Here is a 72,089-nt window from a genome sequence, read left to right on the forward strand (position 1 = left end):
TGGTTTGTTTGTCTTTAAAGATGGTTGAGTTTGTTCAAAAAGTATACGATTCTTGTTTAAAAAAATTGTTCAAACATTTTGCTCATAACTGGAAAAATTGAGACTGGTCGATAGTTATTACCAGAACAATGATCTTGTATCTTAAAAATTGTATGCTTTTTTGCAGTTTTTAGTAAAAAAGGAAAACCTTCTGAGTTTAAAAAGACAAATTGAGTAATTGTTTCACAATATTCCTTGAGCATTTTTTTTATTAACCACGTGGATTTCCTCTCCAGATCATTTGATTTATTTTGCCATTGAGGCAACATGACATGTCTACCCGCAGGATTACCTTGTGCCTGTGACCTATGAGGGTTTTTGCCACAAGTAACAGACGAGAAAAATTACTTAAATTCGTCAGCAACCTCAGAAGCATCACGCACAAGTCTGTCCCCAATTTTGACTGTTATCAGTTTAAATTCTTCATTTTTATTCTTTTATGTCCCATATGGTTTTGGAATTGTTTGGAGGAAAAATTGATTTTGAGACATCATATATTTTCGCAACTTGGACCATCTTTCTTTGGGTTCTTTATATTTTTGAGAAAATAAACCTGAGCTATTCTCTCGAACTCAAACTTTCTCTGGTGGTCTATTTATTGTTTGCCATCTTTTGACAAAGTATTTTTGTTTTTGAAGGAAACATGTATTGAGATTAAAATTTTAACAAACATTGAATATCTGAAATTGCTGCCGACTAAGATATGACTCCAGAGCATTATTTTACGGCCTTGCGTCTCTTTATCGTTTTTTAAATTTTGGTTATCTTAAGATCGGTTTTCCGCTTATGATAGTCTCCTGGCCGTAGTGGTCCGAGATTGCTGTGTTGGCCACAGACAATATGATATTTTTGACGTTAGTGATAATGTTATTAATAACCAATTGCGTTGTAGCAGTCACTCTCGTCGGAGTTTTGACTAACGACCTAAGCAAATCTACTATTCGCGTGGTGAATGGATTATTGTTTATCATTGCATTCACGTTGATATTACCGCCATGATTAATTCGAGTTGATTTAATTGCTAATTCTGCTATGTAGGCATTCACAATAACGATTTCCTGGATGACGTTATGGTTAGCAGGTAGGTCGTGGCGGTGTGGTATGGTGGCGATAACAAGCTTGGTGTTTGCGGGCCAGGACTTGATACACCTCTCCTGGCTGCTATTCATTCCTGACCAAATAACAATATCATCTGCAACAAGCTTTGTACACAACCTTAGTTCGCATAATAAGCCAATATAAATGTATTCAAAGTAGCTCCAAGGAAATCGAATTGATTCTGTTATACGAAACTTGTTCTATTGTAAATCTTATCCTTGCGATCTGAACCTTGCCACTGACCTTTCTTCAATTATTTCTTAATATAACGTATTCAATTTGATTTAACTTACATTTTAAATACAATATCAATGTTATAACTAGTTTCAATTTAAAATTAAATTAATAAACAAAATATTAATAAAACATAGTTTTATAAGTAAGTATTTCTGTTCATTGCCGAAGTATACCATTGTTCGTTAAAACAGTGAATCTTTGGGCATTGCAGCATAACATGAAAAACGTCTAAATGGAAAAACTTCAAAATACATTTTTTATCACGTTTTCTGAAATTACCGATTGATCTACTTTCCGGTGTTTTCTTTACGTATAGTAAAGTAACAGATTTTAGGAAGTTTGTTACTATCCATTTCCTACATTTTGAATGCTTGCAGTATGAATGCAAACATATAATTTTAATTATATAAAATTAAAAAACTAATTGTGTGTCATTTGGTGATATATATTAGTACGAGTACGAGATCGCGTAATTATTTAGGGGAATTTAGGAATTAAGATTTATGTTTTTCATTCTTTATTTAATAATAGGAAAATGAAGATTTTTGCAAGTTAAAATAAACAAAAAACAGCAAGGAACTATATAAACTTTTAATTCTAGTTTTTTGTTGTTATGCTATCATAATGACAGTATAACAACAGACTTTAATATTTTTGTCACAGATGTTCGTGACGCTTTAAACTAAAATCTTCTCGAACCTTAGTGGTGAACTTTTGCGATCCTATAGAGCAAGAGAACATTGGTTTGCGTCCTATACCAACATAAGACGTTAGATAGTAGTAGTAGTGATAACGGCATATTTATGTAACAGCGATAAAGTTCATTCCTCAAATGGGTAACATTAATGCCAGTACATAATAATATGTATATGTTAACTTTTCAGGTAAAGCTATTATCATGCGATGGCTGTTACACATCATACCTGTAAACACAATAAGAAGCGGTAGTCAGGATGATTTACCACAACCGTTGTTCTCCCAGTTACTACTGGGCCAATGGCAGTAAATTTTCCGCTGCGCGATTGTTCGGCTTCGTCCTTCAGTAAAAATGTTGACTAGTATACCAAAAATTAAAATATTATTTTCAAATTATACATTTCAAACTATCCCAACTGATTTTTGCCACCTAATTTTTGTTGAATATAAATTTCAGTTTATAGATCTCCTTAATTTATTTTGTGTAGACTATAAAATAGAGTGGATTGGGAATACATTTTATTTAAATTGTATAAACATTTGTCTGACATATATGTTTTTTTTTTTCAATTTGGATAAACAAAAAGAAACTGTGCTAAAAACTCGAGTACAATAACTTGCATACATGCGGGAACAATTTAAGTTACTAAAGAGAGTTTTTAATCATATTTTATCTAATACTATAAGGAGATAATATTCTAAGGCTTCGAGAAAAGAGTGCTATTATAGCAATATTCATACCTAAACATTTGGTGGGATCTTTCATTAAAAGGATTTGATATCAAAAGTCTTAGGAGTGGGTTTAAAACCGAACTTTCTTTTACTCAAAAAACAGTTTTTCTATAGAAATCGTGAAACTTAAAACCATGTTGGACATTAAACCTGTAATAACTTAAGGCAGTTACAGCACCAATTTCCAGAGACCTAATCCTCTGTTTGACAACTCTTTAAGTTACTTCTATCAAAGCGGTTATTCCAGATAATACTGTGGTTTAAAAAAATACAATATTTTTATTTCGAGGATATATCGATGTTTCTTTAGACTTACTCCGCCCATTCCCTGAGGACAAAAAATATGTAAGGCCTACTTAGTAGAAGAACAAATACAATACAAAATTCACCAAAATCACCAAATTGAAAAATTCCTCCCTTTAGATCGTGTAGTAATTGTATTATGTGATAGGTAAATCGCAGGGCTAAAAATATATTGGCATTGGTGAGAATCGTTCAACTATAAATACGAATCTACGCTGAATATTTTTTATATTCAACGTACTTAACTTCAATCAAAAATGTTTTATAAACTCTTTGTGATTAAACTAAATGTTATGTACATTGTTCGTTTTCAGAAACACAGGAGATCCGTATATTGATATAATATGACACGCTGCAGCGTGTATAAAGCTAGATGTAACCACAGGTCTAACAAGACTTTATAGTGGCCAACTCTTGTTCCTCACTGCTGAACACAAACATACAACTCTAAGTGTTGAAACAAGCCTATTTTATAACAGTGTTTATTACTATTTAATGTTTACAAATAATGACCCTTAAATATTTATTATGAACCAAACGTTTTCTTCTGAATACTTATGTACCATAACTTTTATAAGGACTATATAAAATATTCTTATAATTATATATAAAAATATATTGTAAAATGGGATACACTTTCTTTAAAAATGTTATTTTAGTGCTTATTTATAGAATATTCTACACAATTTCAAATTTATTCCTTATTATTTTTAATGTTTTAAGTAAGCAATAATACTTGACATGTATTACCCCTAACATAAAAACTGTTTAAAATAAAGAGACACAGTACAGTTTGAGTATTTTTTCTTCAAATAGAGAAGCGGTAACGTATATTAGAATCTTATGAGGTGTACACGAATTGTCAACCTCAAGAAATACAACAAAACGATGCTCCGGTGAAACACACAGTGTTAGGGATTTACAAAATGTGAGCCAAATGTTGCAGTGATCTGTCACTTTATTTGCCTCTAAAGATAGCAGCTACAACAGGTCCACACGATAATTAGCATATTTTTTTTGGAATAATTTTGACATATAAGATTCTAAAAATCTGCAATTCTAAAGATTTAGTTTTATTTCACTACACTCACTAGTTTCTGTCAAATATAACTTTAACACAAGTGTTTACAGAATCAGTGCTTTTAATCCTTAAAATATTTTACGTTTTCCTGAAGCAAACAATCACTGAGATTTATTGTGCCCGAGATCGGATCATATTTTATCAACGCTGACGTCAACACCTTTAGTCTACCGTTGTTTATGGCGTACAATGATTCAAGTAAACAATAAACCTGTAAGTGTGTACCCTCAAAATAAAGTGGGACCGCCCTCAGCTTTTTATTAAACTATAAAAGCTTCACCGCAAACAATAAATAAGCTTTAATCAACAAAAATGTTTTATTGCACAGTGCTAAAATATTAACAGTGCTTGATAATTTAATACTAAAGCTATACTACAATATAATTAATTTCATATTTAGTATAGTATTGTTATATGTAAGATATATTAAATTATTATATATATAATGTAAAAATTCTACATAATTATTTGTAGAACGTACATTTTTTATGGACCGCCCGCATATACTTTGCTAACCTGATGTTACTGAACATATTTTGCTAAATCCTTCTGGATCCTATATTGACAATTTATATTTTTCATTTGTAAAAAATATTTCACTCAAAAACCTTTTGACATACATCCTAGGTAGCACTTATTAAGGAGCAAATCATAATGCCGTTGGTTTTTAGGTATTATAATAATACAAAATTAAAATGTGGTTTGCTGTTAAATTGTGAACTAACCGTTTGGAGCTTAGCCTAAATCAATAGTTAAGAGACCCTACTTTTTGTAAATTTGTAAATTTTCAAACCGGTGCTGCCCAGCTGTTTCCACTAGACGTGGCGACGGCCACATATTGTATGTTTTATTTACAAGCTGTCTGCAAAACAGAGTAATGAAATGAAATGCGCATTTATCTTTTGTCGGTAACAGCTGTGATGTTTGTTGCATACATGTAGTCCGATTAGTAATTTTCCATTCACATAAAACTGGCAACACTGTTAGGGCTTGAGGAGTAGCGCATCAGCCACGATCGGACTACTTTCGTACGGACTACTGTATTGTATGTTCTGTTGTCGTACAGAAAGGCCTAGACTTATAATTACTGCACGAGAGCCACGAGATGGCCTGTGGCCCCGCTGTGTGTTGTAGCGGTGTCACATGAATTTGAAGGCACTTATTATTTTTTTTCATACTAGACAATAACAATGAATTAGTATACCGTTATTAACTCCTATTCGTGAACAAAGATTACATTTTAATAAAACCATAAAAAATTGAAAAATTATAAATAAACTATGTTATAAATGATTACAACCATTTGACTTACTTTAATACAAAAGGGCAATTTTGTTTGTTGTGGAATTGTTCAGTGGCAAGCCTTTAAATTAGTTATTCAAAGTGCGTGCTTTAATTAATGGTAGTTTTGCATCGTTGTGTGGTTGGTTTTCTCATCCTTATACCATAGTTGTGTTTTTTTACTACCCCCCCACCCCCCCCCCCCCCCACCCCCCCCCCCCCCCACCCCCCCCCCCCCCCACCCCCCCCCCCCCCCACCCCCCCCCCCCCCCACCCCCCCCCCCCATTAATTCCCGGCCCTCCAAGACGGCGAAGTAGACAGCAAAGGAGGATTAGGCCCGCCAAAACAAACAGCCGATGAGACTGGAAGTTGTTGTCACGGAAGAGGCAGCTTGACAACTCATCTTGTTTGATCAGCAAAATTAATTCCCGGCCCTCCAAGACGGCGAAGTAGGACAGGAAAGGAGGATTAGGCCCGCCAAAACAAACAGCCGATGAGACTGGAAGTTGTTGTCACGGAAGAGGCAGCTTGACAACTCATCTTGTTTGATCAGCAAAATTAATTCCCGGCCCTCTAAGACGGCGAAGTAGACAGGAAAGGAGGATTAGGCCCGCCAAAAACAAACAGCCGATGAGACTGGAAATTGTTGTCACGGAAGAGGCAGCTTGAAAACTCAACTTGTTTGATCAGCAAAATTAATTCCCGGCCCTCCAAGACGGCGAAGTAGACAGGAAAGGAGGATTAGGCCCGCCAAAACAAACAGCCGATGAGACTGGAAGTTGTTGTCACAGAAGAGGCAGCTTGAGAACTCATCTTGTTTGATCAGCAAAATTAATTCCTCGCCCTCCAAGACGGCGAAGTAGACAGGAAAGGAGGATTAGGCCCGCCAAAACAAACAGCCGATGAGACTGGAAGTTGTTGTCACGGAAGAAGCAGCTTGACAACTCATCTTGTTTGATCAGCAAAATTAATTCCCGGCCCTCCAAGACGGCGAAGTAGACAGGAAAGGAGGATTAGGCCCGCCAAAACAAACAGCCGATGAGACTGGAAGTTGTTGTCACGGAAGAGGCAGCTTGACAACTCATCTTGTTTGATCAGCAAAATTAATTCCCGGCCCTCCAAGACGGCGAAGTAGACATAAAGGAGGATTAGGCCCGCCAAAACAAACAGCCGATGAGACTGGAAGTTGTTGTCACGGAAGAGGCAGCTTGACAACTCATCTTGTTTGATCAGCAAAATTAATTCCCGGCCCTCCAAGACGGCGAAGTAGACAGGAAAGGAGGATTAGGCCCGCCAAAAACAAACAGCCGATGAGACTGGAAGTTGTTGTCACAGAAGAGGCAGCTTGACAACTCATCTTGTTTGATCAGCAAAATTAATTCCCGGCCCTCCAAGACGGCGAAGTAGACAGCAAAGGAGGATTAGGCCCGCCAAAAACAAACAGCCGATGAGACTGGAAGTTGTTGTCACAGAAGAGGCAGCTTGAGAACTCATCTTGTTTGATCAGCAAAATTAATTCCCGGCCTTCCAAGACGGCGAAGTAGACAGCAAAGGAGGATTAGGCCCGCCAAAACAAACAGCCGACGAGACTGGAAGTTGTTGTCACAGAAGAGGCAGCTTGAGAACTCATCTTGTTTGATCAGCAAAATTAATTCCCGGCCCTCCAAGATGGCGAAGTAGACAGCAAAGGAGGATTAGGCCCGCCAAAACAAACAGCCGACGAGACTGGAAGTTGTTGTCACAGAAGAGGCAGCTTGAGAACTCATCTTGTTTGATCAGCAAAATTAATTCCCGACCTTCCAAGACGGCGAAGTAGACAGGAAAGGAGGATTAGGCCCGCCAAAACAAACAGCCGACGAGACTGGAAGTTGTTGTCACGGAAGCGGCAGTCTTATAAATTATCTTGTTTGATCAGCAAAAATTAATTCCTGGTCCTCCAAACGGCGAAGTAGGCCGGAAAGGAGGATTAGGCCCGCCATAACAAACAGCCGATGAGACTGAAAATTGTTGTCACGGAAAGAGGCAGCCTGACAACTCATCTTGTTTGATCAGCAAAATTAATTCCTCGCCCTCCAAGACGGCGAAGTGTACAGGAAAGGTGGATTAGGCCCGCCAAAACAAACAGCAAATGAGACTGGAAGTTGTTGTCACGGAAGAAGCAGCTTGACAACTCATCTTGTTTGATCAGCAAAATTAATTCTCGGCCCTCCAAGACGGCGAAATGTACAGGAAAGGAGGATTAGGCCCGCCAAAACAAACAGCCGATGAGACTGGAAGTTGTTGTCACGGAAGAAGTAGCTTGACAACTCATCTTGTTTTGATCAGCAAAATTAATTCCCGGCCCTCTAAGACGGCGAAGTAGACAAGAAAGGGCGATTAGGCCCGCCAAAACAAACAGCCGATGAGACTGGAAGTTGTTGCCACTGAAGCGGCAGCCTGACATCTTTCATCAGCTAAATTAATTCCTCGCCCTCCAAGACGGCGAAGTGTACAGGAAAGGTGGATTAGGCCCGCCAAAACAAACAGCAAATGAGACTGGAAGTTGTTGTCACGGAAGAAGTAGCTTGACAACTCATCTTGTTTGATCAGCAAAATTAATTCTCGGCCCTCCAAGACGGCGAAATGTACAGGAAAGGAGGTTTAGGCCCGCCAAAACAAACAGCCGATGAGACTGGAAGTTGTTGTCACGGAAGAAGCAGTCTTGACAACTCATCTTGTTTGATCAGCAAAATTAATTCCCGGCCCTCCAAGACGGCGAAGTAGACAGGAAAGGAGGATTAGGCCCGCCAAAACAAACAGCCGATGAGACTGTAAGTTGTTGTCACGGAAGAGGCAGCTTGACAACTCATCTTGTTTGATCAGCAAAATTAATTCCCGGCCCTCCAAGACGGCGAAGTAGACAGGAAAGGAGGATTAGGCCCGCCAAAACAAACAGCCGATGAGACTGGAAGTTGTTGTCACGGAAGAGGCAGCTTGACAACTCATCTTGTTTGATCAGCAAAATTAATTCCCGGCCCTCCAAGACGGCGAAGTAGACAGGAAAGGAGGATTAGGCCCGCCAAAACAAACAGCCGATGAGACTGGAAGTTGTTGTCACGGAAGAGGCAGCTTGACAACTCATCTTGTTTGATCAGCAAAATTAATTCCCGCTCTCCAAGACGGCGAAGTAGACATAAAGGAGGATTAGGCTCGCCAAAACAAACAGCCGATGAGACTGGAAGTTGTTGTCACGGAAGAGGCAGCTTGACAACTCATCTTGTTTTGATCAGCAAAATTAATTCCTCGCCCTCCAAGACGGCGAAGTAGACAGGAAAGGAGGATTAGGCCCGCCAAAACAAACAGCCGATGAGACTGGAAGTTGTTGTCAAGGAAGAGGCAGCTTGACAACTCATCTTGTTTGATCAGCAAAATTAATTCCCGGCCCTCCAAGACGGCGAAGTAGGCCGGAAAGGAGGATTAGGCCCGCCAAAACAAACAGCCGATGAGACTGGAAGTTGTTGTCACGGAAGGGGCCGCCTACGTATTCATTATTCATTCAGCCGATTCTGCGATGGAATTTTCACAAATGAATTACCATCAGCTTGCCTCACCTGAGACTGCTTGTCATTAGAGCTGAGAGGCTCGGCTCTGTTCTTCTTACTGGAACGCCCACTTTTCCGCGTCGAGGATTAAATATTATATTTGTTTGGTTAACTCAAGATTGTTTATGTTTAAATATATTTACAATCAAAAAATTTCAAGATAGGTCTGACATAAATGCAAATAAACTTGAAATTTGGTTTTTGCAATTGAATCGTTAGCAACAGATTTCGTTAAATTGTCCTTACAGTTCTTACGTTTTACATAGTCTTGAATGTATTCACCTACCAGTTTAAAGAGTATTTGGTATCAGTTTTTGCGAAATGGTAAGACATAATTTGGAGTTTTATTTCAATTTGTCAAAATGTAAACAAAATATTGTTTTTTAATTTATAGTGAAAAACAATACACCGTGTTAATTATACAATTACGAGTAGCTTCTACAATTACCGTAAGGCAAGAATTATTTTTCTGGGAAAAAAATGTTTGCAAACGTATTTAATTTTTTACTCTATCCGTAATTAATTTTTTGTTTAAAATTATTTAACAATGGCATGATACGTTGAAGTGCACTTATGCACTTTTAAAACCATACAAGAAGCTTTCTTAGAAAATTAATTTTAATTGAAATTTACATCGGTTTATTATTTTGTGACAAAATATTATAACCTGCCTTCAGTTCGGAAATTTAGTCACTTTCCTCGTCCTTAGATCCATTACGTGAAGAGCCTAGATGAGCGATAACTAGGCAAAAGAACTGGAGTGTTTGTGAACTGTATTATTCACAGAACGGTTTTCCGCGAGGAGTACAGACAGTATCAGGATAAAAAGTTGGAATCAAAACCCTATAAAAGGCAGCCTCAAGGAGAGCGGGTCCCCTGACAATGGGGTGAATACATTACTGCGGACCACATAAACTACCCGACCACACTACGGGTAATGGAGAGGGCACTAAGTCTTTTGGGGACTCCTTAGGGCGATCGACCGTCCCGTGATCGATATCGACGTGATTTACTGAGCGGGAAACGTTGTTTTACATTACAATGTACATACTTGGTGGTCACAGTGCTTTCTTACCGATATACTGTACATCGTCTGTTGGGCAGTATAACTCAACATTATTCTGAAAGACCAATATTGAACCTTTGTGATATTTTTGCAAGAAACTTGTCTACTCGGATTATTTTACGTGAACGCCTCCCAATCGGAATAGCGAGTGTGTGGATAACGCAGGTTTAGCAGTACCTGAAATTAAGGAAATTCTATACGATTATAATTTTAGAATAATAGTATTTCCAAATTTATTGTCAGGATAAAGAAAATGATTAGCTGGCTTATACCGGTATATGCACTCCAATAAGCTCTACATGGTTTGTAATTTCACGTCCCATCGAGTCAATCCTCCTGTGCTAACATGGTTTGGAATTCACTTCAGTCCTCCCATTCTTGCATGGTATTGAATTCACTTCCATCGCGTCAGCCCTCCTATGCTTTCATGGTTTGGAATTCACTTCAATTGAGTTATTCCTATTGTGCTTACATGGTTTTGGAATTTACTCCCATCGAGTCAGTCCACCTGTGCTGGAACACGAACTGTTATGCCTTGTGGAATATTATTTTTACAATTAACAAATCTTATCACATGTTATTTCGTAAAAAAGTCGATTCTCCAATATACCTCTGAACCTGGACACGACTAATTAATCGTTGTTTTAAACGAGTGTGATGGTTGTGCCAACTCAATTGGGTGAACTTCATGTCCGATTCTGTAATGGTGTCCTACCGCTTTGTTGAAAACCAATCCAATTCAACGACGAACATTCTTTTTGGTTAACGTCAATTTTGTGTGTGTGTGGTTTAAAGTAAAATATTGTATTTTCATTGTTTTGGTACAAATTTGTACGATGAGAAAAAATTCCTTCGATTTCGATAAGTGATCCTAATTTTTTGATTATTAATTGACCATTACTAATGAGCCTCAGATGTGCGATGTATAGTAATGAATGATGAGGTGTGGGGAGGGGGAGGAATGGAGAGTAATGATCGCAACTTCGAGACGGATCACCCATTTACGGTTTTTGAGGGAGCGACGCGTTACTTTGTTTACTCGACTCTGGGGCAAACTCTTACTCCATTTTTCACCGCGGTAGCCTAACGCCGCGCTGCAGAACAAACAATCAGGTTTAACCGGAGGCGTCTTTTATCTCCGGGGCCGCTGATCCGGTTCAACAACGTTGATCAACATACCGATAAAGGACCGACTGCGTCAGCGGTTGGGGAGAGACGGTTAAGCGGCTGCCTCGATTTGCCGTGCCGTTCTTTTAGATGTAAGAGATCAGCCGAGTGTGAGATTGTGGAGTGCGGGTACCGCGTTTCCCGGAATTGGGAGAAATCTTGATTTACGATTTATCTCCTTGAAGTGAATCAACGAGTGTGTTGATTTTGTCAAACAACCGATTGAACGACTGCATTCCAATACGTACTTCGATTGTACGATAGCCGTTGTAATAAAATCGTGAAAGTCAGAACAATCGATTTCACAATTAATTCATTATCGACTAATCGATTTTCACTTTTTCCGTATGTGTGCTATTGATCGCAATAGCAATAAACATTTTTTTTATTAAGTGCATGTTTTAAGAGTTAGTGAAATTTGACGCACAACATGGTGGTTGTGATTCCTGATACAGGTGTGTCACAACGCTTTGGTATGATTTGTTTATTTTTAACCTAGTTTGTAATTATGTATTAGATTAGTTATTTATATTTACCTGAAGAAGAGATCAGATTGCAGATCTCCAAACGTAGGTTACTGGTTTTTTGTTTCACTAAACGATGGCAAATGTCCGGAAAAATAAAAATTAACATTGAAATCCATCAGTATTGTAATGTATTTTATTTGCACAGTTCTCTCATATTAATATCACTCTGCTAACTGAATCCTGTATTTACACACAAGTTTAACGTTCAGTCTGTATAAAACAATAAACATGATCATTGGTTTGAACCTTTGATATGTCACGTAAAATAAGGAAACGAAGCGTCCTCTTGCACCACACTCCGGCAAGGATTTACGGTTGTGAGAGGTGGACATCTGTAACTATGAATTATGTATGGTTTCTCCAATAAGATGTTAATTAGGTAAACAGTTCCCGCTTCTGTTTACAATGTGAGATAATTAATTAACACATTATCTGAATAAAGTACGCAAACAATTATTTTTGCAATGAAATTCACTGTATGGGAAATCTTGTATTTACAACTCTAATAAAGTATGTAAACATTTATTTAACTATTATTCGTGTAACTAAATTCACTGTACCGGTATGGGAAATCTTATATTTACAATCATAATAGAGTATGCAAACATTTATTTTGCTGCTGTTTGTGCAATAAAATTAACTGTAGGGGAAATCTTATATTTACAATCATAATAAGAATTCTAGTGTTTCTATAAAATCAAAGATACTTTAGGAAAAAATTAAATTTGAACGAATTTAGGTTAAAAAAATTGTATACGTTAATTTATTCTTAAAAAAAAACTTGTATACGTTCTAATATTAAAAGAACGTTTTATAAACGGTTATTAAAATATAGTAAACATTTAAATTACTAGTAAAATATGTTTTTACTTATTAAAAGAAGTGGATAATCGTATGTGTTTTTATAACAGTTTTAGGACAAAATTTTAACCTCTCACTTTTAAATCACATTAAACCTCAATATTATTATCTGCTACTATCCTACATGTATGTTGTATTAATTTGTCAAGTAAACTGTAATATCGTGTTGTTATGTATGGCCTGATGACACTTTTTATTTTATTAAAAAAACATAAAGTTATATAACAAGAATCAAAATCAAAGTTTTACATTACAGTTTACGGCCTACCATTATACATAACATATTGTTTGATGTGCAGACTTTCGTAACGTAATCCATATCAATAGTAAAAACCAAAATTTTTTAAAATGCGTTTTTAATATTTTATACTTGAAAGGTTGTTCTGAAATAATTTTTAACAGTGTAAAAACCTTATTAGTTTCCTGCTTTTAGTACAAGGAAAACAGTCGATTAATAATTAAGTTTAGACAGGTGGTACAGGTACAGTGAACAGAAGTGGCTTGTGTCGGTGAGACTGGTGTGGTCTGGTGGTCCCTTTACACCCTTTAACTTGGTTCTGGCAGAGCTTGCAACTCCACTCGTCACACTATAGTTGCATACTGCTTGTGATTACAGAACAAGTTGAGGTCACAGTGTTCGTAATGGTTCAAAAGTGGTTTTTGTGTGCAGTGGAACCAGTGAGGTTTCCAATCTATATTTTATGGTTGTGATACGGGTATTTAAAGGTCATTAAGATTAGCTTCATTTGTTTAGAGGTTTATTTTTGACGATGGAAGGTTTATTCTTGTGAACATTTAACAGCATAACATATATCAAAACAATTTGCCATCGTTCAGTGTTTTTAAATAACCGTAAAATATAGAAAAAACTAAAACGTTTCGAGATCTGCGATCTGAATCTCTATCATTACAATTAACATATACCCTAACATACTGACTAAAAATAAATGTGTAAATGTTTGTGAAGTGTAATATTGTTTTTCTATGGTCTGAAACAAGATGCTCATTACCGCCACTTTACGCCATCGTTCAAAGTGTACTAAAAACCATAAGGGTTGACAACGTTTAGAGAAGTTTCATATTATTTTATCTGATTTTATCTTCACGTGATCACTGGCACAATAAATTCACTCTAAAACGTTTCTCGTCCATAAATACAAATTTTACTTTTTTCCTTTTTAAAGACCTTATGAGACAGGATCGTTTTTATAAATATTATATTTCCTGGTGATCGTAATTACAAGATATAAAGTGTTTATGAAAAATAAAATGTATCAATCTATTAAAATAAATAAGTATTTTATCACATGTATTTAAATAGTTTATAATTTGTTTTATTATTATTATCGTTTATTTTATTATTTATTTATAATTTATTTTATTTATTATTTATCATTTGTTTTATTATCTATTAATAATTTATTTTATTATTTATTTTTTTATGTTATTGTTTATTTATCATTTATGTTACTATTTATTTATGATTTATTTTGTTATTTATTTATTATTTATTTTATTATTTATGTATAATTTATTTTTTTCGATTAGTTATTTTTTATAAATATTAAATATTTAGTGATTACATACAATCTATACATGACTTGGAAAACTAATAACTTTTAACCTGTAATTAGTCTAAATATAATTTATGTATTATATTAGTTTCAAAAAACGCGTTATTATTTTCACCTCTCGCATTTTATTATTATTTGAACACGATTTTATTATTAACTAACGCTAATTCGCTGCTGTCTCAGTGCAAACAACTACGTAATATCTGAATTTAGCAGCAATTAAAAGTAAAGTCAAACGAGTTACTGCTAGACTACAGTAGAAAATTACATTACGAGAACATCAATTTAATTAAAACGTTTTAGTTTTCATTCATTTCAACCTTTAATATGATGTTGAATAGCGAGTTTATAAAACGGTGCAGTGCACTCAGTAGATTAAGAGTGGACGTCATAATTTAATGTTCACAGACACGGTTGAGTTGACCGGCTCACCGGTATAAAATTGTAATGGAATTCTGCTGTCAAAACTGATTGAACGAAAATAAGTAATGTAACGTAAACCTTTGTAAATCTTCAGAATTGTACCATCGTTGTTGTTTGAAGTTTTGTAATTTGTTAAAATTGCTACTTTAATATTTCTTTAAGATTGAACATTAAATAGTGTTGAATGTTATTAAAACAATACTTTTCCAATATAGTTTATTTTTTTTGGACGGGGCCTTTCGAAACCAAAGGTTTCACCATCAGGCGACTCCACAAATAAAATAAACTGTAGTTATATCTTAATTTTTCATACTGGCATAAATATTTCCAAATATTTGTATTTGTATATTTACACCATGTGGTATTTTAATATTAAATTTATAAAAAAATATTGTAAATATTAATTTGTTTAGTAGCATAATGGTGAAACCTTTGGTTTCGAAAGGCCTCGTCCAGGGATGCTACAGGTCAGGGAAATCAGGGAAGTCAGGGAAAAGTCAGAGGGGAAAAAAACAGGACTGGAAATCAGGGAAAAGTCAGGGAATCCGGTCTCAAGTCAGGGAAAAGTCAGGGAATTTCGACGTTGGTCAGGGAAAAATATAAAATCCCTTTACACAAATAAACTTACTGCCGCCGCGCCGAGTCCAAGCCTGCAGACGACGCGGCGCATGAAGCAGGCAGCCAAAAACCCTGGGGAATGCGTCGAAAAAAGTCAGGGAAAAATGGAAAATTTGGTCTGGAAATCAGGGAAAAGTCAGGGAATTTCATTATTGGACTCCTGTAGCAACCCTGTCGTCCAAGGAATAAACCATGTTGGAAAATATTGTGTTAATAGCATTTACTACCATTTTAAAATTTTGTCTAATTGCTCTGAGTCTTTAATAAACAGTAAATGTTTGCCAAGTTGTACCTCAGCAGCATACTCAAGGTCGATCATATTCTGGAACATAAGTTACGGCTTTGTTATTGTTGCATTACAATTATCAAAAAAGTATGCCTTATGCCTGCTTGAACATATATTTCTCTCCACCTCAAATATGATTGAATTGAAACGATCTGCAGACAACAAAGAGTCCTTCATTTTTCGTCATCAGTAGAATTGAAATTGGTAGGCATTGGTATCATACAAGTCACTTTCTACTATCAAGAAACGAATAATACAATTTAATTTAGTGAATGAAGGTTGTTGTAATAAACGTTGAATTTCATTAAGGAGAAAATAATGCAAGCATTTCTTTAAGGTAATAACATGGATCGTTGAACATTCCTTTTACTGCTTAGTAATAAATAAATTGAATATTGATTATGCTGGTGCAGATATTTCATTAAAGGTAATAAGGAATAAATCGGATCTCAATATAGATGATTGTTACCCTCGTTGCACGTCGGTGTAAAAGGATAAAGAAGGTTCCAATCGTGTTTTAGGAATTATTATAATTACATTATTTATATATATATATATATATATATATATATATATATAAAACCCAAAAAGAAACACACGTATATGTTTGTGAGCGGTATGGTGTTCCACAATGTACAGGATTTGATCTTTTTTGGAAATTTTCTTTAAGTCAGTTACCGAATATTGAATTAATGTATTATTGAAACAGGCAATAAAATAATATATTTGTAAAATTAGTATTATTTGTTTGGCGATGGAAGGACTTTGATAGGAACGAGAATTTTTCGGACATTAGCCATCGTTTAGTGATACAAAAGAATCAGTCATCTGTAATCTGATATTTTCCTCAGATGGATAACTAACCTAACATATAATTACAAACTAGGTTAAAATAAAAAAAATCACACCAGAGCGTTGTGATACGCCTAAGTCAGGGGTTCATTAAATATACATACACAAAGTTGACAATATCAGTTTAGTGTTATTGTAATAACGTGTTACAATGTTTCTTGTATAGTGAAAAAGGGTCTCTGCCTGGTAAGCAATTTCTGCCAGTAAATCTAAAGTAATACTTACTTACTTCTTTTTTTTATTATTTGTACTTTTGGTTCAAATAATTTTTGTAATACCAACATTACATACATATACATTGAAAAACAGAGAAAAGATGTTAATAATAATAATTCTGTGGTATTTTAACTATGTATAAATAATTATAAATTGTTATACACATTGATTTTATTTTACAGCACAAAGTGATAACATTTTTAATGCGGAAGCGAAGTGTTATGAGTTGATTACAACACGACATTTACATGCACGTAACAAGCTGAGCTGTATGTTGTGGTTTGTACCGCCGATAATATTGAGACCGGCACACAGCCCAGGCCGATTGTCGCCTGGGGGACGTTATATGGTGGGGTGTTTTAAATTGCATTTATCTCATTCAGAGAGCTTGAGGGAGTAGACTCGCGGGTGTGAAATTACAATTGGGGATATTTGCATTAATTTAATGACCGCTGTTTAGGAATGCGCAGGTGTGCAGTTTACTAATGCGTGGGTAAGTAGTTTCTCTCGCGTTTCACTCAGTCACTTGGTTGTTACTTGTTTAGAGGACATAATAAACCCACATTTTATCCTTTTTAAAGGTACCGTAACCTTGAATAAAAATATCTCTTCAGGCAAATATGGAAAAAGGTAGATCTCATTTGAGATTGTGAAGGAAAAGGATTTTTCCGGACATTTGCCATCGTTCAGTGAAACAAGAAATCAGTAGGTAACACTACGTTTCGAGATCTGCAGTCTGATCTCTTCTGATCAGACATTGTACCGTCTGTCTCTTTTGATTTGCCTGTTGTTACATTTTCTCTTCTGATCTCCTTGAAAATCATTCGAGATTTTCATCTCATGTAATTGCATGCAAGATGTATTATCCGCTATGGAGGTTAATTTCTACAACAATGGAGGCATGGGATTTTCAGTTTCTAGTATTTGTAAGAGATTCCAGAGTTATAACACATAAAAAATATATAAACACTATCTTGAATGTCCATTAAAATCCATATAATTAATTATTAAGTATTTAAGGTGCACAAATACCGCAGAAGGCGATGTTTCTTTTCAGTTTTTCTTGCCAGATGCTAGACCGTAATTTTGTTTTGTTTTAAATTTCTTTTTAACTGCCCGTATTGCTAGGAAAAGTAGCCAGTCATTTTTCCAAATAATATGAATGTTATAATTATGTGAATATTAATTGGAAATAAATTATTCATTCATGTTTTCCGTAAGATATAAATGCTTATAAGGACACAATATAGACGTTTTTAGCAACATGGATTTGGTTTGATTTGAATGACTTGGAAATTATGTTTGTAGAGACATATTCACGTCTACAGCAATTTTACGTTGACGTATACAGTTGTATTTCAGCTATGTTCTTGTATAATTTCCGCAATCTTATTGTGTAGCTATCACAATTTTAGAATGGCTACTACATTGATACACTGAGAGCTACGTTTAAAAAATTTGAAAAAAAGTAAAAGTAGTTAAATAATAATATTTTGTAAGTTCTATTTTGAATACATAACGGGAAATATTTAAGATGTATAAATATATTAGAATATTTTTTTCTGTGCCAAACTATATATACTTCAGATATTTACGAGTCTTGGAGTTGTTAAATGATATAGCATATTCTGCATGTTCAATTATTGTTTTAATACTTGCTGCTTAAAACATGTCGTAATTAATCTGTTACTTCATATAGAACTTTATAGTTAAAATTCTTTTTCTAACAAAAGACATTATATGAGTTCCAATAAAAGGATATCGATATTTATACATAGACTAATTAAAAAAATAACTCATTTTTGAAAGGAACTCGCATAAATCGAATGGAAGAAAGAGTCGTGAGGGGTTTTGTGGCGAGTGAGGGATTGTTAATTGGATATTCCCGTGGGACGCGCAACCCTCAGACTCCCGGCCTGGACGGTACAACAGGAACATCGGGACGATGGGTGGAGGGGGGGGTAATCATTACTGATAAGACATCCGTGCCGGTGTTGCCGTGCTGATTGCTCTTTTGTGCGCTTCTGTCGCTGTCGCCACGGACCTCCGACCTCGTGGGGTTTGCTCAGTACAATTGGGTTTTATGACGATGCGACGGTTGCAAGGGGAGGGGCGAGGAGTTATCTGAAGATCAGGAACTTGTGCTGTATTTGAGGAGTCATTTAATTTACCATTGGTTTCATGTATTAAGTAAAGAACAGTAATTCTAACTATAGTATGTGCATTAACAACGTTCCTTTTAAAAACAATTTTAAGGAATTCCCGTTTTGTGGGATATTATGTCATGAATTAACCCAAGAACGGGATTTCTATTAAAAATATACAATTTTAGTTATAATTACTATGTAAAAAACCGTGATCTGAACAAATTAAAACATATTTGGGACCAGTTTATGGTTTTAAAGATATTTTATATGTTACCCTAGATTTCAAGAATTTGCATTTATAAAGCATTTTATCATACCCAGGGAAAAGAGAGTTTAACACCATGATATATATTTAAAGTTAGCAATGTGTGTGCTTGCAAATTTAGTGATTTAATACAAACAATAATAATTAATATTAGCATACAACCACTATGCGAGAGCACTGCAAGGGTGTCGTTAATTAATTGGTGTCTTATACAAATTTTATAATACGACTAAATAATTCAATATTAATTAATTCAATTATATATAATACTGGTGGCGTTTAATAATTAAAAAATCAAAATGGTTTTGAGAGCTAAATTTAATTTGTACCAAATGGAACTGTTGGATATATTGACTACCCAAATTGATAATGCAAAGCAGTCGAGCCGATTTTTCAGAATTATTTTAGTGTACTTTTGGACTTCACCTCAAGTACAAACAGTTCCTTCGAAAAGAAATTAAACTCGGATGGTGCAAGGTCAGCGCTGTAGAGAGGTTGAATAGATAGAGAGAGACTCCCAAACTATCATAGATCCATCATTTAGTAAATATAGAACTAATTCTCTCTCTTGGTTGAAAAGGAAACCAATTACCTCTTAGAAAGCAGGGATACATGCAAATATGTAGTAAGGTTACCCAATAGTGTATAGGAATTAAATAGGTGATCACGTCCTTCCAGAAAGTCGGTTGTTGATAAAATTTGACCTTTTCAAACTAGTTGTTGATCCTGGAGATTAGGCAAAAAATAACACCCTAAAATTACATTTTTAATAGCAAACATCTTCAGGATACGAGTGAATGACCTAGATCGAAATTTTTACTAAATCCACTATTTCTCTCTTTCCGGATTTTTTAATCTTTGGGGGAGTTTCCTCTAATTTCGCTGTCAAGGAACTCATTATTTCCTCATAAAAACTATGAGGTCTTTATCACGGTGGACGCTCAGCCTATTTTTACACGCTCGGCAGAAATGCTCGCCTCAACCGAACCGCCGGCACGTGTTTATTCTGGTAGTTGACATCTGTTCATCGTCCCTTTGATGTGACCTCAACATTTTACATCTATTGTCGTAATGGCGCGCGGTTCAGGGCCTCGTCCATTTGATTTTACGCAGGCGGTTTGTCTGAACATTCAGCAGTTATTTAACCGACAACTGAACGTGAACTGTCAACGCTACAGGAGCTCTCCGGGCGGGGTGGTTACCTTCATTGCCATCAGTCATTGGCGCTTTTCCGTGCCAACACTTTTTGATTTACCCCACACCGAACTGGCAGCCGGGGAGTTACAAAAGAGATCGTCCATCATGCGAGATCATTGATCATTGTGATCTGCGCGGTCGTTAACGAGATCACGGATACACCTCGCCGAGGTAGTCTCTACTCGCACCCTCGCTAACTCCATTAATGTACGTTATGGACTTGACAATATTTAAGTTTAAGTTGTAAGTATTAAAATTAAACTCACCTGTCAAGTGAGGAGCCGGGCTCGAGTCCCAAATCCCAAGAGGAGCAAGTACTTTTTGTGATTCTAAATTTCTCAAAAATTAAATCAAGCTATTGCCACTTTTACAAATCTCTCTCTCTCTCTCTCTCTCTCTCTCTCTCTCTCTCTATATATATATATATATATATATATATATATATATATATATAAGAGAGAGAGAGAGAGATTATATATACATATAATCATATATATATATATATATATATATATATATATATATATGTGTATATGTATGTTTGTCTGTATGACCTTTGTAGAATCGTAAACTGTTTGACCGATTATTAGGGACATTTGTATGTATATGTATTTTTTCCACGGAGAAGGTTTATATGCTATGTCCATTGATGTAACTCGCCACCAGATGGCGCTACAAAAGTTAAAAGTTTTCAAATCGCCTGTACACCATAAACTGCAATTACGAGACAGTTACGTATATTAAATAGAAAAACACTATTTTGAAGGCGCTAAGTTATGATGTATATTTGTCTTTAAAATAAATGTCTGGATGAACCCAAAGCTTGAGTGTTAGACCACTTTTTAATAAAGTGCATGTTCGTGTACAAAGGCTATGAACATACACAGATTTTCTTGATTGTGGCAACAAGGCAAACTCTACATCGGCGTTGGAAATACAATTCACTTGAATCAGAAGTGCTCGTACTCGGGCAGAGCTTACGAAAAGCGTGTGCGGAGCCGCAGGAAACAGGTAGTATTTATAAATAAAAATTCAAATTATGTAATAAATAAATAAATATGAAAATGCCTGTCAAATTTAAAAAAAATATAAACATAGTGTAGTAAATCGTAATACGTTGATTACATTTTTATTTAAATCTTTTCAACCATTTTAAACACATATTGTATTACACAAAAAAACAAACAAAATACACTTTACACTTGTAATCTAAAAATACATATAAAAGTACAAAATATTATTAAACATTAACAAAATACATTGCGGAGCGTAATAACTAGACAGGGTGGCGGATTGCGTTTAATTTGCCACCTACTCTAATGTTTTAGTACGCTCAATTTGATATATTTATAAATATTTGATATATTTATAAATATTTGATATATTTATAAATCCTACTCAGTATTTTAAAAGATTTCAGTTTTAACAAAAAGTGTAGTACCACATTCTTCAAGAAGAGACCGAAACAGAACTGTTTAAATTCTATCCAGAAGATCTCTCACCGTTTACATTTTTGTGATGGTTGTGTTTCGAATAAAACCTGTGCGTGTGTATACCGTTCATACAATATTTATCAAGTTTATTATACTCAATATAAATACTTATTCAGTCGGACGTGCTAATAAGATAACATTAGAAATATCTGTTGAAAGCAAACGCTGAAGAATCCGCTTGGAGTTCTGGATTTGCCAATGGAGGGATAAACGATTGTTCAGAAGAGTCTAGCGTACATATTTACGCAAAATACAACTTATCCGTTCGTTTTCAGATATGGTTGGATGCTCGTGCTAAAGTTGTTTAAATTAATTCACGTAACTACCTCAATTCGGTGTATCGCAAACATCGTTTTCATCCGGTTTTCTTTTGTACTTGAGATCGATTATTTTCATAACACGTTCGTACCGAGTCTTTTGGCATAGAACCGTGAACGTAACTGATAACCACACCTTTCTCCACCCATCACGACTGTAAAATAATTGTGCGCCACAATTTTCTGATTAACTTCGACCTGAAAGTCGTTGACAAAAGGCAAGTCGTCAATCATCCGGCGCTGTTCATCGATCATCGTGAACTGCCTGTAATTATAGCAAGCCCACGGGTACTCAGACTGTGTTGATCTGTTTCAGCCATAACAGGAATTTTGTGGACTTTCGTCTCAACATTTGTGGTACACAATGTGCATATGTAAGATAGCATATTAAAATTATTTATTTTAAAATTTGTTTTTACGTATGATACAATATTTAACCTGCCAGAATTTGTTAAAAAAAACCTTACTGTGTCGGTTCATCGAAATATATTTTTATTTATAGAGTGCTCCTTGTTCCAAACTTTTGAATTCGAAGAAACATGTACAATTTTTACTATAGCAGATTGCAGTTGGACGGGTAGATTACATGTGTGTTGTGTGTTCCAGGGCGGAGAGCGGATAGTATGGGAGTTCCACCACGTGACGCTGACACGAGTGCCGGGCTACGGGTTCGGTATAGCGGTGTCCGGTGGTCGAGACAACCCTCACTTTACCAACGGGGACCCGGCCATCGCCATCTCCGACGTGCTCAAGGCGGGGCCTGCGGAGGGTAAACTCCTGTAAGTACTCAACTACTTGTATAGTGAGCCTATTTATAATTTTTATCATTCTTTGCGTGAAAAGGAGAACTTAAGTGAAATTCAAAATTATAATATTTGACGTTCGTTTCTGTGGATTTATTTACTCAAAATTAATGAAAATTTAGAGATTTGTAATGTAATCCACCGTCTTCTTCATGTACTGAATACCGTACAACAAGCTGTGGATGTAAGACGAATGCGTTGTACCTGTTTGTGACTGTTGTGTCGCAACCTTATAACAGAGTGTGTTAAGCACTGTTCAATTGTATTTCTCCTTTTCTGATATCTGAAACATGTAAACAGACAGATACCTGATTCACACATTAACATGTTGAGTTAACAACGCGGTCTATGATAAATTAAAATGGGAATAGTTTATATATTTTTAATGGAAATGACGTTTGGAATACAAATCTTTTACTGCAGTAAAACAATATTATTATTAACTGAGGGCTGAAATAGCTGTGCAGAAAAATAAGAAAGTAAACGTCGCATCGTATTTCGTCACTAAACGACAATGACTAAATTTTTATCTCAAGTTTTATCAAACAAATATATATGTTGTTAACAATAAACTTTGATTAAAATTATTCTTTTAGTTGTTTGAACAATTAAATGTATTGATGATAAGGTGTTCGAAATAAAATTATCTGTTGCAACGACTTGGATTCGTTTACAATTCTTTAATGTTTAGAAAATGAATAGGTGGCTCACAAGATGTGCGATGGATTTTTGGAAAATATTTTGTTTGAATTTTTTTTAAATTTTAACTGCCAAAAAGTGTGGTAATTTCCAAATTGTGGCACTAACTAACCAGAAGCCTTCCTGGACGCGCCGCGCCGCAGTCTCAAGGAGAACTAATCTGTACAGAGGGCGTGGGATTGGGCTCGTTAATATTATCGATTCCGCTCTTCATCCCTTCACATCAAGGTGATGCTTGAAGCGTAATTTATTTTTATTCCGGGCGGACGTAAATACGATAATACGATTGCAAAGGGTTGGCTTCCCCTCTTCTGCAATACACCTGTGGCATCGTCGTATTTTAATTATATTACTTACACATAGCTCTGGTACGGTTGTAAGGGTTGATTCAATGTGAATGTTGAGTTCATCTCCCTTTCACCTTTCTCTGAGTGCAGTGCTTGAAATGTGGCACTGTCACGGATTGACTCCTGGAATCTGGAGTCAACGTTTAGCTGGAGATCTAGCAAGACCAAGCTGGGGTGTTTGTCAACCATTGGTTGGCTGGCGCCCTATCTCGGTACCCTGACGATGAAGGTGCATTCAAGGGTACAGAAATCATGAAAAGCATTGAGTACTTTGCTAAGGTACTCTAATGAATCTCTTCGGACGGAAGTGGACTCTAGAGATTTCAGGAGTCGAATCTGTGGCAGTGTTACATCTCTGCACTACTAGCTGAAGATGAAATGAAGCTGAACTCGATATTTATACATTATTTACTTTAAGTATCAAAGTTAAATTGTTTATTTTCACATGTAAAAATTTATTTTTATAGTTTTATAATTATTATTATAATATAATATTTATTATTATTATATTATATTATAATTATTAATTTTATAATTTCAAAAAGTTATTTTCACACGTCAAAGTGATTTAGTGAAAAGTCTATTTATCAAACTTGACGATTTAGCGTACTTGTACATTAAGCAATACTTGTAGTTATAATAAAGTACTACAATATGTACTTTCTGTACTGCAATGATCAATAGAGTTAGTAAATTTACCTTATGTAGCCTGTTTTGCTGTTGGGTCTCAATTTTATTTATGAGCATATTTGTAATGTATAAAGTACATAAAGAATATAAAGTAAAAATATGTCAAACGGAACATATGTCTGTAGTGTATTTGTTTACCGTAGGAAAATACATACAGGGTAACAAATTGCGCTTTATTCATGTTTAAACGATAAATATTTGTATTTTTCTCTTCTCGCGCAGTTGCCGTTTGTACAGGCGTCTATTCATATCAGCACCATTCCAGGTGAACTATTACGAATTGTCTGTAGTGCACATATTAACCAGTGTAATCTGCGTTTATCTGTTGCACAACAGTCACTCGTGTATTTTATAATTAATTAACGGCGTTACAGTGTATTTAATCTATCTTCTGACCAGATGTTGCAATAACAGATACATTCCTGTTGGGTTTTACAGTGGAGGGCTGAATAAGCTAACATTTGTCATAAAAGTATAAATTATTTTCTATAGTATAATTAGTATTAAATAGTGATATTCCTTCCGACTTAATCGGAAGAAATCTTGTGATTGTGTACGTAGATCTTGTGACAGCAAAATATTAATAATCCATTTATAATGAGATTTACACGTACTTAATATGTACAGGTTAAATGTACAGTAATACAGTTCCGGATACAAAATCATTGCATTGTACCAGCTTCTTTCTTATTGGAATAGATTACTTAATTAATCAATTAAAAAACTAACACCACAATAAGTATTCAATTATATTCCTGTTGAATAAATTTAAAAAATGAATGATTATTTGAGCATTTGATTTACAATTAAGTGCAAAATCATTGTACAATTCTATTCTCACCTTAATTCACAAGGCAATGAAAGTGGAATTAGATTTAATTCTTTTATACTGGCTAACCATTTTTCAAAATCCTTCAACTTATGTTATTTTTGTACCTACCTATTGTTTAGAAAAATGTAAATATTTATTCATTTGTGAAGTTGCTTGACGCTGAAATACACGATTTTGAAAGGCCTCGCAAAATAAAATTAATATTGGAACATGTGTTGTAAATCACTAGTGGTATTGTTTACCTGTATATAAGACATATAGGAAATGTCATTAGCACTCCAGAACACATTTTACTTTTTATCTGTCATTACATTATTGTATTTGTTCGTTTTTATAATATGTTTCGCTTTTAAGAGGACTACAATAATACATTTTGGTGTAAATTGTATAAACTAAAAGAAGTAGGCTGTTCTAAACAACGTTTAATAGACGCTAACCGGTGATAATGTCCAGCAAGCCAGTTTCGTGTAGCATTTAGTTGTATATTAACCGTACATTTAAAATGGTACATCACTGTAACAAAGTGTAAAGTTACGAAATGTTGTAATCTCTAGCATTGCTTTGGTAACAGATATAAACCGATATGTTAAATAAACGTTCACAACAAACCTTTGCAATGTACAGTTCCATTCAGGAGTGTTGTCGATGGTAGGTTTACAAAATATTTATTGTAGGTATTCTGAGAGGGAGGCGTACTGTTAAATGATTGCAAAGTGTTCAATTTGTAGCTGCAAAGTTTATCACTAGAACTCAATTCTTTATTTAAAGTTTGTTATTGACGATGGAAAGTTTAACAGGATATCGGACATTTGCAAAAGTTACATGTTACAAAATGTATAACACAACGTTTCGAGGATTGCAATCTATCCTCTTCGTCAGGGGGGGGAGGTATTAGTACGTACAAAAATAAAGAGCAGAAAGAAGAAAAGAAGGGAAAGAAAAGGGTTCAAATATAACCAAAAGCTGCTTGATGTCTAGTCCAGGCGTTGTCAATGCACAGAATGCAAGTTCCGAGTTCACTAACCCAAGTATCCCAATTTAATCCCAGCAGTATCCCACTTTCAACCGTGCTGGTGTGTTGTGTGATTGCGTTTCCCTCACTCGTGACTTCTGCTCGGGATTTGCATTCTCTGCAGTGGCAACGCCTGGACTAGACTTCAAGCAGCTTTTGGGTATGTTTAAACCCTTTTCTTTTTGCCTTCTTTTCTTCTTTATTTTTTTATGTACTAATATCTCCCCCACCTGACGAAGAGGAAAGATTCCAATCTTCGAAACGTTGTGTTATACCTTTTGTAACATGTAACGATGGCAAATTTCCGAAGTCCTGTTATCCTACCAGAACTCAATTCCTGGGGATACCACCACTGGCGATTCATAGTGACTGCTCAATTCGGAGGGACAAAGAAATACAAGTTAGGGAAGGTGGAGAGAGAAACGTAAAATACCAAGAGACGGAAAGTTTACAGCCGCAGTAGTGGTAACAGTGGCTCTGCAGGTACACTCCGTGACCTGGGATATACTACACAATATAGCAGCACTGTCTGGGATCTGTTCACTTTTACTGCCGTCGCCACTTTCCTTTATTGTCCTGCTCTGACAACAACGGCTCCCGGTCCTACATCCATAAATGCTTTATCCTCATCCTGGAGCTCCAATTGGCCAGTCTTCCAGGTCTATCGATGTCATTTATTTCTTTATACGATCTACTGTCCTTTCGTAATTGCGAAGTAAAAGGTCCGTATACGATTTAAAATAATCTGTGGAGACAACAATAAAGAATATCTCATCATAATCGACAAAATATTGGGGAACTAAGTTTTAATTTATTCTACTTAGCAATTTTATAGTTTTTCAATTTCGATTGTCTAACTCACAGTTGATAAACAACCACTCAAACTAGATCTCACACTAAATAAGAAACACTGTAAATGCTGATGTACAAAGCGTTATCGACGAAACGTTTTCAGTAAGAAGTAGTATGAAATCGTGGCGGTAAAATAAAATTTAATTAATACAGATGTGCTATTAAAGGCTATATATAATTAAATTACAACAGGTGTATTTTATAAAATATAAATGATACCGCACAACAAGTGCCTTATAGTCTTAAATTCTATTTTGTTTTTTATACATACGCGTATTTATAATATGTCTAGGAACTTTGGTTTGTGCTATTTGAATTATACCTATTATACTATTTGAATTGGGTTGAAAATACCAAAAATCCTAATAACATTTTTTGAAAAATTATTATAAAATATTTAATTTTTTGCTTAAAAAATTAAAAGTTAAAATCGTGTTCTGAGAAATCTATTACAAAGTGGGAAAGAATTCAAAAATAGACTCAAATGCCAAATGTTACCAAAATCGTTCATTTTATAAGCCAATATTACGATTGTGTTGTAAACAAAAAAAAAAAAAAAAAAAATTAAATCTTGATCTTTGTATAAAAATGGTTTATTTCATTTCATTGCTGTAAGTGGTGAAGAAATAATGAAAATTACTGTAGATAGTTTTGTTTTGCTCACTAAAACTTGGCTCTTTAATACTAAAAAACAAAATTCAAAAATCATAAGAAAAACCAAACAACTAATTGTGAAAAGATTTTTATTAGGTATGTGGTTTGTCAAAAAAATAACGAAATGGACCAACATTTCTCTCCTATATTGAAGACGAAAATACACGTTTATATTGGGAAACATATTTGCGGTTTTTCTTAAGACACTAATTTACATTTACATGCCTAATCAAAAATACCAAAATATCCGTGGTGGCTAAGATCACTGTATATAAAAATATACAAATTGTCTCAAAATCTATGTTTTATCCCACAACAATGTTTTTATCAGTAGTAGTAAAACTTCATACACACGAGGTCAAACGTATGAGTAACATTTTCCTTTACAGCCTACCACCGCACGGTTATTACGTAGCAGGAAAAAGGCCCAAATCCAATCCCGATGAACTGTTCGGCTCGATTAGGATTAGGCATTATCGTGACCAATGAAGCTTCATGTGCGGCTCGGCGCTACGTGGACGAAGCTAATGGCGTGCTTCAATATTATCTCGTTATCGGAAAAGGGTCTCTTTGAAGAGAAATTGCCCCAGATCCGATTGGCGAACGAAGCATCTCAACTGCAGTTCGCGGTAACAGGTACAGATCACAGATGTGGCAGTAATCAATATACTCCCGTTACGTACGGCTAATCGTCCCGTGATCTCGAGCGGGAAATAAGATTTAATACGAAATTTCACACATATATGATCTTATCTCTGAACAATTATACGACCAAACTAAAAATTGTTATTTGAAGAGCTGATAATGATGATAGATCCGTGTTACAGATAAAATAGAAATCTATAAAAACCACATTACCGCGGTGTAAGCCCTACAGTCTGAAACTGAATGTGAATTGAGTAATATTCCTCAACAAATTAATGTAATATAAGACGAGAGGAAAATAGATCTCAATTTGGAACGCAGTGCCTCAACCGCCGTCCAAGGTAACAGGTTCCAGGTCAGAGTACAATCAATATACCTTATCGATACGGCTCATTTACATAAATCAGGACCTGAAGGCGTAATTAGATGTTGTCATTTCGTAATCTGGTGCGTATCTCTGTGGAGAAAATACGCCAGATCCAATTTGTGTACGAAGCACCTCAAGTGACTTCAATAGTGAGTGACAGGTTCCAGGTGAGATGGCAATCAATAAACCTTATCGATACGGCTCATTTACATCAATCAGGAGCTGAAGGCGTAATTGAATATTGTCATTTCGTAATCTGGTGCGTATCTCTCTGAGGAGAAAATACGCCAGATCCAATTTGTGAACGAAGCACCTCAAGTGACGTCAATGTTGACAGGTTCCAGGTGAGATGGCAATTAATAAACCCTTATCGATACGGCTCATTTACATCAATCAGGAGCTGAAGGCGTGATTGAATATTGTCATTTCGTAATCTGGTGCGTATCTCTGATGGGAAAATACGCCAGATCCAATTTGTGAACGAAGCACCTCAAGTGACGTCAATGTTGACAGGTTCCAGGTGAGATGGCAATCAATAAACCCTTATCGATACGGCTCATTTACATCAATCAGGAGCTGAAGGCGTGATTGAATATAGTTCATTCGTAATCTGGTGCGTATCTCTGATGGGAAAATACGCCAGATCCAATTTGTGAACGAAGCACCTCAAGTTACGTCAATGTTGACAGGTTCTAGGTGAGATGGCAATCAATAAACCTTATCGATACGGCTCATTTACATCAATCAGGAGCTGAAGGCGTGATTGAATATTGTCATTTCGTAATCTGGTGCGTATCTCTGATGGAGAAAATACGCCAGATCCAATTTGTGAACGAAGCACCTCAAGTGACGTCAATGTTGACAGGTTCCAGGTGAGATAGCAATCAATAAACCCTTATCGATACGGCTCATTTACATCAATCAGGAGCTGAAGGCGTGATTGAATATTGTCATTTCGTAATGTGGTGCGTATCTCTGATTAGAGAATAGACTAAGAGATCTAATGTTTGGATGTAGTACCGGTACCTCAACTGCTGTACGTAATTAAACGTTACGTGTGAGGTAACAATCAATAAAACCTCATCAATGCAGCTTACTCCCCACAGCCAGGGTCTGACGTGTGATTGAATGTTATCATTTCGCAATCTGACGATAGAATACACCAGATCTACTTTTTGGAGGAAGCTACCTCAAGAGTTGTCTGGTTCACAGGTGAGATTGTGATCAATAAATCCTCATCAACCAGGATCTACTTCCCAAGATTTGTAGCTGAAGCCGTAATTGAACGTTTTCATCTTTCAATAAGTGCGTCTCCCTGACGATAATACACTTGTTCGTATTATTTCTGGACCTTAAATGCTGCCCTGGGTGAATGGTGGATAAATCAGCGCGACTCAGCACACTAATGTTATTTCATGAGTATTTTATTTAAGAAAAGATATAGACGAATTAGACAAATCTCCTTACGACTGTTATTAGTTTAAAACGTATGAATGAATTATTTGTATGTGTAAAATGAAGCAACTAGCGCGTATCATATTTTCGGTACGAAAATCATTTATTTAACTAATCATTCAACAGTGAACTTTTGCATACCGTTACTTTAACTTGAATTATGTTTTCCATTAATTCTTCAATCTGTTTAGAGTAGTCACTTTACTAATATCTTTTTCCATTTTTGAAAGAAATGTGTTTAATAATAATAACGTAACCTGTGTCGAGTGTATTGGTTTAGAGAGGAATCGTTAGCTAAGTGAACATGTTGTTGGTTGGGTGGTGTGCTATATGATGGGTTCCAGTAAAATAACTGTAAATTTGCGTCGCAATACAGTACCAATACTGATGTGTGGTCATTTAATCTATGGTTCTCGGATTTTATGGCCAAAATAGAAAAACAGATTATCCCGTATTTTACACTATAATTTACACTGCAAAGTTTTTGACGTGTCAAACAATCATTCTTTGTTTGAAGTTTTTTTAACGATGAAAGGATTGTGAAGGAAACGAGCATTTTTTCCGGACATTTGCCATTGTTCAGTGATACGAAAAAAGATCAGTAACACTTCGTTTCGAGATCTACAATCTGATCTCTTTTTCAGGTAAATAACTAACCTAACACATAATTACCAACTAGGTTAAAATAAACGAATCATACCAGGGCGTTGTGACACGCCTAAGTCAGGAATCACAACCACTATGTTGTGTTTCAACTTCACTAACTCTAAAACATGCACTTATTAAAAAAGTTCAGTTGCGTTTAGTTTTTTTAAGGGCATGTTTAGTTTGTAAAGTATGTGTTCGGTAGTTATTTACCTGAAGAAGAGATCAAACTGCAGATCTCGAAACTTTGTGTTACTGATTTTTTTCATCAAATCATGATCACATTAAATTGCTAATCAATGCAAGATAGTTGAATCCTAGACCCTCAATCCAACTTATGTTGAATTCGATGACATTATTTTTGATCGTGTTAAAAAAACTAACATTTTTTTGTTAGTAACATTTAATTAATTGGTTAGGAAGCTTCACAATTCGCTCAAGAATACACTAATTACACTATTCGTTTCCACAGTGTTGTCTTCAAGTTCTCTTTCAATTACACTCAGTAATTCTTTCTTCTTATCACACAGTACTTTGGAATTATGAACGATACATTAAAAAACAATACTTGATCATCTACGTTATTGCAGGCGTGAACGTGTTTCAGACAGCTGTTGTTTAAATTGAGGAAGAACCTCAATACCGGGGAGTGTGTCTTGAGGGAAAAATAAAAGTGAGATTGAGGCAAAGGTGTCGACAATCTGCTGTATTGGCGTCGAGAGATTTGGCCGACTGGAGATTGAGTCCATTAGAGCAAACATCGCTAGAGGTGTGCAAATACAGCGAGCGGATCGAGCGTAACGCTAAGCGAAGTTCCGTCAGGCAATGGTGGGTGGGAGGGGGGAGGGGAGACTTTTACTGCTCTGCCGTCTGATTGTTCTTTCTTTCATCTCGGCTAACAACTTGAACTGACATTTTATACCGTATTATGTGCTTCCGAAACTGTTTACTCTACTATCGCGGGTCTTGGTGATGATTTTGAAACCACAGTTGGTCCACACCTTTAGATAGGGTTGATTCCATCCAGTCTGTATATTTGACGCTGTTCATATCAATTTCTTCAAATGAATAGGATGGCTGGAAATGCTTAACTCTTACCTCTCCTAAGATTCTCTTTATGTCCCAATCAATCAATGTTTATTGCGGAGACATGATCTAGAGTAAAGTTCAGAGTTAAAATTTTGTACGTTCTCACCACATCAGGATCACACTCAAACATAAATTTCAAAATTCATGCATCCTTCATCCACTTGTCAATTTTCCACCTAGAGCGCCGAAGTCAATCTCCTGATTGGGTGATCTCCCAGTCAAATGCCAAAAACGCGGTAACATTATGAAATGCTTGTGACGCTAAAAAGAATTTCAATTGAAATGATAGCACATTGGGTGGTGCGGCTTTCTTTATACCATTGAGCAACTTGATGATGAAGTGAACCCTCTGCCTGTGAGGGCTGGTTTTGTGTTACCTCTGGTCTCATAGGAATGAATTTCTTGGTCAGTTGTCATGGCACAAAAATGTCTTTGAAGAGCGGTACCATATTTCTCATAAAAATCAAGATATATTCACGTGTAAAGATCTCTCTTCCTTGAAATACATAACGTCGTATTGTTGAATAACCACTATTCCCAATTCCCACGGCGCTCATTGATAAATGAGCTGTAGCCTATTTAAAATAGAAAAGTGAGAACGCTCGGTGTGTGATTGAAGAAACAGTCCTTGTCGCTCTAGACCATAGAACTTGTTGCACACGTATGCTCAAGCGCTATGGTATCCTAAGGCATAAAGTGGTGCATGCATTAGTCATATTGTACCAAAAACTATTTTGTTCGCACAAGAATTTTAATCAAGTAGGTTACCACTGGGTTACAGTCACGTGATCTATCGGACTCCTGATTTTATTCGGAGGTCAAGTAGTAGTAGTCGCACGGTCCATATCACTGTCCCACTAATACGATCTTACTAAGTGGCCATTAGATTCAAAATGACAACGTTTGTCGCATGAAAATGTTTCAACAGCTCGAAAAGTACTGTTCGTGAAACTTAAAATTGTCTTCACGCCGTTGGCTGATCAACCACACCAACTAAGACAATTTGTTTCTATTAGCTACAAAGCTGTACGCTAATTCCAATGGCCATACTTGAAACTCTTCTTACGTACCGGAAGTGACGTGATAAAGCTATAGTCGAATTGTACTATGTTTTAGAGGAATTTTCTTGAGATTCTTTGTTTTAAGTTTTTTTTTTTTTGACGATGGAAGAATTGTCAAGGAAACAGGATATTTCCGGACATTTGTCATCGTTCAGTGATACAATACAATCAGTAACACCTTGCTAGAGATATGAAGACGACTGTAGTTCGCTATACATGTTAAATCTTGGACGTCAAAAAAACTTCGCTTTCTTGTCCGTCTTTTTTTACTTCGCCTGGCAAAATAAGACATCTTTACTTTACGTCACAATTTGTAATCCTGACGATTATCTAATGTTCTTAGGCAATGTATGTAAAAGTCCGTATAATTTATATATGCTTCTTTATTGACATTACTGTTACCCTTTATATCATGCTTCTTGCGAGAACATGATGGCACAGACGGTAAAGAAACTCCTACTGTTACCTATTAGAGGAGAACTTTATTAATCAACGGCCAAGACCTAACTGATAATTTCTTACTTGTGTTGTCAGTGACTTGAAGCACACCAGTTTACGTGCGTGAGGGACTGAGAACGTTATGTGGAAGTCACGTAGGATCGTTTATAATCCGGACTGCCTGTGACAAGAAGCCCCGCGCGCCACCACGCACATGAGAGGGCTCTTGTCAGATTGATTGCTTACTCCTCCTATATCACTGTTCTGTACAACCCTTACTCTTGTATCAACACATCTGCTTACTCCTCCTATATCACTGTTCTGTACAACCCTTACTCTTGTATCAACACATCTGCTTACTCCTCATATGTATCACTGTTCTATACAACCCTTACTATTGCATCAACATCTGCTTACTCCTCCTATATCACTGTTCTGTACAATCCTTACTCTTGTATCAACACATCTGCTTACTCCTCCTATATCACTGTTCTGTACAACCCTTACTCTTGTATCAACACATCTGCTTACTCCTTCTCTATCACTGTTTTGTACAACCCTTACTCTTGTATCAACACCTGCTTACTCCACCTATATCACTGTTCTGTACAACCCTTACTCTTGTATCAACATCTGCTTACTCCTCCTCTATCACTGTTCTGTACAACCCTTACTCTTGTATCAACATCTGCTTACTTCACCTATATCACTGTTCTGTACAACCCTTACTCTTGTATCAACACATCTGCTTACTCCTCCTATATCACTGTTCTGTACAACACTCTTACTCTTGTATCAACAAATCTTCTTACTCCTCCTCTATCACTGTTCTGTACAACCCTTACTCTTGTATCAACATCTGCTTACTCCTCCTATATCACTGTTCTGTACAACCCTTACTCTTGTATCAACACATCTGCTTACTCCTTCTCTATCACTGTTTTGTACAACCCTTACTCTTGCATCAACACCTGCTTACTCCACCTATATCACTGTTCTGTACAACCCTTACTCTTGCATCAACACATCTGCTTACTCCACATATATCACTGTTCTGTACAACCCTTACTCTTGTATCAACACATCTGCTTACTCCTATATCACTGTTCTGTACAACACTCTTACTCTTGTATCAACAAATCTCCTTACTCCTCCTCTATCACTGTTCTGTACAACCCTTACTCTTGCATCAACATCTGCTTACTCCTCCTCTATCACTGTTCTGTACAACTCTTACTCTTGCATCAACAAATCTCCTTACTCCTCCTCTATCACTGTTCTGTACAATCCTTACTCTTGCATCAACATCTGCTTACTCCTCCTCTATCACTGTTCTGTACAACCCTTACTCTTGCATCAACATCTGCTTACTCCTCCTCTATCACTGTTCTGTACAACCCTTACTCTTGTATCAACATCTGCTTACTCCTCCTATATCACTGTTCTGTACAACCCTTACTCTTGTATCAACACATCTGATAAATCCTCTCGTAAAATTTGACAGTCGGCATTAGAATGTTTGCAGCCTCCTCCAACACAATTATGTTCAATTTTGTATTGGTCCGAAAATTAAAGTGATACCACCACGTTAATCAGTTCCAAATCAATAATAACATAATTAGAATCATGCAACCACGAGTGGACTGTTGACTATTTAGAGCCTTTCAACAGATAAACGTATGCTTCCATATAATGGCATGCTCTCTTATTATTCAAAAACTTAGTTTTGTAGGTTTTCATGAAATATAGTGGGGAATGTATAAATGAAACTGTTTATTAGGGCTACATATCGATTATGGCACACACATCTTCAGTGTCATTTACTATGTTGTATGTACTGGTGTTCAGGAAATTTGATTTTGCGGATTTCTAAGTTAAACTTAATATAATTTAGCATTTATTTCCTTCTGCATACGAATACAGGGTGTTCCGTAACTCACTGGACAAAGGTATATCACGTTATTGCTCAAGTCAAGACAAATATATTTCACCATATGAACAAGGGTCTTCGATGCTTAGTTTCCCAGCCGTCTGTGTGAATATGTTTTATAAAAAATTAATATCTTAAAAACTAATGAATTAAACTATGCCAAATTTGGTTCAAACGTTTATGATAACAAATCCAGTTACTGAAAAATATATAATGAAATTATCTTTAATATTTTCAAAATGGCGGCTACTAAAACTCTTGAACTTTGAATATCTTGAGAACCTGCAATTTTTCCCAAGAATTACAAGAATAGCAGGTTTTAGAGAATGTTATCACAAATCTAATGACACCTAAATTATTTAAATCGAATAATAAATAGCTTATTTATCGTCGATTTACTGTGACAAGACATTTGCCAAATTAAGAGATGCAATTTATTCAGTTTGTATTGTTGGCTATTTTCTGAGAAACTCTATGAAATATGTTTGTCTTGACCTAAGCAACAATAATGTGATAACCTTTGTCCAGACAGTTACGGGACATTCTGTATAATATTATTACAAATTAAATTTTCTACAAGGTATCATTTAAGGGTGTTATCTGTTTATTCGTAAAATAACAAAATTGTTGTACCCCAATTGAAAAAAATTTTGTTTACTTTCAATTTTAGGCAATTTCTTGAAAATTTCAGAACACGGTTTGTCTATTGTCTATTTTATTCTCTTTTCAGAAGCACATCTTAAAGAACTATATTTCCCGCTTTAAAAATGCCCAAAGAATTTTTGGACGATTACAGTCCATGGTACGGTTTGAAATTCGTGTCCTAAATCGCTAAACGAAGCGTTTTCAGACTTTTAGACCTTTTTCTTCAATTGCATATATAGAATGAAATCATTTAGTTTCTATATGTCTTTTCATACCAAATTATCTACCATTGTTCTTCGAACTTTTGCGATTAATATTAAAACAGATACAATTTATAACTTATCTACTTTTCTAATTTTGTAATATAATCGATAAATTGCACACCAAAAGTAAGAATAATATTATTTTTGCAGCTAAACTTCGTAGAAAAATATATTAATTTACAGAATAAATAATTAACGTACATAAATAACAATAAGTTTGAAATAACAATTTTAAAACGTGTTGTGATCATGATTAGAATAGGAATATTAAGGGTATAACGGATAGTGTATTCTCTATTAGCATTTAATATTTTTAAATAATTTATACTTTATTTAAAATGTTACAGAATTGTGTTGTAATATTTTTGTAAGCGATGAAACCATATTGTTTAGAACCAATGTAGGTGCAACAATAAAATTACAAGATTCACGTAACATCGCCCAGACAACTGAGTTCATTCAAGGAATTCCAATAAAACATTGAACTAGATCCGTGTGTTTCATATTTACTCCAAACAAACATAAATGTGTGTACTCTGCGCCGGTCTCTATAAACAAAGTCGGAATTCTTACGCCGACTGAGCACCGTTAAAGGTTGGGACACACATAACCGCACCGCGCCCGACACGTCAGTCGGCCGTATGCTGGCCGTCACACGGTGAAAGAATTGCAGCGCAGTTTTCAACCTGCAAGTCCACACATGTCCGCACCGACACCAGACCGTCGTGGCCGCACCGTGCCCGCACCGTCACCGATATGTTTAGTTTGAATTTTGACGGGCACGGTGCGGTCTACGAGCGGCATCATATGTTGTTTATTGTTGCGTTCTTCTTTTTAAAACTATTTAAGTAGTCTACACGTTCTATTTTAGTGAATTATTTAGTATAGCCTACTAACTCTACATCCTGTGTTCGCGTACAAAATCATATTTATTGATAAAAGTATTACATTTTCTTACCTTAGAGTAAACTAGTCATATTATCTTAATGTGCGTATTTTCTTATTACAACAAATTTGAAAACCATGTTGTACATTAAGTGATTTTAAACAACTAAATTCGAATTATGAAAAATCTATAAACATTTTTCATAATTAAAAAGCATATTTTTGCTTTACACATGTAACATTAAATATTATATTATAAATAATTATTTTATAATGCTCTAACTTTAAACATTATTATAACTTAGCAGACAAGACTAACCATACACTAATTTATTATCTTAAACATATACTCAATATCATTTTGACCAATCAACCATACTCTAATTTTTTTAGAAAATATATTTATGTTTCTAATATTTTTGACTAATTCTGGCAATAAATTATTTGTCCTCGGAGCTATAAAAGAAAAACATTTTGCAAAATCTGTTTTTTTTGTAAGTTCTCCAGTATATATTTTACAAATATTTACTATGTTTTACAAATTATTATAAAAGGGCTTGCAACATGGCAAACTCTCTGGCATCACACTATAGCTCTTGGGTTTAATACAAAAAAACACTAAATATACTGTTTATAGTGTATTTGGCCGAAATTCATTGCAATGAAACACAATGAACAAGAATTCTAGGGATAAAAAATATATAACCAAGATAATAATATTTACAAATTTTACATACTAGCTGATTGTACAAAGCTTTACTGTAGCATTACAATGTTTCATTCACCACAGCGATTAATAAAAATAACAACAATGATATTAACAATTTTATCAATATACTTAATCTTCCGAATATTTTTTAAGTATCTGTCACTTCGAATTCAAAAGAAACATGTTCTAGTACAAACAGTGAGATTGTTGCGCTCGGACTGCATACGGACCTGTGTGGCCTCACGGTAACCGAGCCGAGTCCGCACCGACAATCGGCCGACTCACGTGTCGGGCACGGTGCGGTTATGTGTGTCCCAACCTTACGCGTTTCCAGGAATTTCAGACATTTCGTTAACAACAGACAGGCCGGCAACCTTGTTTTAAAGCAACACAAAAGATGTTTTCGGTTTCAGTCTGCCGATAACGACACAATATTACAATTATCAGTTTTTTGTGTTTTTTTTCACGCATTATGCGCTAGAGAAAATAAAATTCACGTCATTTAATAAAATATTAAATTTCACTTCATTCGTAATTTTAAAAACTTCTGAAAATATAACAAACAGAAGCATTCCACGAATCTTTCATTTTGCTTCGTTTAGCAAAAAAATTAGACTTTCTCTAATAGGAACTACGCATAGAAGCAAAACTTTCTATATGCCGTGATAGAACGTTATACTACGTAAGACTACAGTTTATGTTCCCTTAACTACCAATTATCAGTTCACAACTTCCACAACTATCCTTTAATGTAAACGACAAACGTGCTATTCACAGGTAACTACGAAGCACCTTAGTATCCTTTCATTTAATGGACAACGAAATAGGATTCCCATGACCAAATACCAGAAAATGATTAACAGCATTTAGTTAAAACCCGAAGAAGCCTAATAAGGGTTCTCCATACTCGTCTATCAACATCAAAAACACTAAGGCAGGTCAGGCTTTCCAAACGTTTTTATCTAGGTTTAATGGATTTTTAGGCTGTGTAATGATTATGTGTGCGTCCTTCCCAACCAGCTGTTAAAATTAAGTTCAACTAAAATTAACCCTCTTTCTTCTTCACACACATAGGTCTCGAAATATAATTTCTAATCAGCAAACTTAAAATGATTTTTAGAGACACAAACTGAGTAAAAAATCCACCATTAGTTTCATTTCACGTAGTTTAGAATGCAGTTGTTAAGTTCTGTATTATTAATAATTATTGAGTCTGCTCTAATTTTTCATTCAATAAGTGATATCTGTTTTTTACTCGAAACATTAATTTGACTATTTATCGTTGCACAAGGTAAAATAAATCTTCTGATCCATAAAATCTAACTGTTAATAAGCACATATGCCCAAAAAAGTACTGGAAGTTGTTGGGCGATGCCTTACGAAAATAATAATGCCATACTCTGGTTCGTTCCTATTTTTATTCTTCAACAAAAAACGTATAATTTTGTTCGCTTGATTACGAAAACTATAAAATAATCCGTAGTCAGTTACTTTAACGAAATTTAGTTCACTACAAGGTACATAAATGAAACAAATGACATCGATAGACCTGGAAGACTGGCCAATTGGATCGCCAGGATGAGGATAAAGCATTTATGGATGTAGGACCGGGAGCTGTTGTTGTCAGAGAAGGACAATAAAGGAAAGTGGCGACGGCAGTAAAAGTGAACAGATCCCAGACAGTGCTGCTATATTGTGTAGTATATCCCAGGTCACGGAGTGTACCTGCAGTGCCACTGTTACCACTACTGCAGTACCAAACTTTCCGTTCCATGTTGGGATATTTATATATCTGTTTCCTCCCTTTCCTAATCTACCCTATTTTTCTTTTCTGAGTTAAGGGGAGGCGGTACCCCAGAAAAAATATTTTTTTTCCACATTTTTTTTTTAATTTTTTTAAAATGTTAAGCGGCTTTTTCTGCACACAATGATATATAATACATGTATATTTGAAAATTGTAAACCTACAGAAAAAAAGTTTTTAAAATATGCTTACATCATGGTTTTCAGGAAGAAATTTGTGACAGCGCTTGCGTTTTATTCACACATGTACTATTATACATATGACCTTTTATTTTTGTGTGCTATAATTTGCTTTTGTTGTGTTGGCAGGCCTGAAACTAACTTCTATTTCATCAGCTTTGAGTTCTGCTTACTGACTTTATACTGTTTGTTTATTGTTTTGCTTAGTGTTTTTGGTGCTTTGTGAAGTGATATAGTGAGTGTTAGTTAGTAATTTTATATTTATTATTGCTAACAAGATTGTTTATGTATAAATATGCCTCGTGTTAAAAGTAGTTATGCTAAAACCCCGTAAAGGAGTTGGTGGTAGGAAAAGAAAACCAGCCAGTCCTAACCCTAATGAGATGTCAAAAGATGAGTCTACCCCTAGGCCTGAAATGTCAACACAATCTCAGTCAAGCTCTTCAAAGAAAATAAACATAGATAAGTATGAGATGTTTTAATTGTGATGAAAAACTATGACAATGAAATTATTAACATGCAAATTTTATCAGATCAACTTTTTAGTTCATCACTTTGTAAAAATTGCAAGAAAAGTGGTTTTTACAAGTGCGTGCTGCTCAACATTTTGGCCTGGCTTTTGAGATGGAGATTTATTGTTGCCATTGTAAATATGTACATAAATTTAATAGTTCTAGGAATATTAATTTAGAAAAAAGACTCTATTTGATGTAAATATTAGACTAGTGTATGGACTGAGGTCTAATCGGGAAAGGTATGGCTGCAGGCAAAATGTTATGTGGCGTAATGAATCTTCCGCAACCTCCAACAAAACCGTTTCGATATAATAAATTTTTAAAAGACAAGGCTAAACAGGTAATGGATGAATCCATGAAAACTGCTGTGGATGAGGCTGTTGAGGAAAATAAAACCTTAGGTAAGAACGAACGCGACTTAAAAGTAGGTATTGATGGCACTTGGCAACGGCGTGGCTTTAGCTCTCTAAACGGAATTGTTACTTGTACAAGTGTTGACACAGGAAAAAGTTATGGACATAGAAGTGTTATCTAAATTTTGTAATTGTTTGGACAAACAACAACATGAGGCTATTGTTCGGCAAATTATCAAGGCTCGAGCGGAGGTATGGAGTCAGCTGGAGCCTTAGCTATTTTTCACCGATCAGTAAATAAGTATAATGTTAGGTACTTAGAGTATTTAGGTGATGGAGATACAAAATAGTTTCAAAACTATTGCAGACAGTAAACCTTATGGTGAAGTGGAAATACAGAAACTGGAGTGTATAAGGCCATATTCAAAAGAGAATGGGGTCTAGGCTAAGGAAACTAAAAAGAGACTCAAAAGGCGTAACACTTTCTGATGGCGGCAAAACTAGGTGGAAAGAATAGACTAACAGATGGCATAATTGATCAATTGCAAACCTATTATGGAAATGCTATTAGGAAAAATACTGATAACCTACAGAACATGAAGGCAGCGGTTTGGGCCATATATTTTCATAAACTTTCGACGGACGACAATCCTCAGCATGGCCTTTGCCCGTTCAGGAGAAAATACATGGTGTAAATACAACAAGGCAAAGCACACTAAAGAGCCATATTCTCATAAGAACAGCATTCCTTCAGCTATAATGTTAGCCTTGAAACCAATCTTTCAGGCTTTAGCAAATCCTGACCTTCTTCGAAAATGTTTTTACACGGTAAGACGCAGAATGTCAATGAAAGCATCAATAATGTCATCTGGTCTAGAGTGCCAAAAAAAAGATTTTGTGACATTGAAACACACTTGAGTTTGGTGCTTATGATGCTATTTCTACTTTTAATGATGGCAACATAGCAAAATGCAAAATGCTTAGAGCAGTAGGCATTGAACCTTGCAAGAGGGACAATTGACGCAATGAAAAGTTTTTGACTACGAGCGAGTGCGACGAGCAAATTGTGCGATAAGTGACTTTCAAAGACAAGCAAGGAGACAAACCAGGAATTTAAAAAGAAGGATTGAGGAGGATTTTGAAGAGGAGCCTGCATATGATCCAGGAATGCACTAATGCTACGGTAAATAAATTGCATGTTTTTTTCTATAATTTTGTTATTGTTTACTCTATTTGTGGCTGGGTATAAGTTCTATTTCATAATTTTCTCTGTTATTTCTCTTATAAATGTATTCTAAACTCAAAAATGTTTGAAATAATATAGCCTAATTAATTTTTTTTGTTATTATCTTTCACTCCGTTTATGACTATAGGCCTAACCCGCATCGCGTTACTTTTGATATACAAATTTTCCAATATAGATAATTCTAAATATTAAAAGCATATATAGCCTATTCTATTAATATAAAGATCACATTTAATTATAAAAAACCAATTACATATCATATATAGGTAAAAATATTATATAACATAGCTAAATAGGTCATTATATTCGTTTTTTTTTTTGCGATTTCCCGCAATTTACTTTTTTTACAGTTTTTGCACACAAAGGTACACGTTTCTCAGAAACTACTTGGACAATCAACTTGAAACTTTTACACACATTTATATAGGTATTTTGGCACCTACTGAGTTTTTTTGAGATGCCTCCTATTATAATTAGGTACCTAAAAAAAAAAATATTCTAAATTCCAAGTTTGATATTTCAATATGGGTTTTGAAAAAAAAATCATAAAAAATTTATTTTTTAAGATACAAGCACCAAAAAAACTCAGTAGTTGCTTAAATACCTATATATGTTGTATAAAAAAATTTAGGTTGATTGGTCCATTAGTTTCTGAGATAATGGTACCTATGTTAACATTACAAAGATAGGGGTACCGCCTCCCCTTTAAAAACATTTATTTTGGATTTTAGACTTGTAAAATATACTTCAATTACGTTCAGATTAGATATAAGCTAGTTAGTGTACCTTGGTAAGGGGTCAATCCATGTGAAGTGATCCAATACAAAATTAAATTAATTGCTTGAGCATTTAAAAATATTTCCCATTTTTATACGTTTTTTTCCATACACTCATAATAATTTCCATACTGGGAATGATTTAAAAAAAATTCAATGATGAAAAGAAAATACAGATTTGATGAACAAGCAGTGGCGTTTTGTTGGTAGTAGTAATGAAAAGCTTCTACAACACACGAAAACTTGGTAGCAATTTACCTGCGACAGGATATTATTTCAAGTTTCTGTATGTATAGTGGAGGAGGGGGTGGAAAGAGCACGTTCATGTTCTCCCCCCTCTATCACTGATGCAAATTTTGGATGCTGAAAAGAAGGTAAATAAAAGTATTAAAAACATTGCCATTTTAATCTTACAAGTCTATGCACAATTTTGGGAATATACCTAAATGAGCTGTGAAGGAAACGGGATATTCCCTGGACATCCCCCGGACATTAGGACATTAACCATGGAACATTAGCCATCGTTCAGTGATACAATATAATCAGTAAACAGTATGTTTTAGGATCTGCAATCTGAAACGTATGTATGTTTTGTTTAACCTAGATTGTAGTCATGCATTAGTTCAGTCATTTGCATGAGCAAGAGATCAGATTGCAGATCTCGAAACTTCTCTTTTACACTCTATTACTGATTGCTGTTACACGCCTCTGAGGGCGTGACACTGACAGAGGGGCGAATGTGAGATTGTGTGTTATAAAATTTAAAGGACTCATTACCAATAACTACTTTGGTTTTATGTATATATTAACAGTATAATTTTATTTCATATGTTTTAAGAATTAAAGAAGTGGTTAACGTATTAATTTATTAATTTTTAATTTTATGATGTTAAAATATTATATTAATTTCACCACATTGTTTAAATGTAATTATTTCTTAAATTTTTTTATTTTTAAGATAATAATAATTAATGTTTTAAATTTTACGTTGTCGCAAGTTAAGTGTAAGAAAGGGCCATGCGGCCCTAACTTTGCCTGTATAAATAAAGAATTTTTAATTTAATTTCATTGTATTGTATCATTGAATGATTACAAACGTCCGTAAAAGGCTATATACTAAAACACGTAATTTTTTAGTATATCATTACACTGTATGTTCCAGAGTCAATGACCGCATCATGAGTGCCAACGGTGTGTGTCGCTGGACAACGTGGAGTACGCCACAGCGGTTCAGGTGCTGCGGGACAGCGGGAACACTGTGGCTTTGGTGGTCCGCAGGAGGGTGGTACTCCCCGCCAGCCCCGAGCCGCAGACTCTCAGGCTACAGCTCACCAAGACCAGAAAAAAGGATGGTGAGTCATCGTCATACACAAGAGGTTTTGGTTGTATTTGTCTTTTTTATTTAGAGTAAACTTAAGGGAAAATGCAAGGGAAAAGTCTAATGTCCTTACAATTCACTCACTTGTTTGACAATTGGTAACATTAGCATAGACAGGATTTTACAAAGAGAAGACTTTACCAATAGTTTGTAATATGGACAATGAAATAAGTATAAATTAGCTGACAACTATTTAGTTGTAACTTTCTGTAATATTTCCCAATCTTTCTTCACATCCCTGACTTGTTTTGTAGATTTTGTATAGATTTCTTATTAATATATTATTTATGTAGCAGTTTAATCCTTCTTCGAGTTTTCTTTTACTATGGTAGTTTTATGTGATGTGTATCCTTCATCGGATCATCCTTTTGCGTATTAGATGTCCTAATTTATTTCACAATTATTAAGTTTTGTTGTGGTCGTACGTTCTTTTTCTATTGTTGAGTTTACATTTTGTTTGTTTAAAGATTATATTATTATTTAATTATTTTCAAATTTGTAAATATTTCATGATTGATGGTTTTACACTGTTTGATGTTTTTGTTTTGTATCAATCTCTTGTGAATTTTGTAAATATTGTAAAATGAAATCTTTTTGAAATGAATGAAAAAATATTGACAATTGGTCTGTAGGCTGGAGAATGCCAGACAGCCACTAAGAGAGAGAAAAGAGGAGATAAAGATGAAGTAAGAGGAGGAAGGGAGGAAATTAGATGTGCCATTAAAGAATGATAGATGACCTTTTCATTGTGCTCATGACACGAAATCTCACAAAGTGTTTTTGTTTTAGACTTTGGCCTTGTACTGGGTTGCAAAATCTTTGTGCGAGAGGTGGGCAGCAAGCTGGACAATGGCACACAATCACTGCAAGAGGGAGATGTGCTGCTCAAGATCAACAATCACCCCACAGAAGGAATGAGTCTTAAGGAGGCAAGAAAGCTCATCGAGAGTAGTAAAGAGAAATTGAACCTTGTGGTGAGGAGGGACACACCGAGATCAACGTACCCCACGGAGTCCACAGCGATGCAGAGCAAAGGTAGGCTTTGTCAAGTGGTTTCATGTTTCTGAGTAAAAACTTATTTTGCTACTCTTTCTTCTTTGTTTTGAAAAACATGATTCAACTTACGTTGAAATGTGGAATTAATGCCCGACCGTGTATGTCAGAAGGAAACTACCTGGAGGGTTTAAACGGCAATGCGTACGCCTCACAGAACCTGTACGTGCAACCACCTACGCGTCAGAATGTGTTGGAAGACAAGAGTAACCTAGTGCCGCGAGGGCGGTCGAGAGGACCGCTGCTGGACGGGGGCTTGTCCCTCAGTCAACTGGACCGCCCTGCCTCACCTTCCCACAGTCGCAGCCGTAGTGGGCTGGCTGCTGAGGAACCCCCGGACCCTCCTCGACCGCCCCCTCCTAGACCTGAAGGTGAGAAATTGTGTACACCCTAAGTTTTTAGATCCTGTCTACAAGAGACCACAAATGATACTCATTAAACGTTGATTTATTATCAGATGTGTAATCAATGTAGCCGAGTTAAATGGAGCCTTTAAATGGGAATTTCTTGTGTAATCGTTTTATTTGGCTTATCTTATGTTTTTGAGATTGCTAAACACAAATATCTGATGTTTTTCAAAAAATTTGAATGATGACATTCTACACACTGAATGTTGGGTGAATTTTTATAAAGGAGTTGATCAAAATGGTTTCCTTCAGGGGAGATTTATTCAACTGAGTTTTTTGTGCTTATCTTGCTTGCTAAACAAATTCTGGTTGTATGGAACAAATTGAGATGTTATACAAAATGGTATTGGCAGGATTCAATTAACATTTATCTACACTTTAACTTTTTTTACGAGAATCAATAGGAAGAGCAAGATCTAATAAGTACGATAAGGACGTTTTTTCAACATGTATCTTTTGTCATCCCAATTTTAATTTTGGAATTTGGAAGTATAAAAACAGCATCCAGGAAAGGACATTTTAGGACTCCTCCAGTTTTATATTTCTCGTATCAAATTCACATACAAATTTCTGTTTTTGTTGTTTTTTTTTGCTATAAGTACAGATAAAAGTAGCCTAAGTACAAAGGTTTACTATCACAAATTGCTCTTGTAAGATGATTATTTAATATTTTATTTTTGTTTCATGCTTTCAGTATTTCGGGGCAACCTAAGTGAGTGTGGTTATTTTTCAGCATTGTGTTAAACACGTAATAACATAACATCCTAACATTTATCACTTAAGTTTTAATGGTGTGTATTTACTGTAATTATTAAAACCTTACACACTTTGCACAAATGCAAGTTTTCATTAACACGTGACTACATACTTCCAGGAAAAAGTTGTGGTTTTATAACCAGTGGCTAATTTTGTCATGTGCTTGGAAAGAATTAAGAGATATTTAATCATCTATTATGATTTTGTGTTTCTGTTTAATTTTCGAGTATTACCAGAAAATATATTATTTTCGTACACTGTTTAAACAAGTAAGTAACCAGGTAATGTTTGATGTATCTATTCTATGTAATGTTAAATTCTGTGTATTTCCACCATTAACCAACCATTTACTTGCATGTCTGCCATAAGCTCAGCTGACATTGTTTTTCTTATTTTTATCGCATGCTAGCCAGCATTATAGTTTCAACACTTTAGTAAATGTTCTTGATTATTATAATTTTTCATCACTTCATCAAACAAGTTTCAATCTTGTTTAGTTTCTGTATAATTTTATTTCTTATTTCTTATTTTTTTATCTATAATTAAATTACTTTAAGTCTTTAAAACTTTTCATGGTAAGATGTAAAATGACTGTAGCTAAATAACGTTCCATTTTAGGAAAATAGGATAGGAAAAAGAATTTTACTCATTGAAAAATTGTAAAACAGTATAAACATATGTATTATTTTGGCCATCATACTTCATTTGCATAAGGAGAAGAGCCCCAAACAATCAAACCATAAGTTAAATGGCAGTGAAAAAGCCCGAAATAAGATTGTATAAGAGCTTTCTCCTACAGTTCACCACATAAACGTGTAATTGCAAACACACTTTTGCTTAGTTTACTTTTAACCCCTACTATTTGCTGATACCAATTTAAATTAGGATTAAAAGTCAAACCTAAAAATTTTGGAAATATATCTTCTTGTGTCCTATAAGGATCTTCTCTGAAGCTAAATATTACTGTAGTTGTCTTATCACTATTTAGAATCAAGTTGTTGGCAGTGAGCCAGTTCTATACAAGATTAATATTCAACTTATAGTCATCTAAGAGTTTGTTATAATCTTTATTTGTAGTTATAGTGTATCAGTGTATAAAACAATATTCGCAGGTACAGTTTGAGGACTTTAGCTGTGCGCTTGACCTTGAGTGTGTGGTGATAGGCAGGAGGGGTGGCGGGGTAGCATTATGCGCTGCGTCCCGAAAACATTTCCTGTGACTCATGGGTAAAACCCTCCTTTCAGGAATCAGGAATCGTATTGGCCCAAATAACTCACCATACTCGCTAAAATCAGTCTGTTTTGTGACAATGCTGATTGTGGTGGAATTAAATAATAACATAATACCAAATAATAGCAATAATAGGACTTATCCTTGTTTTTCAGTTGTTGTAGTGTTGTTTAACGTGTTTTTGAAAATAACGTGTAAGTCAATACTAATCTGCAAATCGAAATCGTGAGTTTAAAATCGTTTAAAGCGATTGTTGCGCTTTCATCTCAGCGGCTAGCACGTAAACGCAACCCGCCACACAGATAGCGTTTATTTGTTGAAAGGGAAGTATTAGGGCCCTATGAGCACAGCTAAATTCCTCCAACTGTACACTAAGTATTCCAAACACCAAGTCTGGTGGGTTTAAGCACGGAAAATGTACAAAAATTAGTTATAACGTGTATTTATAAATATCAAGTAATTTTTATTATTTCTCTATGGTTGAGTAGAGACTTTTTGTAGACAAATAGATCACAACAAGTTTAATCTATGTTACAGATTACTATAGCAGCAGTAGACAAACTTTACGATGATGATCCTTTGCTTCAGAGATCCAAACAAGCCATGTAAGTAAATTTTAGCTCTCTTGTAATTATGTTTACATTATGTTTTCCATTTACTCTCTGTAATATTGGAATTTTATATTATTCTGTGTAAAAGTTAATTACACGGCAATTAACTTAATAATTACTGGGGTAATAATTAAGTATGATTAATTTACTTAATTCGAGTAAGACAACAAAAAACAAAAGGTCATAATGACCAACTGTGTGCTACATGTACATCAGTAGTCATTTTATTTTCATGCTCATTAAATTTTTAAGATCGTTTAAAGGTGTAATAAAATAACAATAATGAACCTAGAAATTAATTACAAAAAAATATGAAAATCTTTTCAAACATGATAAAGTGTTAAAAAAAAGAATATAATGTGATGAGGTAAAATAAAGAAGAGCTTGTTGAAGTTTTTAAAAATTCAGTTCTTAACTGAGAGGCTATTGTAGCGTAATATTCACTGGACTGAAAATCGCAAAAAAATATTAGGGTCATTCGACTACTGGAAAACTGGCAGGGAAACACTTGCTACTAGGAATTTTAAATGGCTAGAATCAGTGAATAATAAAAACCACAAAAAAATTAGGGCCATTTGACTACTGGAAAACTGGCAGGGAAACACTTGCTACTAGGAATTTTAAATGGCTAGAATCAGTGAATAATAAAAACCACAAAAAAAATATTAGGGTCATTCGACTACTGGAAAACTGGCAGGGAAACACTTGCTACTAGGAATTTCAAATGGCTAGAATCAGTGAATAATAAAAACCACAAAAAAATTAGGGTCATTTGACTACTGGAAAACTGGCAGGGAAACACTTGCTACTAGAAATTTTAAATGGCTAGAATCAGTAAATAATAAAAACCACAAAAAAATTAGGGTCATTTGACTACTGGAAAACTGGCAGGGGAACACTTGCTACTAGGAATTTTAAATGGCTAGAATCAGTGAATAATAAAAACCACAAAGCATGTAAAACCACTGTGGTTTACCACATGTTTTACATAACTGTATAATTTTAGTTGTTAGGGGATGGAATTTAATCACCAAAGTGGAGTTTAAAAAATATAATCAACGGTTGGAGCTTATAACAATTTTGAGAAATGCGTTAAAACTATATTTTGCATCAAATCAATACCAGACAAAACCTTTAGTCCTATAAGCAATATTTGCTTAATTACTAACTCAATTGTAAAATTTGTGGTACTTATTGTCGCACATGACTCTAGACATAATGTCTTACTGATCATTTTTAAACTTTAATCTAAATTAAGATTATATTAAATCAACTGCTGGTACGTTTTATATCAACATTAACATAGTAGAAATTCTTTTGATCATTAGGTTATTTAGAATCACAAAACTCAGTTCAATTGAAGAGGTACTGGAATATAGAGATAAGAACCAATATAGAGTATTGGATATTCATCAGCAAAGTTGTTAATGATAAAATGTTAGAAAACACTTTTCAATTTATTTTTAGGCATCCTTGCATAATTTTTTAAGAAAATACATACACTAGAGAGGTTGTAATGTTTACATCTAAAATGCCTCTTTAATTTTCTTATCATTTTTCTAAATGATTTTTACTATTATCCTAAACCAATTCAAAGTTATAAAATTATTTTAATAATTTTATCAGATACTACAATCGTTTTCGAAAGAGAAGTTACTTATAGTTTAGTTGATATAGTTTTACGTTTGACAGATTTTTACACATAACATGGGTATGGTAGGAAGGGTTGATTAATTTAATTTTGAGTTTAGCTCCAGTTCACCTTCCTTTTATTGCAGTGTGCAGTGTCTGGTATCTGACACTGTCTCAGACTTGACTCCTGGAATCTGGAGTCATGTTCGTCTGAAGAGATCCAAAGAAAGTCGATGACGAAGAAGCTCAAAACAAAACATTTACATAATTTTAACATCAGAGACATCTATAAATAGGTGAAGGGTAGTCTCATTATCTTATCAATTGTGTATCTGATAAGACAATCAAAACTACCACTTCACCTATTTATAGGAAAATATGTCTCTCTGATGTCGAAAGGATGTAAATGTTTCATTTTGAGCTTTTTCGTCATCGAATTTCTTTGGATCTCTTCAGATAAACATGACTCCAGATTTCTGGATTCATGTCTGACAACATCAGATACCAAACGCTGCAATAAAAGGAAGGTGAACTAGAGCTAAAACTCAAAATTCAATTGAAAGATTTTTGTCATGTAAAGTAAAAAATAAATTGTTTTTGGGAATGATATTTTTTTAAACTATTAAAAGTTTTACTACCAATACTTTCATGATGATAGCTCTGTCTTCTCCTCTTTCAAGAGGACCACTAGTTTGAATAAATTTCCACTAAAAATGTGAGAGATTGTCGTATTAAATATTAATTAACTGAATTTGTTCCAGGCCAGATCCCAGGTTCATAACGTTCCAGAAGGAAGGGTCGGTGGGTATCAGGCTGACAGGGGGTAACGAGGTTGGTATCTTCGTCACCGCAGTTCAACCTGGCAGTCCAGCGTCTCTGCAAGGTCTGCAGGCCTGGCGACAAGATACTCAAGGTACAAACTTGTCATTAAACCCAGCATGGATCACTTCTGGCTGGTTTATACCTTTCAGTTGAACCTACCACTGGGCACAGCAAAAACCGATGTGTCACTTAAATCTAGGCGACCTTATGGATGTCCAAGAGCGGCATATCCCTAACCTCAAATGTTCAGATTCTGGGGTGCAAGGGCAATTCGATAGGTCTAGTCTACTGCGGGAGATGACTGTTGGAGTTGGTGGGATTCGTCCCCTAAGTATCAGAGGTTCTTGCTAGCCTCAACAAAGGTGTGCCACCCCCTGCCTGCTTTGACTGAAGAGGCTGGTTCAGAGCTGGCTTCCCCTTCTTCTGGGGAGACATGACTTTGAGATTAGTGCCCTAATTCTTCCTCATGGATCTCAATATGAGGCGGCACCTACTTCCTAATCTTACCCATCCTGAATATCCTGTCACTCTGGAAGCACTGCTAAGTTTCTTATAGGACTAAGTGCAATTTATAAGCTTCCTGTCCTTCATTAGCCAGTTTTATATATGTTATTGTTCAACATAGGAATAACATGGAGAACCTGACCTGTAGTAATTGATTCAGTGATTGAGCGAGGCTTATTTACTTCCTTGTTCCACTTGTTGATCATGATTACTTTACAGATGTCAAATTCAGAGATGATGCTGAAGACTTGCATTTTCTCCAAATGCCTTCTTCAGCAATTCAAGAGTCTCGGGTAGAAATTTCTTAGCAGAGCTTCCAACAAAAAAAGCCAAACAAAAAAAAAAGATAAGTGAAAAAAAAATAAGAGAAAGAAGCCAAAAAAGATAAGAGAAAGAAGCCAAACTCAGTTCGCATTATCACCAGCAATGGCACAAGAGTGGAAATTTCTATTTTAGTGAACCCCTGCTCAAATATAGATTAGTCATTCCAACTTTTTGACTCTTATCTGGTGTGTATTGATCATTTGAACATTGTTTTGCTGATTAGTAAATCAACAAAGTAGTATGGATCGTTTTGTGGGAGGAACCAAAAAGTTTTGTTTGTCATTGAAAGGTTTGTTGTTGGACTAAATCCATGAACACTCTAGGTTGTAACGAATTTAAGTACGGTACTGCAATGTAGGTAATTCTGGTCTAGTTGCCTGTCTGTTTTTATCTGAATGGATGTATCTCAAAATTTAGATTATTACTAATTTTATTGTTATTTGTAAATTGTTTTAGATAAACTACCACAGCAAACTTTAGAAGGACTTCTGAATTTGTTTGAACAATTGCTTTAGTTATCCAAATTATGGTTGTAGTAAACAGCTCAAACCCCCCCCCCCCCACCCCCCCCCCCCCCCACCCCCCCCCCCCCCCACCCCCCCCCCCCCCCACCCCCCCCCCCCCCCACCCCCCCCCCCCCCCACCCCCGCACGGAGAGCTTCCTATAGCGTTGGACAGTTCACGTTTCAGTTTGTTGGTTAAATAACTGCTGAATGTTCAGACAAACCGCCTGCGTTAAAATCAAATGAACGAGGCCCTGAACCGCGCGCCATTACGACAATAGATGTAAAATGTTGAGGTCACATCAAAGGGACGATGAACAGATGTCAACTACCAGAATAAACACGTGCCGGCGGTTCGGTTGAGGCGAGCATTTCTGCCGAGCGTGTAAAAAATAGGCTGAGCGTCCACCGTGATAAAGACCTCATAGTTTTTATGAGGAAATAATGAGTTCCTAGACAGCGAAATTAGAGGAAACTCCCCCAAAGATTAAAAAAATCCGGAAAGAGAGAAATAGTGGATTTAGTAAAATTTCGATCTAGGTCAGTCACTCGTATTCTGAAGATGTTTGCTATTAAAAATGTAATTTTTTTTTAAGTTGCCTAATCTCCAGGATCAACAACTAGTTTGAAAAGGTCAAATTTTTATCAACAACCGACTTTCTGGAAGGACGTGATCACCTATTTAATTCCTATACACTATTGGGTAACCGTACTACATATTTGCATGTATCCTTGCTTTCTAAGAGGTAATTGGTTTCCTTTTCAACCAAGAGAGAGAATTAGTTCTATATTTACTAAATGATGGATCTATGATAGTTTGGGAGTCTCTCTCTATCTATTCAACCTCTCTACAGCGCTGACCTTGCACCATCCGAGTTTAATTTCTTTTCGAAGGAACTGTTTGTACTTGAGGTGAAGTCCAAAAGTACACTAAAATAATTCTGAAAAATCGGCTCGACTGCTTTGCATTATCAATTTGGGTAGTCAATATATCCAACAGTTCCATTTGGTACAAATTAAATTTAGCTCTCAAAACCATTTTGATTTTTTAATTATTAAACGCCACCAGTATTATATATAATTGAATTAATTAATATTGAATTATTTAGTCGTATTATAAAATTTGTATAAGACACCAATTAATTAACGACACCCTTGCAGTGCTCTCGCATAGTGGTTGTATGCTAATATTAATTATTATTGTTTGTATTAAATCACTAAATTTGCAAGCACACACATTGCTAACTTTAAATATATATCATGGTGTTAAACTCTCTTTTCCCTGGGTATGATAAAATGCTTTATAAATGCAAATTCTTGAAATCTAGGGTAACATATAAAATATCTTTATAACCATAAACTGGTCCCAAATATGTTTTAATTTGTTCAGATCACGGGTTTTTACATAGTAATTATAACTAAAATTGTATATTTTTAATAGAAATCCCGTTCTTGGGTTAATTCATGACATAATATCCCACAAAAAACGGGAATTCCTTAAAATTGTTTTTAAAAGGAACGTTGTTAATGCACATACTATAGTTAGAATTACTGTTCTTTACTTAATACATGAAACCAATGGTAAATTAAATGACTCCTCAAATACAGCACAAGTTCCTGATCTTCAGATACCTCCTCGCCCCTCCCCTTGCAACCGTCGCATCGTCATAAAACCCAATTGTACTGAGCAAACCCCACGAGGTCGGAGGTTCCGTGGCGACAGCGACAGAAGCGCACAAAAGAGCAATCAGCACGGCAACACCGGCACGGATGTCTTATCAGTAATGATTACCCCCCCCTCCACCCATCGTCCCGATGTTCCTGTTGTACCGTCCAGGCCAGGAGTCTGAGGGTTGCGCGTCCCACGGGAATATCCAATTAACAATCCCTCACTCGCCACAAAACCCCTCACGACTCTTTCTTCCATTCGATTTATGCGAGTTCCATTCAAAAATGAGTTATTTTTTTAATTAGTCTATGTATAAATATCGATATCCTTTTATTGGAACTCATATAATGTCTTTTGTTAGAAAAAGAATTTTAACTATAAAATTCTATATGAAGGAACAGATTAATTACGACATGTTTTAAGCAGCAAGTATTAAAACAATAATTGAAAATGCAGAATATACTATATCATTTAACAACTCCAAGACTCGTAAATATCTGAAGTATATATAGTTTGGCACAGAAAAAAATATTCTAATATATTTATACATCTTAAATATTTCCCGTTATGTATTCAAAATAGAACTTACAAAATATTATTATTTAACTACTTTTACTTTTTTCAAATCTTTTTAAACGTAGCTCTCAGTGTATCAATGTAGTAGCCATACTAAAAATTGTGATAGCTACACAATAAGATTGCGGAAATTATACAAGAACATAGCTGAAATACAACTGTATACGTCAACATACCATTGCTGTAGACGTGAATATGTCTCTACAAACATAATTTCCAAGTCATTCAAATCAAACCAAATCCATGTTGCTAAAAACGTCTATATTGTGTCCTTATAAGCATTTATATCTTACGGAAAACATGAATGAATAATTTATTTCCAATTAATATTTACATAATTATTACATTCATATTATTTGGAAAAAATGACTGGCTACTTTTCCTAGCAATACGGGCAGTTAAAAAGAAATTTAAAACAAAACAAAATTACGGTCTAGCATCTGGCAAGAAAAACTGAAAAGAAACATCGCCTTCTGCGGTATTTGTGCACCTTAAATACTTATAATAATTAATTATATACTAAAGAAGGATAGTGGATTTTAATGGACATTCAAGATAGTGTTTATACATTCTTTATGTGTTATAAATCTGGAATCTCTTACAAATACCAGAAACTGAAAATTTTCCCATGCACCTCCATTGTTGTAGAAATTAACCTCCATAACTGATAATACATCTTGAATGCAATTACATGAGATGAAAATCTCGAATGATTTTCAAGGAGATCAGAAGAGAAAATCTAACAACAGGCAAATCAAAAGAGACAGACGGTACAATGTCTGATCAGAAGAGATCAGACTGCAGATCTCTCGAAACGTAGTGTTACCTACTGATTTCTTGTTTTCACTGAACGATGGCAAATGTCCGGAAAAATCCTTTTCCTTCACAATCTCAAATGAGATCTACCTTTCTTCCATATTTGCCTGAAGAAATATTTTTATTCAAGGTTACGGTACCTTTAAAAAGGATAAAATGTGGGTTTATTATGTCCTCTAAACAAATAACAACCAAGTGACTGAGTGAAACGCGAGAGAAACTACTTACCCACGCATTAGTAAACTGCACACCTGCGCATTCCTAAACAGCGGTCATTAAATTAATGCAAATATCCCCAATTGTAATTTCACACCCGCGAGTCTACTCCCTCAAGCTCTCTGAATGAGATAAAATGCAATTTAAAACACCCCACCATATAACGTCCCCCAGGCGACAATCGGCCTGGGCTGTGTGCCGGTCTCAATATTATCGGCGGTACAAACCACAACATACAGCTCAGCTTGTTACGTGCATGTAAATGTCGTGTTGTAATCAACTCATAACACTTCGCTTCCGCATTAAAAATGTTATCACTTTGTGCTGTAAAATAAAATCAATGTGTATCACAATTTAGAATTATTTATACACAGTTAAAATACCACAGAATTATTATTATTAACATCTTTTCTCTGTTTTTCAATGTATATGTAATGTTGGTATTACAAAATTTATTTGAACCAAAAGTACAAATAATAAAAAAAAGAAGTAAGTAAGTATTACTTTAGATTTACTGGCAGAAATTGCTTACCAGGCAGAGACCCTTTTTCACTATACAAGAAACATTGTAACACGTTATTACAATAACACTAAACTGATATTGTCAACTTTGTGTATGTATATTTAATGAACCCCTGACTTAGGCGTATCACAACGCTCTGGTGTGATTTTTTTTATTTTAACCTAGTTTGTAATTATATGTTAGGTTAGTTATCCATCTGAGGAAAATATCAGATTACAGATGACTGATTCTTTTGTATCACTAAACGATGGCTAATGTCCGAAAAACCCTCTTCCTATCAAAGTCCTTCCATCGCCAAACAAATAATTAATTAAATTTACTAATTTTAAAATATATTATTTTATTGCCTGTTTCAATAATACATTAATTCAATATTCGGTAACTGACTTAAAGAAAATTTCCAAAAAAGATCAAATCCTGTACATTGTGGAACACCATACCGCTCACAAACATATACGTGTGTTTCTTTTTGGGTTTTTTATATATATATATATATATATATATATATATATATAAATAATGTAATTATAATAATTCCTAAAACACGATTGGAACCTTCTTTATCCTTTTACACCGACGTGCAACGAGGGTAACAATCATCTATATTGAGATCCGATTTATTCCTTATTACCTTTAATGAAATATCTGCACCAGCATAATCAATATTCAATTTATTTATTACTAAGCAGTAAAAGGAATGTTCAACGATCTATGTTATTACCTTAAAGAAATGCTTGCATTATTATTCTCTTTAATGAAATTCAACGTTTATTACAACAACCTTCATTCACTAAATTAAATTGTATTATTCGTTTCTTGATAGTAGAAAGTGACTTGTATGATACCAATGCCTACAATAATTTCAATAAATTCTACTGATGACGAAAATGAAGGACTCTTTGTTGTCTGCAGATCGTTTCAATTCAATCATATTTGAGGTGGAGAGAAATATATGTTCAAGCAGGCATAACGCATACTTTTTGATAATTGTAATGCAACAATAACAAAGCCGTATGTTCCAGAATATGATCGACCTTGAGTATGCTGCTGAGGTAAAACTTGGCAAACATTTACTGTTTATTGAAGACTCAGAGCAATTAGACAAAATTTTAAAATGGTAGTAAATGCTATTAACACAATATTTTCCAACATGGTTTATTCCTTGGACGACAGGGTTGCTACGGGAGTCCAATAATGAAATTCCCTGACTTTTCCCTGATTTCCAGACCAAATTTTCCATTTTTCCCTGACTTTTTTCGACGCAATCCCCAGGGTTTTTGGCTGCCTGCTTCATGCGCCGCGTCGTCTGCAGGCTTGGACTCGGCGCGGCGGCAGTAAGTTTATTTGTGTAAAGGGATTTTATATTTTTCCCTGACCAACGTCGAAATTCCCTGACTTTTCCCTGACTTGAGACCGGATTCCCTGACTTTTCCCTGATTTCCAGTCCTGTTTTTTTCCCCCTGACTTCCCTGATTTCCCTGACCTGTAGCATCCCTGGACGAGGCCTTTCGAAACCAAAGGTTTCACCATTATGCTACTAAACAAATTAATATTTACAATATTTTTTTATAAAATTAATATTAAAATACCACATGGTGTAAATATACAAATACAAATATTTGGAAATATTTATGCCAGTATGAAAAAATTAAGATAGCAGGAGTTCATTTCATCAACAAGCTGCCACACCGAATAAAAAATGCCCCAACGCATAACTACAGTTTATTTTATTTGTGGAGTCGCCTGATGGTGAAACCTTTGGTTTCGAAAGGCCCCGTCCAAAAAAATAAACTATATTGGAAAAGTATTGTTTTAATAACATTCACCACTATTTAATGTTCAATCTTAAAGAAATATTAAAGTAGCAATTTTAACAAATTACAAAACTTCAAACAACAACGATGGTACAATTCTGAAGATTTACAAAGGTTTACGTTACATTACTTTTTTTCGTTCAATCAGTTTTGACAGCAGAATTCCATTACAATTTTATACCGGTGAGCCGGTCAACTCAACCGTGTCTGTGAACATTAAATTATGACGTCCACTCTTAATCTACTGAGTGCACTGCACCGTTTTATAAACTCGCTATTCAACATCATATTAAAGGTTGAAATGAATGAAAACTAAAACGTTTTAATTAAATTGATGTTCTCGTAATGTAATTTTCTACTGTAGTCTAGCAGTAACTCGTTTGACTTTACTTTTAATTGCTGCTAAATTCAGATATTACGTAGTTGTTTGCACTGAGACAGCAGCGAATTAGCGTTAGTTAATAATAAAATCGTGTTTCAAATAAATAATAAAATGCGAGAGGTGAAAATAATAACGCGTTTTTTGTAACTAATATAAGACATAAATTATATTTAGACTAATTACAGGTTAAAAGTTATTAGTTTTCCAAGTCATGTATAGATTGTATGTAATCACTAAATATTTAATATTTATAAGAAAAAATAACTAATCGAAAAAAATAAAATTATACATAAATAATAAATAAATAACAAAATAAATCATAAATAAATAGTAACATAAATGATAAATAAACAATAACATAAATGTTAAATAAATAATAAAATAAATTATTAATACATAATAAAACAAATGATAAATAATAAATAAAATAAATTATAAATAAATAATAAAATAAACGATAAATACATAATAAAACAAATTATAAACTATTAAAAATTATAAACTATAAAATACATGTGATAAAATACTTATTTATTTTAATACATTGATACATTTTATTTTTCATAAACTTTATATCTTGTAATTACGATCACCAGGAAATATAATATTTATAAAAACGATCCTGTCTCATAAGGTCTTTAAAAAGGAAAAAAGTAAAATTCGATCCGAACGGGCATGGACGAGAAACGTTTTAGAGTGAATTTATTGTGCCAGTGATAACAGTGAAGATAAAATCACCGTATAAAATAATATGAAACTTCTCTAATTGTCAACCCTTATGGTTTACAGTACGTTTGAAGACAATTGTAGTAAGTAATTTTAAGAACTGGCGGTAATGAGCACAATTTATTTCAGACCATAGAAAACAATATTACACTTCACAAACATTTACACATTTATTTTTAGTCATAGAATTATGGGTATATGTAATTGTAATGATACAATTCATGTGCATACAAACCGTTTTAGTTTTTTCTATATTTTACGGTTATTTAAAAACAAATACGTAACTTGTTTTATATATGTTATCATTTAAATGTTCAACAAGAATACACTCGCAGTAAATATAATTTTGTTGTTTGCCTCTAAAACAATGAAGTGGTTCTAATGATTTAAATACCCGTATCACAACCATAAAATATAGATGGAAACCTCACTAGTTCCATGCTGCACAAAACCACTTTTGAACCATCACGGTTCGTTCCAACCTCTGCACTATGACCTCGACTTGTTCTGTAATCACAAGCAGTATGCAACTTTACTAAATTCCAGTTTTCAATAAATAATGTTAATTTAAAGGCGATTCTAATCTATCAAACATATTATATATTTGTAATAAACCAATGCGGAGTCACAGTATAGTTTTAAGAAGTTCATCTAGCATGAACTAATAATAAGTTGTGCTGTTTTTGATTTCATGAAGTCCTGCCACAACGCTCTGGTATGGTTTGTTTATTTTAACCTAGTTTGTAATTATGGGTTAGGTTAGTCATTCACCTGAAGAAGGGATCAGAATGCAGATCTCGAAACGTAGTGTTACTGATTGTTTGTATCACAGAACGATGGCAAATGTTCGGGAAATCTTGTTTCCTTTATAACCTAGTTTGTATTTATGTATTAGGTTAGTCATTCACGTGAAGAAGAGATCAGAATGCAGATCTCGAAACGTAGTGTTACTGATTGTTTGTATCACAGAACGATGGCAAATGTCCGGGAAATCTTGTTTCCTTTATAACCTAGTTTGTATTTATGTATTAGGTTAGTCATTCACCTGAAGAAGGGATCAGAATGCAGATCTCGAAACGTAGTGTTACTGATTGTTTGTATCACAGAACGATGGCAAATGTCCGGGAAATCTTGTTTCCTTTATAACCTAGTTTGTATTTATGTATTAGGTTAGTCATTCACCTGAAGAAGGGATCAGAATGCAGATCTCGAAACGTAGTGTTACTGATTGTTTGTATCACAGAACGATGGCAAATGTCCGGGAAATCTTGTTTCCTTTATAACCTAGTTTGTATTTATGTATTAGGTTAGTCATTCACCTGAAGAAGGGATCAGAATGCAGATCTCGAAACGTAGTGTTACTGATTGTTTGTATCACAGAACGATGGCAAATGTTCGGGAAATCTTGTTTCCTTTATAACCTAGTTTGTATTTATGTATTAGGTTAGTCATTCACATGAAGAAGAGATCAGATTGGAGATCTCGAAACGTAGTGTTACTGACTTTTTTTATCACTGAACGATGGTAAATTTCCTGAAAAATGCTGTTTCACAATCCTTCCATCGTCTAAAATAAACCAAACAAAGAAGCTAATCTTATGACCTCAATACCCGTATCACAACCATAACATATAGGTGGAAACCTCACTGGTTCCACTGCACACAAAACCACTTTTGAACCATTACGAACACTGTGACCTCAACTTGTTCTGTAATCACAAGCAGTATGCAACTATAGTGTGACGAGTGGAGTTGCAAGCTCTGCCAGAACCAAGTTAAAGGGTGTAAAGGGTCCACCAGACCACACCAGTCTCACCGACACAAGCCACTTCTGTTCACTGTACCTGTACCACCTGTCTAAACTTAATTATTAATCGGCTGTTTTCCTTGTACTAAAAGCAAAAGTAATAAGGTTTTTACACTGTCAAAAATTATTTCAGAACAACCTTTCAAGTTTAAAAGTATTAAAAACGCGTTTAAAAATTTTGTTTTTACTATTGATATGGATTACGTTACGAAAGTCTGCACATCAAACAACTATATATCTACAAAATGCTTGAAAATGTAAACTTGTTTGATTCTGATTCTTGTTACATAACTTTGTAATAAAATAAAAAGTGTTGCATCAGGCCATACGTAACAACACGATATTAACAGTTTACTGAAAAATTAATACAACATACATTTAGGATAGTAGCAGATAATAGTTGAGGTTTAATGTGATTTAAAAGTGAGAGGTTAGAATTGTTTCCGAAACTGTTATAAAAACACATACGATTATCCACTTCTTTTAATAAGTCAAACATATTTTACTAGTAATTTAAATGTTTACTATATTTTAATAACCGTTTATAAAACGTTCTTTTAATCGTGAAAACTAAAATATTAGAACGTATAAAAGTTTTTTTTTACTGAATTCGTCCAAAATTAATTTTTTCCTAAAGTATCTTCGATTTTATAGAAAACTAGAATTCTTATAAGATTTCCCCTATAGTTAATTTTATTGCACAAACAGCAGCAAAATAAATGTTTGCAAACTCTATTATGATTGTAAAAATAAGATTTCCCCTACAGTTAATTTTATTGCACAAACAGCAGCAAAATAAATGTTTGCATACTCTATTATGATTGTAAAAATAAGATTTCCCGTATAGTTAATTTTATTGCACAAACAGCAGCAAAATAAATGTTTGCATACTCTATTATGATTGTAAAAATAAGATTTCCCCTACAGTTAATTTTATTGCACAAACAGCAGCAAAATAAATGTTTGTATACTCTATTATGATTGTAAATATAAGATTTCCCCTACAGTTAATTTTATTGCACAAACAGCAGCAAAATAAATGTTTGCATACTCTATTATGATTGTAAAAATAAGATTTCCCCTACAGTTAATTTTATTGCACAAACAGCAGCAAAATAAATGTTTGTATACTCTATTATGATTGTAAAAATAAGATTTCCCCTATAGTTAATTTTATTGCACAAACAGCAGCAAAATAAATGTTTGTATACTCTATTATGATTGTAAAAATAAGATTTCCCCTACAGTTAATTTTATTGCACAAACAGCAGCAAAATAAATGTTTGTATACTCTATTATGATTGTAAAAATAAGATTTCCCCTACAGTTAATTTTATTGCACAAACAGCAGCAAAATAAATGTTTGTATACTCTATTATGATTGTAAAAATAAGATTTCCCCTACAGTTAATTTTATTGCACAAACAGCAGCAAAATAAATGTTTGTATACTCTATTATGATTGTAAATATAAGATTTCCCCTACAGTTAATTTTATTGCACAAACAGCAGCAAAATAAATGTTTGCATACTCTATTATGATTGTAAAAATAAGATTTCCCGTATAGTTAATTTTATTCCACAAACAGCAGCAAAATGAATGTTTGTATACTCTAATATGATTGTAAATATAAGATTTCCCCTACAGTTCATTTTATTGCACACAAACAGCAGCAAAATAAATGTTTGCATAAATAATAAGATTTCCCCTACAGTTAATTTTATTGCACAAACAGCAGCAAAATAAATGTTTGCACACTCTATTATGATTGTAAATATAAGATTTCCCCTACAGTTAATTTTATTGCACAAACAGCAGCAAAATAAATGTTTGCATACTCTATTATGATTGTAAAAATAAGATTTCCCCTACAGTTAATTTTATTGCACAAACAGCAGCAAAATGAATGTTTGTATACTCTAATATGATTGTAAATATAAGATTTCCCCTACAGTTCATTTTATTGCACAAACAGCAGCAAAATAAATGTTTGCATAAATAATAAGATTTCCCCTACAGTTAATTTTATTGCACAAACAGCAGCAAAATAAATGTTTGCACACTCTATTGTGAATGTAAATATAAGATTTCCCCTACAGTTAATTTTATTGCACAAACAGCAGCAAAATAAATGTTTGCATACTCTATTATGATTGTAAATATAAGATTTCCCCTACAGTTAATTTTATTGCACAAACAGCAGCAAAATAAATGTTTGCATACTCTATTATGATTGTAAATATAAGATTTCCCCTACAGTTAATTTTATTGCACAAACAGCAGCAAAATAAATGTTTGCATACTCTATTATGATTGTAAATATAAGATTTCCCCTACAGTTAATTTTATTGCACAAACAGCAGCAAAATAAATGTTTGCATACTCTATTATGATTGTAAAAATAAGATTTCCCCTACAGTTAATTTTATTCCACAAACAGCAGCAAAATGAATGTTTGTATACTCTAATATGATTGTAAATATAAGATTTCCCCTACAGTTCATTTTATTGCACAAACAGCAGCAAAATAAATGTTTGCATAAATAATAAGATTTCCCCTACAGTTAATTTTATTGCACAAACAGCAGCAAAATAAATGTTTGCACACTCTATTGTGAATGTAAATATAAGATTTCCCCTACAGTTAATTTTATTGCACAAACAGCAGCAAAATAAATGTTTGTATACTCTATTATGATTGTAAATATAAGATTTCCCCTATAGTTAATTTTATTGCACAAACAGCAGCAAAATAAATGTTTGCATACTCTATTATGATTGTAAATATAAGATTTCCCCTACAGTTAATTTTATTGCACAAACAGCAGCAAAATAAATGTTTGCATACTCTATTATGATTGTAAATATAAGATTTCCCCTACAGTTAATTTTATTGCACAAACAGCAGCAAAATAAATGTTTGCATACTCTATTATGATTGTAAATATAAGATTTCCCCTATAGTTAATTTTATTGCACAAACAGCAGCAAAATAAATGTTTGCATACTCTATTATGATTGTAAATATAAGATTTCCCCTATAGTTAATTTTATTGCACAAACAGCAGCAAAATAAATGTTTGCATACTCTATTATGATTGTAAAAATAAGATTTCCCGTATAGTTAATTTTATTGCACAAACAGCAGCAAAATAAATGTTTGTATACTCTATTATGATTGTAAAAATAAGATTTCCCCTACAGTTCATTTTATTGCACAAACAGCAGCAAAATAAATGTTTGCATACTCTATTGTGAATGTAAATATAAGATTTCCCCTACAGTTAATTTTATTGCACAAACAGCAGCAAAATAAATGTTTGAGTACTCTATTATGATTGTAAATATAAGATTTCCCCTACAGTTCATTTTATTGCACAAACAGCAGCAAAATAAATGTTTGCATACTCTATTATGATTGTAAAAATAAGTTGTCCCGTATAGTTAATTTTATTGCACAAACAGCAGCAAAATAAATGTTTGTATACTCTATTATGATTGTAAATATAAGATTTCCCCTACAGTTCATTTTATTGCACAAACAGCAACAAAATAAATGTTTGCATAAATAATAAGATTTCCCCTACAGTTAATTTTATTGCACAAACAGCAGCAAAATAAATGTTTGCATAAATAATAAGATTTCCCCTACAGTTAATTTTATTGCACAAACAGCAGCAAAATAAATGTTTGCATACTCTATTATGATTGTAAAAATAAGATTTCCCCTATAGTTAATTTTATTGCACAAACAGCAGCAAAATAAATGTTTGTATACTCTATTATGATTGTAAATACATATAAGATTTCCCGTATAGTTAATTTTATTGCACAAACAGCAGCAAAATAAATGTTTGCATACTCTATTATGATTGTAAATATAAGATTTCCCGCACAGTGAATTTAGTTACACGAATAATAGTTAAATAAATGTTTACATACTTTATTAGAGTTTTAAATACAAGATTTCACATACAGTTAATTTTATTGCAAACATAATTGTTTGCGTACTTTATTCAGATAATGTGTTAATTAATTATCTCACATTGTAAACAGAAGTGGGAACTGTTTACCTAATTAACATCTTATTGGAGAAACCATACATAATTCATAGTTACAGATGTCCACCTCTCACAACCGTAAATCCTTGCCGGAGTGTGGTGCAAGAGGACGCTTCGTTTCCTTATTTTACGTGACATATCAAAGGTTCAAACCAATGATCATGTTTATTGTTTTATAGAGACTGAACGTTAAACTTGTGTGTAAATACAGGATTCAGTTAGCAGAGTGATATTAATATGAGAGAACTATGCAAATAAAATCCATTACAATACTGATGGATTTCAATGTTAATTTTTATTTTTCCGGACATTTGCCATCGTTTAGTGAAACAAAAAACCAGTAACCTACGTTTGGGAGATCTGCAATCTGATCTCTTCTTCAGGTAAATATAAATAACTAATCTAATACATAATTACAAACTAGGTTAAAAATAAACAAATCACACCAAAGCGTTGTGACACACCTGTCAGGAATCACAACCACCATGTTGTGTGCGTCAAATTCACTAACTCTTAAAACATGCACTTAATAAAAAAGAATGTTTATTGCTATTGTCATCAATAGCACACATACGGAAAAAGTGAAAATCGATTAGTCGATAATGAATTAATTGTGAAATCGATTGTTCTGACTTTCACGATTTTATTACAACGGCTATCGTACAATCGAAGTACGTATTGGAATGCAGTCGTTCAATCGGTTGTTTGACAAAATCAACACACTCGTTGATTCACTTCAAGGAGATAAATCGTAAATCAAGATTTCTCCCAATTCCGGGAAACGCGGTACCCGCACTCCACAATCTCACACTCGGCTGATCTCTTACATCTAAAAGAACGGCACGGCAAATCGAGGCAGCCGCTTAACCGTCTCTCCCCAACCGCTGACGCAGTCGGTCCTTTGTCGGTATGTTGATCCGGTTGTTGAACCGGATCAGCGGCTCCGGAGATAAAAGACGCCTCCGGTTAAACCTGATTGTTTGTTCTGCAGCGCGGCGTTAGGCTACCGCGGTGAAAAATGGGACAAGAGTTTGCCCCAGAGTCGAGTAAACAAAGTAACGCATCGCTCCCTCAAAAACCGTAAATGGGTGATCCGTCTCGAAGTTGCGATCATTACTCTCCACCCCTCCCCCTCCCCACACCTCATCATTCATTACTACACATCGCACATCTGAGGTTCATTAGTGATGGTCAATTAATAATCACAAAATAGGATCACTTAGGGGAAAATAAAGGAATTTTCAGCGTGAAACTTTGCCAAAACTATGAACATACAATATTTTACTCGGAACACACACACACAAAATTGACGTTAACCAAAAAATGTGCGTCATTGAACTGGAGCTGTGGAAACCATGATAGAATCGGATAGAAGTTCACACAATTGAGTTGGCAAAACCATCACACTCGTTTAAATCAATGATTAATTAGTCGTGTCCAGGTTCAGAGGTATATTGGAGAATCGACTTTTTTACGAAATAGACATGTGACAAGATCTGTTAATTGTAAAAATAATATTCCACAAGACATAACAGTTCGTGTTCCAGCACAGGTGGACTGACTCGATGGGAGTAAATTCCAAACCGTGTAAGCACAATAGGAATAACTCAATTGAAGTGAATTCCAAACCATGTAAGCATAGGAGGGCTGACGCGATGGAAGTGAATTCAATACCATGCAAGAATGGGAGGACTGAAGTGAATTCCAAACCATGTAAGCATAGGAGGGCTAACGCGATGGAAGTGAATTCAATACCATGCAAGAATGGGAGGACTGAAGTGAATTCCAAACCATGTAAGCATAGGAGGGCTGACGCGATGGAAGTGAATTCAATACCATGCAAGAATGGGAGGACTGAAGTGAATTCCAAACCATGTAAGCATAGGAGGGCTGACGCGATGGAAGTGAATTCAATACCATGCAAGAATGGGAGGACTGAAGTGAATTCCAAACCATGTAAGCATAGGAGGGCTGACGCGATGGAAGTGAATTCAATACCATGCAAGAATGGGAGGACTGAAGTGAATTCCAAACCATGTAAGCATAGGAGGGCTGACGCGATGGAAGTGAATTCAATACCATGCAAGAATGGGAGGACTGAAGTGAATTCCAAACCATGTAAGCATAGGAGGGCTGACGCGATGGAAGTGAATTCAATACCATGCAAGAATGGGAGGACTGAAGTGAATTCCAAACCATGTTAGCACAGGAAGACTGACTGGATGGAAATGAATTTCCAATCCATGTAGAGCTTATTGGAGTGCATATACCGGTATAAGCCAGCTAATCATTTTCTTTATCCTGACAATAAATTTGGAAATACTATTATTCTAAAATTATAATCGTATAGAATGAGAAGTTGACAAAAACATCTGGACACCTTAATTTCAGGTACTGCTAAACCTGCGTTATCCACACACTCGCTATTCCCGATTGGGAGGCGTTCACGTAAAATAATCCGAGTAGACAAGTTTCTTGCAAAAATATCACAAAGGTCAATATTGGTCTTTTAGAATAATGTTGAGTTATACTTCCCAACAGACGATGTACAGTATATCGGTAAGAAAGCACTGTGACCACCAAGTATGTACATTGTAATGTAAAACAACGTTTCCCGCTCAGTAAATCACGTCGATATCGATCACGGGACGGTCGATCGCCCTAAGGAGTCCCCAAAAGACTTAGTGCCCTCTCCATTACCCGTAGTGTGGTCGGGTAGTTTATGTGGTCCGCAGTAATGTATTCACCCCATTGTCAGGGGACCCGCTCTCCTTGAGGCTGCCTTTTATAGGGTTTTGATTCCAACTTTTTATCCTGATACTGTCTGTACTCCTCGCGGAAAACCGTTCTGTGAATAATACAGTTCACAAACACTCCAGTTCTTTTGCCTAGTTATCACTCACTCATCTAGGCTCTTCACGGACTGCTTAGTGTATGCAAGGACGAGGAAAGTGACTACATTTCCGAACTGAAGGCAGGTTATAATATTTTTTCACAAAATAATAAACCTACGTAAATTTTCAATTAAAATTAATTTTCTAAGAAAGCTTGTGATGGTTTTTAAACTGCATAAGTGCACTTCAACGTATCATGCCATTGTTGTTAATTAATTTTAAACTAAAGTTAATTACGGTACGGATAAGAGTAAAAAATTAAACATGTGTTTGCAAACATTTTTTCCCCGAAAAATAATTCTTGCTATACGGTAATTGTAGAAGCTACTCGTAATTATCTATTACGACGTTGAAAGCGCGTATAATTAACACGGTGTATTGTTTTTCATTATAAATTAAAAAACAATAATTTGTTTACATTTGAACAAATTGAAAAAAACTCAAAATTATTTCTTACCATTTCGCAAAACTGATACCTAATACTCTTTAAACTGATAGGTGAATACATTCAAGACTATGTAAAACGTAAGAACTGTAAGAGACAATTTAACGAAATCTGTTGCTAACGATTCAGTTGCAAAAACCAAATTTCTAAGTTTATTTGCATTTATGTCAGACCTATCTTGAAATTTTTTGATTGTAAATATATTTCAACATAAACAATCAAGAGTTAACCAAACAAATATAATATTTAATCCTCGACGCGGGAAAGTGGGCGTTCCAGTAAGAAGAACAGAGCCGAGCCTCTCAGCTCTAATGACAAGCAGTCTCAGGTGAGGCAAGCTGATGGTAATTCATTTGTGAAAATTCCATCGCAGAATCGGCTGAATGAATAATGAATACGTAGGCGGCCCCTTCCGTGACAACAACTTCCAGTCTCATCGGCTGTTTGTTTTGGCGGGCCTAATCCTCCTTTCCTGTCTACTTCGCAGTCTTAGAGGGCCGGGAATTAATTTTGCTGATCAAACAAGATGAGTTGTCAAGCTGCCTCTTCCGTGACAACAACTTCCAGTCTCATCGGCTGTTTGTTTTGGTGAGCCTAATCCTCCTTTCCTGTCTACTTCGCCGTCTTGGAGGGCCGGGAATTAATTTTGCTGATCAAACAAGATGAGTTGTCAAGACTGCCGCTTCCGTGACAACAACTTCCAGTCTCATCGGCTGTTTGTTTTGGCGGGCCTAATCCTCCTTTCCTGTCTACTTCGCCGTCTTGGAGGGCCGGGAATTAATTTTGCTGATCAAACAAGATAATTTATAAGACTGCCGCTTCCGTGACAACAACTTCCAGTCTCATCGGCTGTTTGTTTTGGCGGGCCTAATCCTCCTTTCCTGTCTACTTCGCCGACTTGGAGGGCCGGGAATTAATTTTGCTGATCAAACAAGATAATTTATAAGACTGCCGCTTCCGTGACAACAACTTCCAGTCTCATCGGCTGTTTGTTTTGGCGGGCCTAATCCTCCTTTCCGGCCTACTTCGCCGTTTGGAGGGCCAGGAATTAATTTTGCTGATCAAACAAGATAATTTATAAGACTGCCGCTTCCGTGACAACAACTTCCAGTCTCATCGGCTGTTTGTTTTGGCGGGTATAATCCTCCTTTCCGGCCTACTTCGCCGTTTGGAGGGCCAAGAATTAATTTTGCTGATCAAACAAGATAATTTATAAGACTGCCGCTTCCGTGACAACAACTTCCAGTCTCATCGGCTGTTTGTTTTGGCGGGCCTAATCCTCCTTTCCTGAACACTTCGCCGTTTGGAGGACCAGGAATTAATTTTGCTGATCAAACAAGATAATTTATAAGACTGCCGCTTCCGTGACAACAACTTCCAGTCTCATCGGCTGTTTGTTATGGCGGGTATAATCCTCCTTTCCGGCCTACTTCGCTGTTTGGAGGGCCAAGAATTAATTTTGCTGATCAAACAAGATAATTTATAAGACTGCCGCTTCCGTGACAACAACTTCAAGTCTCATCGGCTGTTTGTTATGGCGGGTATAATCCTCCTTTCCGGCCTACTTCGCTGTTTGGAGGGCCAAGAATTAATTTTGCTGATCAAACAAGATAATTTATAAGACTGCCGCTTCCGTGACAACAACTTCTAGTCTCATCGGCTGTTTGTTATGGCGGGTATAATCTCCTTTCCGGCCTACTTCGCTGTTTGGAGGGCCAAGAATTAATTTTGCTGATCAAACAAGATAATTTATAAGACTGCCGCTTCCGTGACAACAACTTCAAGTCTCATCGGCTGTTTGTTATGGCGGGTATATCCTCCTTTCCGGCCTACTTCGCTGTTTCAAGAATTAATTTTGCTGATCAAACAAGATAATTTATAAGACTGCCGCTTCCGTGCTAGTCTCATCGGCTGTTTGTTATGGCGGGTATAATCCTCCTTTCCGCCTACTTCGCTGTTTGGAGGGCCAAGAATTAATTTTGCTGATCAAACAAGATAATTTATAAGACTGCCGCTTCCGTGACAACAACTTCCAGTCTCATCGGCTGTTTGTTATGGCGGGTATAATCCTCCTTTCCGGCCTACTTCGCCGTCTTGGAGGGCCAAGAATTAATTTTGCTGATCAAACAAGATAATTTATAAGACTGCCGCTTCCGTGACAACAACTTCCAGTCTCATCGGCTGTTTGTTTTGGCGGGCCTAATCCTCCTTTCCGGCCTACTTCGCCGTTTGGAGGGCCAAGAATTAATTTTGCTGATCAAACAAGATAATTTATAAGACTGCCGCTTCCGTGACAACAACTTCCAGTCTCATCGGCTGTTTGTTTATGGCGGGTATAATCCTCCTTTCCGGCCTACTTCGCCGTCTTGGAGGGCCAAGAATTAACTTTGCTGATCAAACAAGATAAGTTGACAAGCTGCCGCCCCTCAGTGACATACGAAGCTAGTCATCAGTTAAGTGTTGTTCATTAGCTAACACTCACCACGTACTCACTACGCATGTCAGTACAGTGGTTTTATAGATGTTAAACAATATTCCCCATTGACTTTAAAGGTGGTTTTACTTCACCACGGCGGCGCTACGCTCCAACCCTCCAAAGTTCTGGGTTTAATACTAGCCGCGTCTTCTCAATTGAGATATTAATGTATTTGTAAAACTACAATGTTTTTTAATATTTATAAAACACTGAAGTGTAGACATTGTCTGTGTGTCCTTCCGTGTTCTTGACAAAACTGTCCTAGAGACTTGAAACTTCATATCAAGGTTCCCCCCCCTAAGTCCGAGAAGAACTCTATTGTTATTTTGAGGTCAACAGTTGAAATTGCGGCTAATTTACCCTTTCAAACAGTTCGGTAAGGATTTTAGTCGAGTCAATCGATACTTCGTTGTATGGGTTTATTTACACCGCAATGTAAAGTAAAACGTAATTATTTTAAATTACATTGGTTATTGTTACATTTTAACATATGTACCTTAATACAGAAAATATTTTAAAATGTATAAAAATTTGGAAAATGCTCACTAATAAAACATTAATTTGATTATCACCTTATTGTTAACCGCCGTTCTTCACCGAAATTTCCAATCCGCCAAAGTCTTGCAAGACAGATCAGTCTTGCCACTCCCTGGGGAGGGACCAGGAGAAAACCTGAAACCGCGGGAGGAAGATTTATCACGATCGCTTTCCCTTGTAATGCACGGACGAGAGTTCGCATACTTCAGTGATCTCTTATCCTGTCCCGGTTTTCCTTTAATCCTACTAACAGTTCACACAGAAGACGATTAAACCCTGAATTTCTTAATTTGCATTTTTAGACTATTCCATGGAAAATTCCTTTTGGCGAATGTCTACGACAGCGCGGGCAGAGGTGAATGGTAGGGACAATAGGGACAAAAGGGACACAAACCGCCGCATTATTCGCCTCTGTTGTAATGGTAACCGGGCTGTCACAATAAGTCATACGGACCGTGTCTGTAAGCGGTGCGTGACGCTGGGACGCGGTTCGTTAGCGAACAATCGACTGAGTAACACTTCGGTTTCAATAATGAGCCAAATCTGCAGTACCCCTCAACGTGACAGTACCGCTCAACAACAGCAACGTGCAGAAATCACACTACTGTGTGTGGAAGGATGCTGGGGGGGAGGGGGGAACATTAAGATGTGGTCCAGGTCACGATTTTTATTACAAAAGTTTACACTTTTTGAGAATCCATGTTTTTTTTTTTAAATACAACCCATTGGCAGATTTTCAAAAATGTCTACGTTTTCGGAAAACTGATGACCCCCTTACTACAGAAGCGCTGGAGAACGATGACGGAAGGAGAGGAAGTACATTATCAGGATTGTGTCAGCACATACGAGGTGTAAAAAATAATTCCCCGGGGTGTAATAAATAAGTCAATTCCCGCATTGACTTGACGATTCCCGAACGATCACACGTAAAGCAATAAAACTTAGTACATAATTAATTACTGCAAACATAAATAT

The 72,089-nt window shown here is 35.1% G+C and overlaps 1 protein-coding gene across 1 annotated transcript; it reads left to right on the forward strand.

Annotated features, from left to right (window-relative positions):
• Positions 1 to 20,122: 20,122 nt before the first annotated feature.
• On the forward strand, positions 20,123 to 50,914 carry LOC124355218 (tight junction protein ZO-1-like). The gene is made up of 9 exons (XM_046806247.1): positions 20,123 to 20,167; positions 22,665 to 22,837; positions 29,297 to 29,303; positions 44,136 to 44,304; positions 45,120 to 45,365; positions 45,497 to 45,754; positions 46,485 to 46,502; positions 48,315 to 48,382; positions 50,782 to 50,914. The coding sequence occupies exons 1-8, from the start codon at positions 20,123 to 20,125 to the stop codon at positions 48,347 to 48,349; spliced, it is 951 nt and encodes a 316-aa protein (XP_046662203.1). The 3' UTR covers positions 48,350 to 48,382; positions 50,782 to 50,914.
• The last annotated feature ends 21,175 nt before the right edge of the window (positions 50,915 to 72,089 follow it).

Source organism: Homalodisca vitripennis, chromosome 1 (genome assembly GCF_021130785.1).
Source record: "Homalodisca vitripennis isolate AUS2020 chromosome 1, UT_GWSS_2.1, whole genome shotgun sequence".
Lineage (NCBI taxonomy): Eukaryota > Metazoa > Arthropoda > Insecta > Hemiptera > Cicadellidae > Homalodisca > Homalodisca vitripennis.

What these genes read in the sequence shown, in the direction of transcription:
- LOC124355218 (XM_046806247.1), top strand. Translation starts at nt 20,123, where the DNA reads ATGGCGCGCGGTTCAGGGCCTCGTCCATTTGATTTTACGCAGGCG. An exon ending in CAAGACCAGAAAAAAGGATG is followed by an intron (nt 44,305 to 45,119) that starts GTGAGTCATCGT and finishes TTTTTGTTTTAG; the next exon opens with ACTTTGGCCTTGTACTGGGT. An exon ending in CACAGCGATGCAGAGCAAAG is followed by an intron (nt 45,366 to 45,496) that starts GTAGGCTTTGTC and finishes GTATGTCAGAAG; the next exon opens with GAAACTACCTGGAGGGTTTA.